At 34.7% G+C, this 72,089-nt stretch overlaps 4 protein-coding genes and 1 long non-coding RNA gene across 7 annotated transcripts in view; 2 read left to right on the plus strand and 3 right to left on the minus strand.

Annotated features, from left to right (window-relative positions):
- Nucleotides 1–447, minus strand: part of LOC133037073 (uncharacterized) — a 1,371-nt gene extending 924 nt beyond the window's left edge. Inside the window, exon 1 of the mRNA XM_061113887.1 lies at nucleotides 167–447. Within this exon, the coding sequence (XP_060969870.1) occupies nucleotides 167–447 (281 nt within the window). The remainder of the gene's footprint in view (nucleotides 1–166) is intronic.
- Nucleotides 448–26,973: 26,526 nt separating this feature from the next.
- On the plus strand, nucleotides 26,974–31,484 carry LOC115715143 (probable glucan 1,3-beta-glucosidase A). Of its 3 annotated transcripts, none has more exons than XM_030643961.2 (11): nucleotides 26,974–27,156; nucleotides 27,566–27,695; nucleotides 27,822–27,937; nucleotides 28,036–28,155; nucleotides 28,730–28,912; nucleotides 29,214–29,372; nucleotides 29,495–29,664; nucleotides 29,768–29,920; nucleotides 30,282–30,634; nucleotides 30,816–30,995; nucleotides 31,145–31,484. In XM_030643961.2, exons 2-11 carry the CDS (start codon nucleotides 27,620–27,622, stop codon nucleotides 31,228–31,230), a joined length of 1,596 nt encoding a protein of 531 aa, XP_030499821.2. In that variant the 5' UTR covers nucleotides 26,974–27,156; nucleotides 27,566–27,619; the 3' UTR covers nucleotides 31,231–31,484. The 3 variants fall into 3 exon arrangements, with proteins under 3 accessions (XP_030499821.2, XP_030499820.2, XP_030499819.2); XM_030643960.2 differs by having other exon boundaries at nucleotides 27,141–27,301; XM_030643959.2 differs by lacking the exon at nucleotides 26,974–27,156 and adding an exon at nucleotides 27,190–27,370.
- Nucleotides 31,485–39,970: 8,486 nt separating this feature from the next.
- Nucleotides 39,971–49,414, plus strand: LOC115714024 (uncharacterized). Its single transcript, XM_030642536.2, has 8 exons — nucleotides 39,971–40,276; nucleotides 40,392–40,508; nucleotides 40,674–40,900; nucleotides 41,013–41,224; nucleotides 41,345–41,447; nucleotides 41,640–42,010; nucleotides 47,533–48,028; nucleotides 48,148–49,414. The coding sequence occupies exons 1-8, from the start codon at nucleotides 40,120–40,122 to the stop codon at nucleotides 49,294–49,296; spliced, it is 2,832 nt and encodes a 943-aa protein (XP_030498396.2). The 5' UTR covers nucleotides 39,971–40,119; the 3' UTR covers nucleotides 49,297–49,414.
- An 18,442-nt stretch (nucleotides 49,415–67,856) lies between these two features.
- On the minus strand, nucleotides 67,857–69,246 carry LOC115715126 (protein MIZU-KUSSEI 1-like). The gene has a single exon (XM_030643939.2). It carries the CDS (start codon nucleotides 69,098–69,100, stop codon nucleotides 68,240–68,242), a length of 861 nt encoding a protein of 286 aa, XP_030499799.2. The 5' UTR covers nucleotides 69,101–69,246; the 3' UTR covers nucleotides 67,857–68,239.
- Nucleotides 69,247–69,888: 642 nt separating this feature from the next.
- Nucleotides 69,889–70,744, minus strand: LOC115712480 (uncharacterized). The gene is made up of 2 exons (XR_009687422.1): nucleotides 70,319–70,744; nucleotides 69,889–70,222 (listed from the first exon to the last, which is right to left on the minus strand). It is a non-coding gene; the product is annotated as an uncharacterized LOC115712480 (long non-coding RNA).
- Between the last annotated feature and the right edge of the window lie 1,345 nt (nucleotides 70,745–72,089).

The raw sequence follows: 72,089 nt of genomic DNA on the forward strand, positions 1-72,089 counted from the left end.
GAGAATGGCTGCGACGAAAGGATGAAATGGGACCGATACACCACATCGAAGAATGGGTATTGAGATGACCACGTCCTCTGTAGGGATGATCGCAGGGTTGGTGAACGGAAGATGCGCTCTCTGAGATGGTTTGGGACGTTGAAACGCAAGTCGCAACAAATTCAACCTCACGAAGGTGGTGAAGTCAGATTTGGCGACCCTCGAGACTAAATCTTCGCATGAGAAGGGTTCGTTCAATTGGGAGTCGTCGACCGAATCCGTCCCACTCCCTTCCGCTTCCTCTTCTTCCCCACCTGACTCACGGACCGGAGTGGTCCATTCCTCCTCCACCTCCTCGACCTCGATGTCGGGAGCATGTCTCGTATGTATGAGGTAGTTGCGTGCTGACACTGTGGATTCGCTATCTCGGATATCGATTGTCCCAGGTTCAGCGAGCTCCTGTACCATCCTCTCGATGTCTACGGAAGACATCGGACCTAACTCTATCTCCGCAGCCTCCATTTCGGAGATGTCCGTAAGGAGAAAACTGTCTCTCTCTTGGTCCGACTCCCCGTCAAAGGCGCGACCTCCTGAGCCGAGCTGCTGGCTATCCGATAGATCGCTCATCTGAAAGATAGAAGATCTTTTCAGCGTGATGGATGTGTGAAAAAATAAAGATAAGTGATCTCACCTGCAGTAGATTATAAAAGTCGCATTCGACAGGAAGGTCAAGCTCTATGCGAAAACTGACCCTCCTATCAACATGCGAGAAGAAATATAACTATCTTTGGGCAAGAAATTCACGCATCCTCGGTTGTGCGGTATACCTCCAGAAACGGCTGGGCGTATCCCAGTGACTCAAGAGGTATGCATTTTCGAGCATAACCCTGAAGTTACTGGGAGACTCCCACCGTTTCGAGACTACCTATCAACCAAAGAGTACGGTCATTCGAGCATTAACGCACGTCAACAAATGGCTGGGTGTATCTCAGTATCTCAAGGGGCATATAATCGCATATATAGCCATTAGAATACTGTGACACACCCACCATTTGGAATGGCAATTAATACTCTCACCACTCAGCCCGCGACATGTAAAGATCCTAAAAGATCTAGCTAATAGTTAAGCGGAAATAAGTCTTGGAAACATGCGATTATTCAAATTGTTCATCCGAACACCCGCGAACATTCAAATTGTTCATCCGAATGTCCACGAGCATTCGAGACGTGAATCAGTGCCTATGAATTGTATGCGGTTATGTCAATTTACAGGCCCTATACTATGAATATTACCCAATTTCATTGACCCAAAACACATAAATACCCACTAGCATACACTCCTAAAAAGTCTTCGAAAAAATCCAAACCCAGAAAGTAAAGCGCAATTTCTCTAAAAACAAAAACGAAAAATGCAGAAAACTAACCTTTAGTTTTGATTCCCGCGAACTGCTCTCGATCACGCCTGAAATTGGAAATGTTGTAAAAGCTGGCAGAAATCTGGGGATGAACTTTTTTCTGAAGTGTATGAACTAGAGGGAAGTTAAGAGAAAAGAGGGAAAATGGGGAAATTTGATTCGTATCAAAGCGTTTAAATACCCATATCCCTTATTAATTGGGATCATGACACGTGGCAGTCAGAATGCCTAAGGTCGCCCAATCTAACGGCCAATTATGGCCACGCCTACACGAAAACCGAAGGGTTTTGTGACGTGGCATCCTAGAGATAATAAAAATTAATTATTACAGCCGTCATTTTTCGAAACCCTCGATGGGACAACCAAAAGGTCACCTCCTCGTGACAACCTTTCACCTGTCTCTCGAGTAATAGTTTCCCTCAGTGACCGCTCTAGTCACGTCGCGAAACTAGGGGCATGTGTTATAGTGAGATTTCTCTCACCTAGAAACTCGAGACCAGACTCCTCTTTAAAGGACACGTGTATTCAGATTTCCAATGAAGGCTGAATGTCCGTGAGAGATTTCTCGAAGTTTAGACCTCGCGCAGGATAAAAATAGCGAGATACTGTAGGTGCGACTTAAGTCACACCGCATAACCATAATTCTCATCATGCAGGGTAGATCCAATTCGCATATGTCAGAACATGTGCGAGTGTCCCCCTCTATACCTCCACGACGAGTATAGAGACCAATGCCCCATGATGCGGTTTTGGTCCCAACGACCCAATAGCCCTAACAGACCATTATAAGTTCGCATATCCAGATGTTACCAGCTTCAACATGCGACGTCTACAAAGGGCGATTACCTAATGACGCAAACGTTCCAAACGTATTGACGACCTTACGAGCTCAACAGACGGAACATGAACGGTCAACTCGCAGATGCGAAAGACGCATACGTTGATGAATTTAGTAACTGTCATACATTTATTAATGTTAACGTTGTTTGAGTTTAGTCATTGCAATTCAATGTGTAAATAATGGATTAACAATAAATGTGATCCTCATGTAACCGATTGGACACCTACTTTGTATATAAAGGGGTGATCCACCATGAAAATGGACCTACGAATCCTTTGCTACAGTGGACTAAGCAGAACGAAATCTGACTGAACCACTATAATCCATCGTCTTACTTATTTTTTCCAGCCTTGTTGTTTACTCTCGCATTCCCATCCGAGTACTCGCCATTTTAGGTTGAATACTCGCACTTGTCATCTCTCAAATAATTCCCTGTCTTATCGATTAAATCATACTTTTTGGTGTTGCGAAATTTGCTCGACAACAGGGAGGTACATCAGCACTCTGGCCGGAGGTTGAAGCAGCCGCCTCAGTTTCACCATAGGCCACTTAGGACGCGCAGAACTCAAGGTACATGTCCTTAGCATCACCCAAGTAGTCAAAGTTGGCCTGAGGATTAGCCTTCCAAAAGTCAAAGAAAAGCTCAAGACCGGCTGTCTCTAGAGCATTAACCTTCTCTTTCAACCTCGCCACCTCGGCCGAAAGCTCCTCCTCCTTAGTCTTCTTCTCCTCCTCCACCCGATGAAGAACTGCTCGAAGAGAAGTCATCTCATCCTAAAGACTGTTCACTTCAGCAGATAAGGTCTCGATGGTCTCTTCAAGACGGTCAGAAACCTCGAGATCCTTAGTCAGCTCAGTTATCTTCTTCTTGGCGGTAAAGAGCTTCTTGTTGGCTTCACCCAGCTCCATCCGAACAGCTCCGAGTTCCGCCCTGGCAACGTCAGCATCCTTCTTGGCCAAGTCCACCTCCGCCCTCATGGTGTCGGACAGAGCCGTGTTCCTGGAAGCGGAAGACTTAGCCCCGGAGTAAGTGTAGGCCAACTTCAGACCAGCCTACACAGAGAAAAAACTTTAGCATTTGAGCTAAGTACAGAAGATTAAGGGGAAGTGTCAAGAAATACTTACCCTAGTTGGCATGGCAAAAAGATCCATTTATTCGGATCGGGTCAGTGATCCGATCCGACGGATCATTACTGATCCGAAACACTCGGATACTTATTGGATCTTGGATCAGATCCGCTCCGCCCCACTTAATTTTTTTACAGATCGAATCTGACCCGATCCGTTTTAAATATATATTTTTTTAAAAGAAAAACATTTTTACTTTTTAATTTTTTTTTTTTTAAAAAAAAAATTGAATCATCATACTTATCACTAACAAATGAAATATGTTTTGGCAACAAGTGGGATATGAAGATAATTGGTTGTTACTTAACTTTTATGATTTAAGTAATAGAAAAGAAATTTTATGATATTTTTTCCTTTCACATTAATTGGTTTCATCTGGTAATATTTTCAAGATTTAGGCAGTTCAGTCTAATGAATGCCATGAAGATATGTCAGTCTAATGGCTTACGGTTTCCGATAGAGTATCGTCGTATATAGTAGAGACCTCATACTTGGGTGTTACTGATGATCAAGACAATGAGAATACGGTAATTGTTTTCATTTTTAAAATTTATAAATTAAATTATACTTTTATTATTAACATAATTTTTTTTAGGAGCCGTACACAGTAAATCTTAAAAATTAGAACAATATATAAAAAATTTATTGTTAATTTCATGTATTTTTTTAGAGGAGATTTATTTCATGTAATCATCATACTATATTATTATTGATGATAATATTAGTGGAATTTCAAAAATTTAGTAAATTTTGAAATTTTTCTATAGTAAAATTACATTTTTATGTGATAAGAATTTGAGATTTTTTTTTTTAATCTTGGTAAATAAAATAAAAATATATAAGAAAAAAATAATGCATTATTAGTTAAAAAAAAATTAGAAAAAAAATATAAATTTAGATATAAAATATATTTGTTTTTCTACAAAAAAAAGTTGGGTCGGATTAGATCCGATCCGTATAAGGTGGGTCGGATATGATCCGATCCGAGTATCTGATCAAGCGGGGCGGGGCGGGGCAGATCCTTACATGATATGGATCAGGTCGGATCATAGCCGGATCAGATCCGACCCGCCCCATTGACATTCTTGTACCCTGGTGAACTCCTTCAAGACTTCGCCCACCAGCAGCTCCAAAGAAGAGACATTGTCATCACCAGCCAGTTGCTCACTGACCTCAGGAACAAGCTGGTTCAGATAGTGGGCCAGCATCTCTTTGCCCTTCTTGGCCTCCGGAAGCACCGACAAAGGTGGAGTAGGTGCCCGCACCTGTTCGGGTTCACTTCTGACCAGCTTAGACCCGCCCTTCGATGGTTCAGACCTATTCAAGCTTCCTCCACGAGACTCCTTGGACTTAGCAGCTTTTGGGGTAGAGGAGTTTGCAATAGTTAGCTCCTCGAAAAGATCAATGACCTCCCCAGCAGGCCTCTCTTCCTTAAAAGAGAACCCCTCACTGCCTTTAGACTTCTTGGCTGGAGGAGATGCGCTACAGCTTCCGCCTATTCTCTTCTTCAAAGCGTCAAGCATCTGCCAAGACATGTCTGTACAGAACGAAAATCAACATGGTTAGAAAAAACAGAGATCAGAAACATAAGGCATAATAGTCAAGAAGCTCAAAAACAAGACAAAGTGACATGCAAGGTGACTGCCCAAATAAGACTCATTTGTCCATCATCACCTGACATCATTCTTATTTCAGACATAACAGCTTTCCCTTTTCCGAACACAGGAGGGGATGGCCGAACAGGTGAAATGAGCTCTCTTATGCGAATCGCATGTTCAACAGGCCTGGGCGGGGCCGGGAGTTTCTTCTTCCTCTTAAGTGGAGTCACCTGCTCTTCCTCAACTTCATCTTCAGGATTCAAGGGCTCCTGAGCATACTGCTTGGTCCTTGCACCTCCCTTTAACTTAGCTTCACGCTTCAGTTGAATCAGCTCATTCTCTGGATGAGCTCGTTCGGTCCGTCCACCACCAGATTTCCTCTTCTTCCCCATCACGGACTTAGGAATGTAGTCCTTAAGATAGAGCCCGTACTTTACAAAGTTATCCTCGGAGGTCAACTGGATAATATTTCGGTCTTCCCCCGGCAGTCGGGCAAGTTTTTGAGCTTTATATATCCCTAAGAGCAAGAGTGGGGGGAGGGCGGTGATATGTCGGAATCTGCTAGAACCGAGTATGACTGATGCCCGTGCCATCCACCATGAAGTACTCATAAGCAAAACGCCCAATCTTGCTAATGGCCGAGTCGTCTGTGCCCGTCAACCACTTGAAGCCTGGTTGAGAGAAATAGAAGTACCCCGACCTGCCTTGCTTGCGAGTGGACTTCAAATCAAAGAACCAGGCAACTTCGTGAGGAGAAGGAGTACCCCACTCCTGGGAAGCGTGGAGGACGAAGAGGCCAGACAGATATTTAATGCCCTTAGGAGTGAACTGGGCCGGGCAGAGGCCGAAGAAGTCCGCCACATTCTTGAAGTATTGACGCAAAGGCATCAATGCCCCTTGCTAACCATGGGCACCCGACCAGGCACACATCCCCCTTTCAGGGTTTGTGGCACGATTGTTGTGGGCGGGAATGTAGCAATCCAGTTCGCCTAGGTATCCGCCCTGGTCGAAAGTTCGAAGGCGTGCCTTAGTAACCCTGGACGGAGGGCTTACCCACCTGACGCCCAAGGCACCCTGCCTTCTATGAGGAACCGCAACAGTAAGTTCCTCACTGACGTAGTCTACGCCCTCAACCAGGACGTCTCCGTCAGCATCGACTAGCTCCCCAGCTTTGTTGTACTTCCCGTAGTTTGAGGGTTCAACCTTTGCCTCTTCCTCCGCCTCGGAGGACCTGCCACGACGTACATCGCCCTACTCCTCGATCTGCTGGACCTCAGCGTCCCCTTCATGATCCCCCTGTTGGAAATTATTTTACCAGGATCTTAAATCTACTCACAATTATGTTGTTTAACACCCTAAATATGAACTTTCTAAAACGATAAATTAAACACATATAAAGTTAAGAAAACCTTACATTGATGCAGCGGAATTAATGTCTCCTTCCACTCAGATCTCTAACCCTTGTATCCTTTCTGTCGCAGAGCATTATCAAGATCTGAGCCAGAATGTCCTTCTCTTTGTGTTTGATCCTTCACAGTCTTCCAATCTATGATTGAGTTACCACTTGCTGTGTATGGGCACTTACTCTATCACAAGGTTCGAAATATAGAAGAAGAAAAGAGAGAGAGAGGTTCGACCAAGGTATAGAAAAGGGAAGGCTCAGTTTTTCTGAAGCGAAAATTTTCTGTCAGAAGAATAATGAAAACTTCTTGTTTTGACTGAGCAATCACTATCTATTTATAAGCAACTACTAGGTTTAGGTTAGGAATTATTTGGCATTAAAATAATGAAAATATCAATTTGAAATTCCACATAAAGTGGCCGGCCAAGGTGTAAGTAATGGGCCCCACTTAGTTTTGCAGTTTTAACAAATTTTATTTCTTTTTTCTCAAAAACGCCAATTTTCCAATTCTAACCTTTTAAATGCCAAAACTAATTATTTAATAACTAAAATAGATTATTAAATAATATTGTCATTTAATTTAATTATTAATTAGACATATAAAGTCTATTAATAAATAAATAAACCTAGAATCTCTTTTCTTTACAATTTCGCCCCTCCTTAGTGAAAATTCACAAATTAGACATAGTCTAACTTTTAGAATTATAATTGACTAATCACGAATCAATTATTGAGTCTTACAAGCAGTATGTTCTCAACTAGAATGGGGACCATGGATCTATATGCTGAGCTTCCAATAAGTGAACCGAATTTACTAAGTAAATTCCTACTTATTAATTCTTCGTTGAATCCACTCTTAGAACTTAGAATTGCACTCTCAGACTTATATAGAGCATATTATATGTTCCACGATATAGATATGCATCTCATTTAACCATTGTTATAATCTTATTGTGATCAAAGATCCTCTATATAGACGATTTACATCGAGATGGGATAATTTTACCGTTCTCACCCCTCAATGTATTTTGCCCCTTAAAACACTTAGCTACCTGTAAATGGTGTTTAGTGATCTAAGAATTAGTCACTTAAACAAGAGTTCATCCATTTACTTCTATTTGCTAAGCTCGAAGGGAATCATCACTTGACTTCTATACACCAGTAGAAGCTATAGATTCCATATTTATGTTCAACACTCCCACTCAATCATACTATCATGTTCCCAAAATATACGTATCACCCTGACCCAAAAGTAGGTTTAACTAATAAATCAAAGAACATGAATAGTACTCCTGAGTTGAGCCTAAGCATATAAGGATTTAGATTCTTTTAATCTTAAGATCAACTACTGATATTGACTTAGAAAGATATAACGGTAAGTTTGTAATATCTTAACGGAGTTGCAATATCGGTCAAGTCCAATGTATACTCCATATATTCGAAACTAGTATACTTTACTAATGTCCTGGAAAGAACATAACACTTACTCCAAGTGTAAGTACACATCATCGCTGATTATCACATTAGTGTAAATCGAAAACACTAATGAAACAGGGACTTAGTCTTTTGATTCATATGATCACAATCACATTCCACTGTGTTGACGATACTGTAACTGTGAATAAACATATGATCTGGATTTAACTGATTCTGTGTGTAAATGTAATAAACATATTAAACCATTAGCATGTAAAATTCATGCAAACATTAATCACTTCAAATTTCTTATATTGATTACTAATCAGATTGTAAAGAGTTTTGTTTAGGGCATAAAACCCAACAAACTCCCACTTGCACTAACATAAAACAAAGTGTGCAAATAGGTCAATCTGATGTCTTGATCTTCAGATCAAGTGTAGTATATTTGAATCCACCTAAATTTCTGGAAACTAGTTCATAAATACACTTATGAAACATCCTTTACTATATGCTTTACTCATCAAGGGATACTGAAATCTTTACTGTTTTAAAGTATATCTGAATAAACAGAATACATATCTCTCATATTTTAAAATATGGAATTGAGATAATACAGTGTAGACTTTTCTTCAGTAATATAACTTTCTGGTAATTTCGAATTTACAAAGTTATAATTCTTCTTTGGTAGACCTTGAATTATTATAGAACAATTCCTCCACCCCCAAAGTAACCACCATCTCATAATTTCGAATGAGTTGGTGAGATACAAGGATAACTGATATACAGTTCCTTAATATCTAACATATAGATCACTTTCATAAACCTTTCTTGAATATCTTCTAATGCTCCATATTTGATTACATCTCAGATAGCTCCCACTCAATAGCAGATGTCTGGTTAAATAATGCTTTTAACCTCTTTATTGTTTGGAGAGTTATCTAGTTGTGACTTTTGTATTAGTTTGAAACTTTAAGTTAAGACTAAGTCATCAACATATAGCAGACTAGTATTTGAAGTGAAAAATACATGCCAGAGATTAAGTAATCAAAATTAAGATACCATAAAATTTTATGAGGATTAAGAATTCTAGGTTCAAGTCATTCGAATAGACTGAACTAGAGTTCTTTTATCTTATTCTCATAATTCTGACAAGTTATACCTATCCACATGAATGGTTAGATTTGCTTTTCAGTAGTGTTCTTAAGTACATATCACAAGTATCAACCTAATGAAGATGGGTATAGAATTTTAAAATTCTCCCACTCAATTAAGGTAGTGTGAAACTTTATCAAAGAACTTTTATAGGTATCAAACTTTTACTACAACAGTAAAACGAATTGGAACATACAATTAAGATCAAGGATTTATATTAATAATAGCTAAGTCATTATATTACTTCCATGTTTAAAGAAAATATGTGTAACATAGGGTATTATGGAGTAAACTCCACCCCTAAGAATATACATATAGGGTATTGTGGATAAACTCCACCCCTAAGTATATAGAGATTATGATCCACCCCTAAAGGTTGTAAAGATCATGATTCTCTAAGTGTAATAGAGTTTATGTGGAGTTGAATACTATCCAGAGTTCATTAGATATAAAAGATCGTTGAACTGCATAGTTTTTTTAACTTTTCTCCACCCCTATCAGATCAAAAGATCCTTTTATTAAACAAATTCTTAATAATTGTATTAGAATTAACAATTATTAATAAACATAGAATTAATTTCTAGTGTTTATTTAATACAACTCTATGAAGAGTTGTAAATATTATAGAATTTGCATCAGTAATAAAAACACTTACACATACAAACATATAACTATAATGTGGTAATTGTGTTTAAGATAAAGTAAATATGAAGCTCAATCTCATTAATTGCAATTGGTTTGAATTCAAAAATAATATAAACTTTATTAATAATAAAAAAAAGTATTGCAACAATATGAGAAAAACAGGGATAAATATCCCTAACTAAAATTCGAAATCCAAATTGTCTTTAAACTAAAACAATTAATTCAAAAATAGATAGAAGAGCTTCATCTTCATCTGGACGATTTCACCCTTGGTCCAGCTTTCCGATCCAACTCATCTGAGTTCAAGTAGCTTGGCCTATTAGAAGAAGAAACAAATAAACAAAGTTAGTCCAGAATCATATATCCAATTGGATAATAATCCACTAAAACTTTTAAAGTTTATAAATAGAAATACCTTGTTTCTTTGCAAGAAGTTTAGGATATTGGGGTTTCCAATGACCTTTCTCATTGCAGTAGAAACACTTTCCTTTGAGTGCAGCATCACCAGAAGCAGCAGCCTTTTTATTTTTCATGGCTTTTGCACGCTTTTTGGTGTTCTTCCACTTCTTCTTCGTTTTGGGTTTCGAAGCAGATGCAATATTTGCTTCAGGTTTTACCGTCCCATTACCATTCCCAGAATTGTGAGGTTTACTCCCTTTCTTCTTGGGTCCTCCAATCAAATTTTCATAAGTCTGAAGGTCATTGACTAACTCATGAAAGTCTATGTCCTTCTTATTCATGACATAATTGGATGTGTATGGTAGAAATGCTGGAGTCAGACTATTCAAGATAAGACTTACTTGAGTAGTATGATCCATTTCAGCACCATGATCCTGGGCTTCTTCGAAATAACTTGCCATGAGGAGAACATGATCACGCACGTTTTGATGGGGTTCCATCCGTGCATTGATGTACTTCTTAGTCGCGTCAAAGCGAGACTGAAGTGATGCCCTACCGAATAGCTCATTTAACTTCGTCATTACTTCAGCAGCCTTTTTGATTTTAGAAAACCGAGTTTTGAGGGTGTCAACCATGCTGGAAAGCATAAAGTATAGAGCTTTGTCATTTGCTTTCTGCCAACGCTCATACTTTTCTTTCACAGCTTTGGATGCATTATCCCCAGGCACTTCAGGTGATAGCTCAGTTAAAACAAACAAGGCACTTTCTCCTATGAGAGCGATATTAATGTTCTCATTCCATTTAGAAAAGTTAGATCCATTCAGCTTATTTTCAGTCAACAGTGATAACATGGAATTCATCATGGTTATACAGGATACTACAAAATAATAGAAATCAATAATGGTTTAACAAAAAATCAATTCAGAAATTATAACCACATAGCATGTAGGAATGATAAGAGAAAATACAAAAAAAAATTCAATCCTAAATAATTTCCAAGGTTTTTCAACAAACTGATATCAGTGTCCCGTTTAGGGGTGAGTCAAAGCTACCATCTATTGAATAGAGTTGTCAGCTCGTCTAAAATGTTAAACATTCTAGCAACCTTTTATTCGATCAAGATTGGAATCCAGCGTTGTCCCGTTTAGGCGAGAGTCAAGGCTATTCTATCTTATGAGTTTCTACCATTGTTTCATAATTTGCAAGTCAAATATGGTCGCCACCATTAGGGTGATCCATACCATATAAAACACTTACAAACTACTTATCTTTCGAGATTAAACGGTGCGAAATTGTTAATGAACGTTCCTCCATTAGGGAGGATTACTCACTAAAACAAACACGATGTAAAACCAACAATGGAGATCGAATATCTTAGTAATAATAAAGCTCATTCTTTAAAATGTATTTTCTTTATTATTCTAATAAATATATTCATTTAAATATCGAATTTAGAATTAAAATTCAAAATAAGAATTTAATTTAATATTTATAAAATTATACTTAGATGGTGATTGAAATAAAATAAATTATTTCCATCTTAGTAGTAATTTTAAATATAAATATTAAGAAAAATTAATTTAAGTTGTATTAATTTAAATTTATTAGCAACTTAAAATAAATTTTTATAAGAATATATTTATTGTATTTTTGAAAAATAAAGTATAAAACTATACTAAATTTTCGAAAATACTAAAAATAATAAATACTTAGAAAAATACTTCAAGCAAAAATATCACCTATCTAGATTTTCTTTTGACTAATTAATTCAATTTCTAATAATATATTTTAATTCATTTATTTTAAATTAATCAATAAATGAAAAAATCATTGATTTAAGTTGGTCCAAGAATTAATTAAAATAAATAATTAATTTACAACTTTAATCTATTTTTCAAGATAAATTCAAAAATTACTTGCATAATTAAAATGCAATTTTCGAAATTGATTAATAAATAAAGAAGAAATATATTTTTGAAAATTATTTAAATTTAAGTTGAAAAATTAAATTTCAACCTAAAAATAATATTCTATTTAATTAAGTGTCATGAAAAATAAATATTTAAGTATCATGATGAAAATCAACTTAGATATTTAATTTTTCAATTTAATTAAATGTATTAAATTCAAGAAATAAATAATTAAGAGTAGAGAAGGCTTAATTATTAATTTCTAGTTTAATACTAGGAAAAAAAATACTTAAATAAAATCGTACCAAAATTAATTATTTAAATAATTAATTTCACAATGTATATATTTTCCTATTTAAATATTAGAAATAATAAGTAGTCTAGAAATAACTATCTAGAAAATATCTTATTTGACTAAGTATCTTTTCAACAAAAAATTTGAAAAATATCTAATTTAAGTTGTATAGAAAAAATCTAGAACTTAAATATTTTCAAATAATTAAATATCAAAAATTAAGTTGTAACCACTTAATTTGAAAAATATTCCATTTTAAGTTTTAAAACTAAAAAAATATCTTAAGAATCTTTAATAACTAATGCTTAGGATTCCTCAACTTAATTTTAAATTTAAATAAAATATTCAAATTTAAGTTAGATATGAAAAATTAGTTAAAATAACTAATTTATAACTTAAATAGGAATATTTAATTAAATAAGCTCCAGAAAGAATCTAGTTAGTTAAAATTCTTTATTTAATTAAATACAAGAAAAATACAAATAGTTTGTCTAGAAATAATATCTAAAACTAAAAGTGTTTTTCTTAAAATTAACTTTAAAATATTAAAATAAAAATAAATTTTCATATATTTTAAAAGTTAATTATGTTGCTAATTCAATTTTATTAGGTCAAACTAATATAATTAACCTAGTACAGTTATTCAAATCAGGCAAATGGGCCTTCACAATTGGGGTAGTTCATGTGAGGAGGTGCTGGGTTCAGTATGTCGTACCCACTTCTATGGCTCCCAACTGCCACACAAGGCCCAAAAGAGAGGAATTTAACCTTAAAATAAATAACTGTTATTAATTGAATAGGTCCAAAAACTAAATGGACCTAAATAAAATCTATCACGGTGTGATATTTTATTTAGCAACAACCTATATGCATCTATATAATAAAATAAACATATAGGCTCACACAAGCACACATTTGGATGGATCCTATCATGTTGCTAGGTCATACACAGATGAAAGAAGATTGTAAATTTTACCTGTTACAAATTATTTACTTGACCAAGGGAGCCATGAGTTAAAATCAGATCATTGGATCTGTCAACAAGTTAACCATGGCTATTTGCAATCAAGCAATAATAGGTTTTAAAAACTTACAAACAAGCTAAAACCACATACTCCTGTAACAAGGTTAGCTCGATAGTTGGAAGTAGGATTTATTTAATTTTAAATAAATAAATTTCGAAAAATAAAATAATTAAATAAATGAATAAAATTAATATTTAATTTTTCGGAAAAATAAAAATAAAAAAAAAATTATTTATTTTCGAAATTTAATAATAAAATAATAATTAAAATTAAACCTAAAATTTTGAAAAATTAGGTTTCAACTAACCTAAATATCATTTCAAAATTTGCTAACTACTTTTAAAAATTAAATGTTATTTTATAAATAAAAAAATTAAATAAAAATTAAAAAAGATAAATTAAATATCTTTTTTCAGATTTTAAATTTAATTTAAATAAATAAATAACAAAATTTAAAAGTTAGCAAAAAAAATCTTACATCTATTTAAAATATCATGATTATATATCTTATTTTAGATTTAAATAAGGTAAAATAATTTTAAAAAATATTTAATTTAAAAAAAAAAATTAATATCTAACCTTAAATTTAAAAATAAGATAAGATATAATCAAATTTAAAAATAAGATAGATAATTAAGCAAAAAAGATAGATATTTACTATTTTTCAAATTCAAATTACACTAATATCATGAATTAAATTTAAAAAATATTAATTAAATTAATTATGATAATTAAAATTGAATTAGGAATAGTAAATGTATAAATACAGAACTACACAAAAAATCGGAACTTAAATCCATTAAATAGCATGAAAAAACGAAGAAAAACGAAAAAAATGCGAGCTGTACGGACGGTATGCAGTGCATACCCGTCCGCGCGCGCATGAGGGATTCTTGGGCGAGGGGACACGGCGCAGGGAGGAGATTGCATGATTTCCGCGTGCGTGTCCCTGTTGCTCAATCCCGAAATTTTTCCGAAACTTTAAAAAATCATAACTAATTCAAATTAAATCGAAATTGAGTTCTGTAAAAAGGTAACTTGCTTAATTTTTTCCATACTATCCAATAAAAATAATTCCAGAAACAGATATTCAATTATTTTTCACGAAAATTCACAAACATCAATCAATCATCATATAACACTCAATACAATATGATACCATCCAAAACATCAAACAATCGTTTTAAAGTCCAAATTTCTTGCAAGCAAATAAATTACCATGGCTTTGAGGCCAGTTGTTAGAAATTATTTTACCAGGATCTTAGATCTACTCACAAGTATGTTGTTTAACACCCTAAATATGAACTTTCTAAAACGATAAATTAAACACATATAAAGTTAAGAAAACCTTAGATTGATGCAGCAGAATTAATGTCTCCTTCCACTCAGATCTCTAACCCTTGTATCACTTCTGTCGCAGAGTATTATCAAGATCTGAGCCCGAATGTCCTTCTCTTTGTATTTGATCCTTCACAGTCTTCCAATCTATGATTGAGTTACCACTTACTGTGTGTGGGCACTTACTCTATCACTAAGGTTCGAAATATAGAAGAAGAAAAGAGAGAGAGAGGTTCGGCCAAGGTATAGAAAAGGGAAGGCTCAGTTTTTCTGAAGAGAAAATTTTCTGTCAAAAGAATAATGAAAACTTGTTGTTTTGACTGAGCAATCACTTTCTATTTATAGGCAACTACTAGGTTTAGGTTAGGAATTATTTGGCATTAAAATAATGAAAATATCAATTTGAAATTCCACATAAAGTGGCCAGCCAAGGTGTAAGTAATGGGCCCCACTTAGTTTTGCAGTTTTAACAAATTTTATTTCTATTTTCTCAAAAACGCTAATTTTCTAATTCTAACCTTTTAAATGCCAAAACTAATTATTTAATAACTAAAATAGATTATTAAATAATATTGTCATGTAATTTAATTATTAATTAGACATATAAAGTCTATTAATAAATAAATAAACCTAGAATCTCTTTTCTTTACAATTTCGCCCCTCCTTAGTGAAAATTCACAAATTAGACATAGTCTAACTTTTAGAATTATAATTGACTAATCACGAATCAATTATTGAGTCTTACAAGCAGTATGTTCTCAACTAGAATTGGGACCATGGATCTATATGCTGAGCTTCCAATAAGTGAACCGAATTTACTAAGTAAATTCCTACTTATTAATTCTTCGTTGAATCCACTCTTAGAACTTAGAATTGCACTCTCAGACTTATATAGAGCATATTATATGTTCCACGATATAGATATGCTATCTCATTTAACCATTGTTATAATCTTATTGTGATCAAAGATCCTCTATATAGACGATTTACATCGAGATGGGATAATTTTACCGTTCTCACCCCTCAATGTATTTTGCCCCTTAAAATACTTAGCTACCTGTAAATGGTGTTTAGTGTTCTAAGAATTAGTCACTTAAACAAGAGCTCATCCATTTACTTCTATTTGCTTAGCTCGAAGGGAATCATCACTTGACTTCTATGGATTCCATATTTATGTTCAGCACTCCCACTCAATCATACTATCATGTTCCCAAAATATACGTATCACCCTGACCCAAAAGTAGGCTTAACTAATAAATCAAAGAACATGAATAGTACTCCTGAGTTGAGCCTAAGCATATCAGGATTTAGATTCTTTTAATCTTAAGATCAACTACTGATATTGACTTGGAAAGATATAACGGTAAGTTTGTAATATCTTAACTGAGTTGCAATATCGGTCCAGTCCAATGTATACTCCATACATTCGAAACTAGTATACTTTACTAATGTCCTGGAAAGAACATAACACTTACTCCAAGTGTAAGTACACATCATTGCTGATTATCACATTAGTGTAAATCCAAAACACTGATGAAACAGGGACTTAGTTTTTTGATTCATATGATCACAATCACATTCCACTGTGTTGACGATACTGTAACTGTGAATAAACATATGATCTGGATTTAACTGATTCTGTGTGTAAATGTAATAAACATATTAAACCATTAGCATGTAAAATTCATGCAAACATTAATCACTTCAAATTTCTTATGTTGATTACTAATCAGATTGTAAAGAGTTTTATTTAGGGCATAAAACCCAACACCCCCTCCATCTGGACGGCTGGATCTTGTTCGGCGCTGGGCAAAGTGGCGTGCTGAGCCACTTGAGGGTCAGATGTGTCAGCCAGACGCGTTGTTTTCTTTGTACGAGCCATCATTCTATGGTTGGGTACAGGGTTTGGAGAATGTCCTTCACTATATGAAGGTGGGCTAGAATGAAGACGAGGATGATCCTCGTGCAAAAGTTGAAGCAGGTCCTGGTCGATCCGATGTCCGTTCTCCCAAAACTCACATGAGTTCATCTACAAAAGACAACACACAAGATGAGTGTTTAGTCGAAATATCGAACGATAAACAATCAAATATGCCGACCAGGAGTACTCAGCAGATTCAAGAACAAGAATTATCAAAGAGAAGTGAAAGCTCAAGAAGTTTGAAATTTTCTCGAGTTAGGGCAAAAAATTTCATGAAGCTTAGAATAAGAAAGATGAAAGACAGACGTTACACAGTTCAGAAAACAAGCATTATGGCTGTAAAATCGCATTAAGTCATGACATAGAAGAATCGCAGAAGTTTCTGAACCTCGGGTTTCCTGGATATTTTTTACAGCAAAGTCGAAGATACATTCGAAATGTAAACATGCAAACATAAGCATAAAGGAAATCAGAAAACTTACTCAAGAGTCAGATATGTGGGTTCGAGCAACGTCAATCCAACAATCATTTTTGATAAAGGCACTTCAGCAAACTTAAAGCCACAACCTCTCTTTTCGCTCTGAACTCACTTAGCAAAGAAGGATGGTGAGAATAAGTTTATGTGCCAATGCTGGTTGATATTCATAAGCAAGTCACGAAAAGAGGTAATCATTCTAAAGGAACCTCAGAGGCCTCAGTTTCCCTCCTTAAAAGCAAATATGGGAAATAAAAAATAATCAAGTGCAGCCGTCAACCGTGGAGAGAGAAAATCAGATTTCAAAATATTAATTGTCATAGCATTTATTAGCCGAAAACCGAAGGGACGCCCAGTCAGCCTCACATCGAATCTCGAACGGTCCCGCTTGACACATGTCCCCATCCAAAGGCAGAAGCAGCTCGAATGAAGTCTACACGCAACTTCAGAAGTCCCGTACAGACTTGGGGGGGGGGGGCAAATGTTATCCCAATTTTTGCACTCTCATGTGGCATCGCATAATGGTGACACGTGGAGTCCACTTGGAGTATCTGCTTGGAGGGAATAGTCCGAGCAGGATGCCTCGCTGGCCTGCCTAGAGCAAAGCTTTCAGCAATCCGCGCAGAGCAACCAACACTTAGCGAATTCAACTTTCGCATCGTGAGTCATCAACGAAATCCCTATAACTTGGGGATCAGACTACAAGGATATGGCATACACACGATCCCACGATCACTGTATTCAGCATCGATCCCACGATCAGTGTATTCAGCATCAATCCCACGATCTTTGTACTTAGCATTGATCACACGATCTTTCTGTTTATACACATTGTAACGAGAGGGGAAACTCTTCCTCTCCAAGCTTACTAGCCCTATAAATAATGATGCATGTTCACTGGGCAAAAAGGGAGCAAACAGTTCAGTTGAGACTATACCCTAAAGATATTATCTAAGAATTATATATTCAGAGATACTGTTGTAAGAGCTATAAGAAAAGGAACATTTCTCCTTGTTCTTAAGTTAATACAAGTAACGAGGATTAGGCTATTACCGAACTGCTCGGGGCTGAACCTCTATAAAATTCCTGTGTCTTTATATTGCTGTATTATATATCGATTGCTACAAATTACTTATCGCTTATTAAATTAGACTCGTTGTCGTTGGCTAAAAGCGAGGTCAACAAATGTTTAAATAACCGAATAATGATAAAAATGTAAAAAAAATAAAATAACAAAATGTGACACCAAATGTAAAAATCCTTTTATAATTCTTATTTATATAAATTTTATCGTGCTTCCCACTGTTCTTGTAAAAATTATAATGATCAATAAATCTTATATAAATAAACAAATTTAATATTTTAGAAATATTTTAACATGAATATCAATACAAAATAATTAGAAAAATAATTTATGATAAAAAACATTTTGATATATTTATACTATTACATAGAAAAGTAATTAAATACCGCTTTCAAAAAAAAAAAAAAAAAAGAAGGTACTTAGGAGGCGTTTGGTACGAGGTGTTCAAAATAATTTGATTATAGGAATATTATGAAGGAGAATATAATTATAGGGAAATGTGTAAACTGTGTTTGGTTGTGTAGGGTAATATGTAATCATATTCCTGTTAATTAAATTAAACCGTTTGGTTGAATACATGAATCTTATGTATTATTTTAAAAAATTAAAATAAAAATATTTTTTTTTATATATTTATTTAATGTTAATTATATATAAAAATAAAATAATTATTTATTAAAGAAATTTATTTATTAATTAGTAAATATTAAATTGGGGAATTACCCCATATACTGTTTTTTTAACTTTTTTTTTTTTCAAATTTACGGTTTGAGTTTCTAAAGTGGTTGCAGCGCTAGTTGCAATATGGGTTTTATACGATTTTTTGTTGCAATTTAGGTTGCAGCGTTAGTTGCAATAAAGGTTTCTATGTAGAATTTTGTAAAAATGCAAAAAAAAAAAAAAATAAAAAACTATTTCAAGTGTAAAAATGAAAAGCCCATATTAAATTTTATTGTATTTTTTATTAATTAAAATGAATATTTCTATATATTTTATCACTACATTATTTATTTTTGTTTGCTATGTCATTTATGTGTACATCATCCGCATAAAATTTATGCATAATGAATATACATATATTATTGCTTATAATATAAAAATAACTCCGTTAAAAAAAAACCGATCTCACAAACTAAATATCTACCGTAATATTTTATTTATAATAAATAATAATATTATTGTTATTTAAATTAATTTATTAATTCAAAAATTCTATTCAAATTAATATAATAGAAGGTAATGATTCAATCCTACTTTTTTTTAAAGTATCAACATTACCCTCCTCAAGGGTAGTTATAATATTAAGGGAATAACATTCTAAGGCTAAAGTCTCAAAACAAACAAGGTAATGTTTCTCATTACAATTCCCTTGTTAGCATTAACCTATACTAAACACCCCTTAATATAATATGTGGCCTTTAGAACAAATACATAACATCTAAGTAACCAAATAATTGTCATATTTATCAAACGACTCTTAAAACATTTTTATAAATACAGAAATTAGTATAAAAATCTACATAAATTTGGATAGATCCTATCATGTTGCTAGGTCATACACAGATGAAAGAAGATTGTAAATTTTACCTTCTACAAATTATTTACTTGACCAAGGGAGCCATGAGTTAAAATAAGATCATTGGATCTGTCACTAAGTTAACCATGGCTATTTGCAATCAAGCAATAATAGGTTTTAAAAACTTACAAACAACCTAAAACCACATACTCCTGCAATAAGGTTAGCTGGATAGTTGGAAGTAGGATTTATTTAATTTTAAATAAATAAATTTCGAAAAATAAAATAATTAAATAAATGAATAAAATTAATATTTAATTTTTCGGAAAAATAAAAAAAAATTATTTATTTTCGAATAATAATAATAAAATAATATTTAAAATTAAACCTATAATTTTGAAAAATTAGGTTTCAACTAACCTAAATATCATTTCAAAATTTGCTAACTACTTTTAAAAATTAAATGTTATTTTATAAATAAAAAATTAAATAAAAATTAAAAAAGATAAATTAAATATCTTTTTCAGATTTTAAATTTAATTTTTATAAATAAAATAAAAAAATTTAAAAGTTAGCAAAAAAAATCTTACATCTATTTAAAATATCATGATTATAGTTATCTTATTTTAAATTTAAATAAGGTAAAATAATTTTAAAAAATATTTAATTTAAAAAAAAATTAATATCTGCCCTTAAATTTAAAAATAAGATAAGATATAATCAAATTTAAAAATAAGATAGATAATTAAGCAAAAAAGATAGATATTTACTATTTTTCAAATTCAAATTACACTAATATCATGAATTAAATTTAAAAAATATTAATTAAATTAATTATGATAATTAGAATTGAATTAGGAATAGTAAATGTATATATACAGAACTACACAAAAAAATCGGAACTTAAATCCATGAAATAGCATGAAAAAACGAAGAAAAACGAAAAAAATGCGAGCTGTACAGACAGTATGCAGTGCATACCCGTCCGCACGGCGCATGAGGGATGCTTGGGCGAGGGGACACGGCGCAGGGAGGAGATTGCATGATTTTCGCGTGCGTGTCCCTGTTGCTCAATCGCGAAATTTTTCTAAAACTTCAAAAAATCATAACTAATTCAAATTAAATCGAAATTGAGTTCTGTAAAAAGGTAACTTGCTTAATTTTTTCCATACTATCCAATAAAAATAATTCCAGAAACAGATATTCAATTATTTTTCAAGAAAATTCACAAACATCAATCAATCATCATATAACACTCAATACAACATGATACCATCCAAAACATCAAACAATCGTTTTAAAGTCCAAATTTCTTGCAAGCAAATAAACTACCATGGCTTTGAGGCCAGTTGTTGGAAATTATTTTACCAGGATCTTAGATCTACTCACAAGTATGTTGTTTAACACCCTAAATATGAACTTTCTAAAACGATAAATTAAACACATATGAAGTTAAGAAAACCTTACATTGATGCAGCGGAATTAATGTCTCCTTCCACTCAGATCTCTAACCCTTGTATCCTTTCTGTCGCAGAGTATTATCAAGATCTGAGCCCGAATGTCCTTCTCTTTGTGTTTGATCCTTCACAGTCTTCCAATCTATGATTGAGTTACCACTTGCTGTGTGTGGCCACTTACTCTATCACTAAGGTTCGAAATATAGAAGAAGAAAAGAGAGAGAGAGGTTCGGCCAAGGTATAGAAAAGGGAAGGCTCAGTTTTTTTGAAGAGAAAATTTTCTGTCAGAAGAATAATGAAAACTTGTTGTTTTGACTGAGCAATCACTTTCTATTTATAGACAACTACTAGGTTTAGGTTAGGAATTATTTGGCATTAAAATAATGAAAATATCAATTTGAAATTCCACATAAAGTGGTCGGCCAAGCTGTAAGTAATGGGCCCCACTTAGTTTTGCAGTTTTAACAAATTTTATTTCTATTTTCTCAAAAACTCTAATTTTCTAATTCTAACCTTTTAAATGTCAAAACTAATTATTTAATAACTAAAATAGATTATTAAATAATATTGTCATTTAATTTAATTATTAATTAGACATATAAAGTCTATTAATAAATAAATAAACCTAGAATCTCTTTTCTTTACAATTTCGCCCCTGCTTAGTGAAAATTCACAAATTAGACATAGTCTAACTTTTAGAATTATAATTGACTACAAATTAGACATAGTCTAACTTTTAGAATTATAATTGACTAATCACGAATCAGTTATTGAGTCTTACAAGCAGTATGTTCTCAACTAGAATGGGGACCATGGATCTATATGCTGAGCTTCCAATAAGTGAACTGAATTTACTAAGTAAATTCCTACTTATTAATTCTTCGTTGAATCCACTCTTAGAACTTAGAATTGCACTCTTAGACTTATATAGAGCATATTATATGTTCCACGATATAGATATGATATCTCATTTAACCATTGTTATAATCTTATTGTGATCAAATATCCTCTATATAGACGATTTACATCGAGATGGGATAATTTTACCGTTCTCACCCCTTAATGTATTTTTCCCCTTAAAACACTTAGCTACCTGTAAATGGTGTTTAGTGATCTAAGAATTAGTCACTTAAACAAGAGCTCATCCATTTACTTCTATTTGCTAAGCTCGAAGGGAATCATCACTTGACTTCTATACACCAAATAGGCTATAGATTCCATATTTATGTTCAGCACTCCCACTCAATCATACTATCATGTTCCCAAAATATACGTATCACCCTGACCCAAAAGTAGGCTTAACTAATAAATCAAAGAACATGAATAGTACTCCTGAGTTGAGCCTAAGCATTTCAGGATTTAGATTCTTTTAATCTTAAGATCAACTACTGATATTGACTTGGAAAGATATAACGGTAAGTTTGTAATATCTTAACTGAGTTGCAATATCGGTCCAGTCCAATGTATACTCCATACATTCGAAACTAGTATACTTTACTAATGTCCTGGGAAGAACTTAACACTTACTCCAAGTGTAAGTACACATCATCGCTGATTATCACATTAGTGTAAATCCAAAACACTGATGAAACAGAGACTTAGTCTTTTGATTCATATGATCACAATCACATTCCACTGTGTTGACGATACTGTAACTGTGAATAAACATATGATCTGGATTTAACTGATTCTGTGTGTAAATGTAATAAACATATTAAACCATTAGCGTGTAAAATTCATGCAAACATTAATCACTTCAAATTTCTTATATTGATTACTAATCAGATTGTAAAGAGTTTTATTTAGGGCATAAAACCCAACACCCCCTCCATCTGGACGGCTGGATCTTGTTCGGCGCTAGGCAAAGTGGCGTGCTGAGCCACTTGAGGGTCAAATGCGTCAGCCAGACGCGTTGTTTTCTTTGTACGAGCCATCATTCTATGGTTGGGTACAGGGTTTGGAGAATGTCCTTCACTATATGAAGGTGGGCTAGAATGAAGACGAGGATGATCCTCGTGCAAAAGTTGAAGCAGGTCCTGGTCGATCCGATGTCCGTTCTCCCAAAACTCACATGAGTTCATCTACAAAAGACAACACACAAGATGAGTGTTTGGTCGAAATATCGAACGATAAACAAGCAAATATGTCGACCAGGAGTTCTCAACAGATTCAAGAACAAGAATTATCAAAGAGAAGTGAAAGCTCAAGAAGTTTGAAATTTTCTCGAGTTAGGGCAAAAAATTTCATGAAGCTTAGAATAAGCAAGATGAAAGACAGACACACAGTTCAGAAAACAAGCATTATGGCTGTAAAATCGTATGAAGTCATGACAAAGAAGAATCACAGAAGTTTCTGTACCTAGCGTTTCCTGGATATTTTCTACAGCAAAGTCGAAGATACATTCGAAATGTAAACATGCAAACATAAGCATAAAGGAAATCAGAAAACTTACTCAAGAGTCAGATATGTGGGTTCGAGCAACGTCAATTCAACAAGCATTTTTGATAAAGGCACTTCAGCAAACTTAAAGCCAAAAACCTCTCTTTTCGCTCTGAACTCACTGAGCAAAGAAGGATGGTGAGAATGAGTTTATGTGCCAATGCTGGTTGATATTTATAAGCAAGTCACGAAAAGAGGTAATCATTCTAAAGGAACCTCAGAGGCCTCAGTTTCCCTCCTTAAAAGCAAATATGGGAAATAAAAAATAATCAAGTGCAGCCGTCAACCGTGGAGAGAGAAAATCAGATTTCGAAATATTAATTGTCATGGCATTTATTAGCAGAAAACCGAAGGGACGCCCAGTCATCCTCACATCGAATCTCGGACGGTCGCGCTTGACACGTGTCCCCATCCAAAGGCAGAAGCAGCTCGGATGAAGTCTACACGCAATTTCGGAAGTCCCGTACAGACTTGGGGGGCAAATGTTATCCCAATTTTTGCACTCTGACGTGGCATCGCATAATGGTGACACTTGGAATCCACTTGGAGTATCTGCTCGGAGGGAATAGTCCGAGCAGGATGCCTCGCTGGCCTGCCTAGAGCAAAGCTTTCAACAATCCGCGCAGAGCAACCAACACTTAGCGAATTCAACTTTCGCATCGTGAGTCATCAACGAAATCCCTATAACTTGGGGATCAGACTACAAGGATATGGCATACACACGATCCCACGATCACTGTATTCAGCATCGATCCCACGATCAGTGTATTCAGCATCAATCCCACGATCTTTGTACTTAGCATTGATCACACGATCTTTCTGTTTATACACATTGTAACGAGAGGGGAAACTCTTCCTCTCCAAGCTTACTAGCCCTATAAATAACGATGCATGTTCACTGGGCAAAAAGGGAGCAAACAGTTCAGTTGAGACTATACCCTAAAGATATTATCTAAGAATTATATATTCAGAGATACTGTTGTAAGAGCTATAAGAAAAGGAACATTTCTCCTTGTTCTTAAGTTAATACAAGTAACGAGGATTAGGCTATTACCGAACTGCTCGGGGCTGAACCTCTATAAAATTCCTCTGTCTTTATATTGCTGTATTATATATCGATTGCTACAAATTACTTATCGCTTATTAAATTAGACTCGTTGTCGTTGGCTAAAAGCGAGGTCAACAAATGTTTAAATAACCGAATAATGATAAAAATGTAAAAAAATAGCAAAATGTGACACCAAATGTAAAAATCCTTTTATAATTCTTATTTATATAAATTTTATCGTGCTTCCCACTGTTCTTGTAAAAATTATATTGATCAATTAATCTTATATAAATAAACAAATTTAATATTTTAGAAATATTTTAACATGAATATCAATACAAAATAATTAGAAAAATAATTTATGATAAAAACATTTTGATATATTTATACTATTACATAGAAAAGTAATTAAATACCGCTTTCAAAAAAAAAAAAAAAAGAAGGTACTTAGGAGGTATTTGGTACGAGGTGTTCAAAATAATTTGATTATAGGGAATATTATGAAGGAGAATATGATTATAGGGAAATGTGTAAACTGTGTTTGGTTGTGTAGGGTAATATGTAATCATATTCCTATTAATTAAATTAAACCGTTTGGTTGAATACATGAATCTTATGTATTATTTTAAAAAATTAAAATAAAAATGTTTTTTTATATATTTATTTAATGTTAATTATATATAAAAATAAAATAATTATTTATTAAAGAAATTTATTTATTAATTAGTAAATATTAAATTGGGGAATTACCCCATATACTGTTTTTTTAACTTTTTTTTTTTTTTTCAAATTTACGGTTTGGGTTTCTAAAGTGGTTGCAGCGCTAGTTGCAATATGGGTTTTATACGATTTTTTGTTGCAATTTAGGTTGCAGCGTTAGTTGCAATAGAGGTTTCTATGTAGAATTTTGTAAAAATGCAAAAAAAAAAAAAAAAAACTATTTCAAGTGTAAAAATGAAAAGCCCATATTAAATTTTATTGTATTTTTTATTAATTAAAATGAATATTTCTATATATTTTATCACTACATTATTTATTTTTGTTTGCTATGTCATTTATGTGTACATCATCCGCATAAAATTTATGTATAATGAATATACATATATTATTGCTTATAATATAAAAATAACTCCGTTAAAAAAAAACCGATCTCACAAACTAAATATCTACCGTAATATTTTATTTATAATAAATAATAATATTATTGTTATTTAAATTAATTTATTAATTCAAAAATTCTATTCAAATTAATATAATAGAAGGTAATGATTCAATCCTACCTTTTTTTAAAGTATCAACATTACCCTCTTCAAGGGTAGTTATAATATTAAGGGAATAACATTCTAACGCTACAGTCTCAAAACAAACAAGTAATGTTTCACATTACAATTCCCTTGTTAGCATTAACCCATTCCAAACACCCCTTAATATAATATGTTGCCTTTAGAACAAATACATAACATCTAAGTAACCAAATAATTGTCATATATATCAAACTACTCTTAAAACATTTTTATAAATACAGAAATTAGTATAAAAATCTACACAATGTAGAGAGGATATTAGTGAACAACAACAATATTAAAGACACTTACTTATTTGGCTTTGGTACTTCCATCATTCACTATCTTCATCTTCTTCAATGATTTTAATTAGTTTTAGAATGTGGCTACTTCCTTTGATTTTCATCCTCATTTTGTCATTTATTATGTTAGATTATCACCATACCTCACTCTTGTCATCCACAACTAAGCATTCTCGGTGGTAAGCACTCTAACCCAAGTAACTCAAGTTAAAAAGATAAACCTACGTCCTTTACTCTGACACACCACTGTCAAGAGCTTTTGTTGACCCACGGAAAAAAAATAGGTTCATGGAATTGACCCAGAAAAAACAAAGAGGGGGATGCAAAGGAGAGAGATAAAGCAGGGAAACCAAATAAAAATGAAGACTCTGTCAATTACTATTGGGAGATTAAATAGAAAATGAAGACTGAATTTTGAACGTACGTTTGGAATCAATTCGATAAATAGTAATTAGTTCTCCCAATTGATAGTATACATTGTAAAAAACTTCCAATTTATAGCATACGTTAACTATAAATTTTCTTAACTATATAATAACTAATTATAAACAATAACGTTTATTTGGCTATTTAGATTGTCATAAGAGAAGCTAACTCACTCCCTATACAGCTCACTAACTAACCAAATAACACACAACTAACTCACTAGAATTGTCCTATTTTGATACTTATAGAAGATCCCGAGGAGCACATTATCAAATTTGTTTCTTCTAGCCTATTAACATGAGGCTCTGCAACAAGCAGTGCACTAAAGTAGATGATAAGAAGAATTTATTTTAGTATTTTACATATAAAATTAATAGAGTTTTTCTGACAAAATCAAATCTGGAAAAGGAAGCTCTTACCCCAGAAAAAATGGCAAAGGAAGCTAGTGCATGAAGATAAGCCACGTAGTAGAAAACATGTATAATGCAATATAAGGTGGTGGAGCCTTTTCCCATTTCATTTGAGGACCCAAAAGGGCTTGGCTTTTTAAAATATTACACGTTCTTCTCATCTTTTGGCTTTTACATTTTTGAGGTCATCTTTCCTATTGAAAAGTGAAAATGTGAACTTGACTCCAACAGTCATGATCTCCAAGCAAAGTGAGCTTTTTTTCTCCAATCTTTTGCCTTTCCAAGTTGTACAACCTTACGTGTGAACACTTTGCATTTTAGAACATTTGTTCTTTTCTCTCTTCTCTATTTCTAACTTTGGCTTTTGTTTCGTCACTATTGGGTCTTGACAAAGGTATAGAAAGCATACTTATTAATTAATTCTATGCAAGAAAGGGGTATATTATTAATCTAATAGGAAAAGGTAATCCCAAAATCTTTGTGCTTGTTTACAACAATGAACTTGGTATTTTTTTTGTTTTTTGAATAATTGAGTGATAAGGAAGGAATTACTAGATTCCCCTCTGGTGGGTTTTGTCTAAAGTTTTGAATGTTCTTCTCATTCTTTGTTGGGTTTTGGTTTTCCTCCGTTTTTCCTTTTTCCTTTTTCTTTTCGCAGAACATGGCTTCCATATTTTTGGCATGATTGGTATGTTTGAGGGATGCATTTCCCATGGAACTGGCTTTCAGCAAATGGGCATTCACATTTCTGCTGCTCTTTGGCCTCTTCTTCTATGGAGGACACTCAGGTAATTTATATTGCTGTAATTTCTTGTTAATTGTTTGTTTTTGGGGAAGTTTTTCCTTTACAGCAAATTGTTCATTGAGAATGTTTTGTTTTTACTACTTGGTTTATGATCTGTTGCATGTTTAAGTGGAGGGATTACATGGGGATTCTAAAGTTAGAGCAGTAAACTTGGGAGGGTGGCTTGTAATTGAAGGTTGGATAAAGCCTTCATTGTTTGATGGAATTTCTAATGGAGACATGCTTGTAAGCTTCATTTTCCTTCTTAGAATAGTTTGGAGGTTTGTGGGTTTGCTTTACCTTTTGGAATTGACCCATCTGTATTCTGTGGATATGGTTTTCAGGACGGAACAGAGGTCCAAATCAAGTCACTAACACGACAGAAGTACTTGTCTGCTGAGAATGGTGGAGGCATGAATGTAACCGTGGATAGAGATTCACCTTCTTCCTGGGAAACCTTTAAGGTTAGATTCTCACCACATTGTTATGCTTTTTATTTTATGTTTCACTTTTTTTTTTTTCGTGAATGGAATTATCTTGCAAATTACCCAACTTCAGAATGTTAAAAATAGATCAAAAAAAATCTAACTGTTTAAGCATGGAGCACCATAAAATTTATTGTTTATTTGGAACTTTTCTTGGATTCAGTGCAACGATAAATATATCAGTTAAACATGATAGTTTTGGTTAGTGCTTTTTGATATGTAAAGGGAAGCAAGAGATTGGTTGATGATGAAGAAAGCTATGTATTAGTGGATTTGAAAGATCAAACTTTCTTAGATTGCTTTTGATTTGTGTAGTTTTGAAGGTTCCAGGCAAGGGTGAGAGGTCTGTTCTGATGACTCATTCATTTGTCTGCAGCATGCTAATTGAAACTCACTTCCTAAGTATTTAGTTAGATAGTCTTGCTTAATGCATCTTGAGATTTGAAGTCTTAAACAAACTACTAATCTTGCCCATGTTAGCTAATTTCCCATTTGGCCTCAATCTTTCATAGCTAAACCATTCAAAAATGTTTTGCTTCTGTCATTTATGTAGCTATGGAGAGTTTCCTCATCACAATTTCAGTTCAGAACATCTCAAGGCCAATTTTTGACGTGTACTGGTCTAGGATGCTCTGTTTCTGCAACTGCTGGATCTCCTTCAACTACAGAAACATTTGATGTTGAAAGGAACAATGATAGGGTTCACATAAAAACGACTACTGGAGCCTATTTGCAGGTCAGCTTTTAAATATTTCTGCTGTTATTCTAGACAATTGGAAGCAATTTTTTTTTACCATATTGACATCCTGAAGAAGCAGCATGAGACCATTTTCAAATTTGCAATGTAGGTAGCATGTTTCATTAATTTGGCCATGGGGCTTTCATCATAATTGTTGACTATTGTTGAAACTTCTGATTAAAATGGATTTGTAAAGACCCAAAAGGCTATTTAGATTGTCTTAGTAATTTGATTATCTATCCAAAATATCCAATTAGAGTTTAATAATTAAAATGATATTGTGGACTTTACTTGATAGGCTACATTAGGAGGTCAGCTTACAGCAGACTTTCCAGGGAAGCCGGGATGGGACAGTAATGCAGCCACATTTCAAATGGTAATCGTTTCAAATAACTTGCACGGAGACTATCAACTGGCTAATGGCTATGGACACAATGAGGCTAAACGGGTTCTTAAGGTAACTCCATGTCTTCATGTTCCTCAACTTCTCTTCCTCCTTTTCATTAATTATCACAAAGTACTCTTTTATTTTGCACACTTTTATTTTTGTCAATAGTTTGGACATCTTTGAATCTGCAGAAACATAGAAACAGTTTTATCACTATAGAAGACTTCAATTTTTTAAATAGACATGGAATTAATACTGTGAGAATACCAGTCGGATGGTGGATTGCTTATGATCCTGATCCTCCTGCTCCGTACATTGGTGGAACTTTGGAAGCTCTTGATAATGCATTTTCATGGGCACAGTAGGATTTGTTTACACCTTATTTCAGACAACTACTACTTTAAATTTATATATAGAAGTATTTAGACAATAATTTTCTTATATAACTAAAAACTTTGGTGCAGATCATACGATATAAGATGCATTATTGATCTTCATGCTGCGCCTGGTTCCCAAAATGGCATGGAGCATAGTTCAAGTAGAGATGGTTCAACAAACTGGCCGACTCCAGATTACATCTCACAAACAATGCATGTTATAGATTTTCTAGCCTCCAGGTATTTTTGCACATTATTCGGAATTTGAAAATTGTGTTTTAATAAGTGAAACTTACTCACTTGTGTGTTATAAGTTCTGTAAACTTTAATTGCAACTGAATTCATAAAAGAAATTATGCACCATCTAGCTAGTTACATAATGTAGTTAACATCATATACATGGAAACTGAAAAGAAATTAAATTAATCTCCAGTAAGACATACCAATTCATGCACATAATGATTAATGGAAAGAACTGGCTGGTGATTTTCTGTTGTTATGAGGTGTTGTTGAAATAATGTTCATGAATACCACTGAAAACGACAAAGTCAATTTAGTTCAGGATTGACATGTCCTTTCTTAACATGAATATTGTTTGCAGGTATGCAAAGCACCCAGTGCTGTTGGGAATTGAGTTATTAAACGAACCATCTGCAGCCACAGTTCCATTGGATACCTTAGTTTCATATTACAGACAAGGCTATCAAATTGTACGGAAATACTCTGCATCATCGTATGTAATAGTTTGCCAAAGAATCGGAAATGCAGATCCCTTGGAACTTTATCAGGCAAACATTGGATCGCATAATTTAGTAGTTGATTTGCACTATTACAATCTATTTGACACTTTCTTTGTGAATATGAGTTCTTGGGATAATATACAATTCATATACAAGAGCAGGGAAGCTCAACTGCAAGCCTTGAACAATGCCAATGGCCCACTTATTTTTATTGGTATGTCAAGATCCATTTATACTTTAATATACTTGAAGAGAAGATCTAAGTGCCAAGCTTAAATAGAGAAGGTCTATAAGTAAAAGTTCAAGCTACCTCATTCTCTATTTATGAGATACTTTTATTTCTTCATGTTTAGGTTGTATGAGTTATAATGCTTGAAAGCTTGATGTATTTTCAGGAGAGTGGGTGAATGAGTGGAATGTTACAAGTGGTTCTCAAACAGATTATCAAGACTTTGGTAGGGCTCAGCTGGAGGTTTATAATGCAGCTTCATTTGGATGGGCTTACTGGACATTAAAAAATGACAGAAAACATTGGGATTTTGAATGGAACATCAGGAACAATTATCTCCAATTGGGTAATTATTCAGGCTTATTTGCTCTTTTAGTTAACTCTGAGATTCACATATGTTTGTTCACACATACATAAAGGATTCTATCATTTTGTTCAAGATCAACATCTATTTCAAACTCTTCTCCTAAAAGTTTATGATTTATATTTATGCAGGGAAGTCAGCCAACACACAAAACTTTATGATACTAATATGGTTAGGACTAGCATATACACTGTCCTACCTTAATCAAGTCTTGTGACAAAATCCCTTCTGAGATGTTATAAGTCACACCATTGATGATAATTATTCTCTGAAGACGCGATATTTTGTTGCTGTTTAACCATCACATTCTTTATTGCCTTTCAAATTTGCAAAAAAGTTGTTGTCAAAACGGAGAGCTGTAATTGTTTACTCAATAATGTTAATATATATAAAAAAATTTAAAAATTCTTTTCAAGTTCTTTTTTGCTTAACATATACTGGGAATAAGAATTTGTTTGTTTTTTTTTTTAATTATTTTATTTTTCTTTTCTGATTCATCTTTTTTTCATGATCCAATCAATGAGTTTCTTCAGTCTTCACTATACATAGTCATTCCGCATCCGCAAATTCATATAAACATTCTTATAACATTATTGCCAACAGTTCTTTTCAGATCTATAACTATAATTTCTAGTGAAATTTTAATATGCAATTTGATGATTGTGGACGATTGTTATATGTTTATATATAATCGTTCAAGGTTTGGTTATGATTGTTATTTAAATTTTTTCGATTCATGACTTTCTTAAATTTTGAGTTTTTTATATTTCTTTAATGACTTTTCGAATTGTTTTTGAAAAGTAAAATATTTAATTATAGAGTGTTAAGACTAATGTTGAGAGTTAGTTAGTCTGTTATGATTGTGTTTGTTGGGGTTGTTAGTTAGTTAGCTGCAATTATATTTTTCTGTTAGTTTGTTATTCATCTCAGCTTGTATAAATATTCTTTCTCTTCTTTGCTCTGCCTTTCATGGTTTCTGGTTACTGGTTCTAATGGCACAAAGGTTTAACATGGTATCAGAGCGCTGGCCTCCGCTCAGTGCAAACATGGCTACGGTTGGATCAGCAGGGATCCCCAACAATGGTGCAGCAGTCAATAATCATCAAGCTACACAGAACAGAGTCTCTTTAGAACCGGTGTACTTCAATCATAACATTTCGATTCGCCTCAATGACTACAACTTCTTGCTGTGGAAACAGCAAGTTCTTGCAGCCATTAGAGGAAATCGACTCTTGAAGTTCATCAAGGAACCACCACCACCAGAGTTCGCGACGGATGAAGATCGTAATCAAAACAGAGTCAGCCAAACCTTCATCGACTGGGAAGTACAGGACCAGCTCTTAGTCTCATGGCTGCTGTCATCGATGACTGAAGGGCTTCTCACGAGGATGGTAGGATGCAATTCAGGACATCAGATCTGGAATTCTTTGGAGAAACATTTCACTCTTCAAGTTTCTTCAAAGATACTGGAATTTCGCACAAAGCTTCAGAACTTGAAGAAAGGAACATTAAGCCTCAATGATTACCTACTGAAAGTAAAACAGCATGTGGATCTTCTTGCTTCTGTGGGAGAAACTTTGAGTGACCGAGATCATGTTGCAGCAATCTTCAAGGGTCTCCCGAGCGAGTACGACACCTTTGTGATCTCCACCAATACTCGTGTTGAACAATACACAGTAGGTGAGATCGAGGCTTTACTTTTAGCTTCTGAATCGAGGATAGAAAAGTCTGGAAAAGATGTGGATCTGAGTGCAAATCTTGTGACCGATGATCAAGATTCATGGATGGAAGCTAATGTTGCGTGGAGAAGGTTCAAACAACAACAATTTGGTCGTGGTAACTCTCAATCTATTGGAACTGGCCAGTATGGAAATTTCTCTAACAACAGAAATTTTAATCGAGGGATTGAATTTGGCTCATTCTCTGGTCAGAATACTGGTGGTCGAGGAGGAAATTTCTATCATCGAGGAGGAAGATCTAGAAACAATGTCAATAACAAAGTGCAATGTCAGTTGTGCTTGCGGTTTGGGCATACAGCACATGATTGTTTTTATCGGTTTGATAAGTCATTCTCAGGTGTACAAACTGGTATGACTTCTGCAAATGCTGGTATGAATTCTGGTATGAATTCTGGTTTGAACACAAGCAGTAATGGATCTCAGCAGGTTCAAGCTAACATTGCAACAAATAGCAACATGGATGATGGAAAGTGGTATCCAGATTCGGGAGCAACTAACCATTGCACTCCTCAAGTTCAGAACATTGCAAATTGCTTTGACTATGGTGGACAGGATCAAATGTATGTTGGAGATGGTACAGGTTTGTCAATAAAGCATATTGGTCAATCTTATTTTGTTCCTCAACATGCTTCTCATTCTCTTGTCTTAAATAACCTCCTTCATGTGCCTGAAATTACAAAGAATTTGATTAGTGTTGCTAAGTTTTCAAAGGATAATAATGTCTATTTTGAATTTCATGCTGATGTTTGTTATGTTAAGGAGGAAGTGAGTCATACCACTTTGCTGATGGGGAAACACAGGAATGGCCTATATACTTTTGATCCTTCCCAAATTGGACCTATCTACTCAACCTCTGACCAAGCCAAGATCACCAATTGCTCTCAGCTAAACCATTCTCAAACCAGCAGCACCTTTAATGATTTTCCTAAGTCTAAGTGTACTTTTGTTGCTACTCTGAATAACACTTATGTCACTATGTCTAATTGTTTTAAGTGTAATACCAATGTTCAAAACAATTTTACTTTGTGGCATAATAGACTAGGACACCCCTCAGAGAAGGTTGTTCAAACCATTCTCAAGACTTGTAATCTTCCTACTGTTAATAAAGAATCTCAGTTTTCCATTTGTTCAGCTTGTTGCCTTGGGAAAATTCATAAATTTCCCTTTCCTAAAGCTTCCACTACTGTGATTTCTGAGCCATTGCAGCTGGTTGTCTCGGATTTGTGGGGACCATCCCACACAACATCCTTCAATGGATATAAGTATTATGTTCATTTTGTGGATGTCTATTCAAGATTTACTTGGTTGTATCTCTTGAAGAACAAATCCGATGCCTTGAAAACCTTTTAACATTTCAAAGCTGAAGCTGAGTTACAACTTGGCAAGTCTATTAAAACCTTACAAACAGATTGGGGGTGAATATAGATCATTTACAACCTTCCTTGCTGATAGTGGGATTCATCATAGACATCCTTGTCCCACTACTCATCAACAAAATAGTTTAGCTGAACGTAAACACAGACACATAGTTGAAAATGGCTTAGCTCTTCTTGCTCAAGCCTCATTACCTCTTAAGTTCTGGGATGAGGCATTTAGGGCTGCTGTCTACATTCATAACAGGCTTCCCACTCCCTTGTTACACAATAAATCTCCATTAGAGACCTTGTTTCACACTAAGCCCGACTACACAACTTTCAGAACCTTTAGGTGCAAATGCTATCCTAATATCAGACCATATAACAAGCACAAGCTTGAATTCAGATCAGCTCCTTGTACTTTTATGGGTTATAGTCTCAACCATAAAGGTTACAAGTGTCTTGATTCTAAGGGTAGGTTATACATTTCGAGAGATGTTATTTTTGATGAGTTTTCCTTCCCTTTTGAGCAAGATGTCAGCCAACATACTGCTTGCAAAACCACTGAACTTCCTTCCTGTATTTCAGCATTAATTCATGTGTGTCCTCACTCTAAACAGATTTATACCTATGCTGATCTTGTTTCACCAGGTCTGAACCCAAATAATGTTGTCCCTAATGCTTCAGCTCACATTGACCATGATGCTTTATGTGATTTGCCTGTGCCTAATCCTATTGCTTGTAATAATGCTGCTAACAACTTGCACACAGACCAGCCATCTGTTTTTGCTGCAGGAGAAACATCTGGTTCAACTAATACTGATTTCTCAGTCGAGTTGCCTGCTGCAACACACATCAGTGACCTCCCTAATACTGATTTCTCAGTCGAGTTGCCTGGTGCAACACACATCAGTGACCTCCCTGTTGTGCGAGATAATTCCATGGCATCACAGAGAGCTGAAGCTCCTGAACATGGTGCTGCTGTGTCTGCTGGTTCATCATCACGCATGCCTTCGCACCGTATACCGTACCCGCACCCGTATACAAGACCAGGACCTTGTTTCTCCTCTCCAGCAGCCTTACCTCTCCTAACTGGTTGTTTAAATGCTCCTGGAAGAAACAACTCTCACCATATGACAACCAGGTCTAAGCTTGGAGTGTTTAAACCTAAGGCATTTATGGCTTTGAGAGAACCTACATCCTTAAAAGAGGCATTACAACAAGAGCATTGGAACAATGCTATGGGTGATGAGATTCTTGCCTTGGCAAGAAACAAAACTTGGGTACTTGTTAGATTACCTGAAGGAAGACAAGCCATAGGATGCAAGTGGGTTTATAAGAGGAAGGAGAATCCAGATGGTAGTGTGCTCAAACATAAGCAAGATTGGTTGCTAAGGGATTCCACCAACAAGCAGGGTTTGATTTCACAGAAACCTTCAGCCCAGTGGTCAAACCTATTACAATAAGAGTTGTGTTAACTCTGGCTTTATCCAAAGGTTGGTCTGTGAGACAATTGGATGTTAATAATGCATTTCTCAATGGTGATTTACAAGAGGAAGTCTACATGACTCAACCACCAGGTTTTGAGATTCCTGGTCAAGAACACTTAGTGTGCAAACTAAACAAGGCTTTATATGGTCTTAAACAAGCACCTCGGGCTTGGTTTGAGAAATTACAATACAGCTTGACCTCTCTTGGTTTCATCTCTTCCAAATCTGATCACTCACTGTTTATTAGTCATTCGCCCAAGTCAACAACACTAGTTCTAGTATATGTTGATGATATTCTAATAACAGGGAGTGATGAGATAGCTGTAACCAATCTGATTACCACACTTAACAAGCAGTTCTCCCTCAAAGATCTTGGTCCTCTTAGATACTTTTTGGGAATTGAGGTCAATTATACAGATCATGGGATTCATCTTTGTCAAACCAAGTATGCAAGAGACTTGTTAATCAAAGCCCAAATGCTCGGGTCTAAACCTTCACCAACTCCTATGGTTAGTGGCCTTCGCTTATCTGCTTACGAGGGGGAACCAATTGGAGATGTTCAAATGTACAAATCAATTGTAGGTGCTTTACAGTACCTTACAATTACAAGACCCGAGCTATCCTTTAGTGTCAACAAGGTATGCCAATTCATGCAAAATCCCTTGACTACTCATTGGCAAGCTGTAAAGAGGATACTTCGATATGTTAGTGGCACAATGAGTCATGGACTTCACTTCACTAAACCAGGTTGTTACGATCTTACTGCCTTCTGTGATGCTGATTGGGCGTCAAATCCAGACGACAGAAAGTCCACTTCTGGTTTTGCCATATTCTTTGGTCCAAATTTGATTACTTGGAAGAGCAAGAAGCAACAAACTATTTCTCGCTCGAGTACAGAGGCAGAATATAGGAGTGTTGCTAATGTTACAGCTGAACTCACTTGGCTCCATTATCTGTTTTCTAGAACTCAACATACAGCTTGCTCAGCCTCCTATGGTGTGGTGTGATAACCTTAGTACTATAATGCTTACACAGAATCCAGTTCTACATGCTAGGACAAAGCACATAGAATTGGATCTGTACTTTGTCAGAGAGAAGGTAATGAATCGAATGATACAAGTCAAACATGTTGCTGCCATTGATCAACTAGCAGATGGGCTAACTAAAGCCATATCCAGCCAACGATTCTCAACATTTAGAAGCAAACTCAAAATTGAAGACCTTTCAATTATGAGTTTGAGGGGCGATGTTAAGACTAATGTTGAGAGTTAGTTAGTCTGTTATGATTGTGTTTATTGGGGTTGTTAGTTAGCTAGCTGCAATTATATTTTTCTGTTAGTTTGTTATTCATCTCAGCTTGTATAAATATCTTGTATCACATTTGATTCTATGAGATCTTCTTTCCTTCTCCACTCTTTCTCTGTTCTTTCTCTCTTTCTCTTCTTTGCTCTGCCTTTCATGGTTTCTGGTTACTGGTTCTAATGGCACAAAGGTTTAACATAGAGGGTAAGTGAAATGTATCAATACGCGTTCTTTTCAAACTTTTTAATTTCTTAATTTTTACGTTGTTCAATGTTAGTGTTTAAGAAAGAAAGAAACAGAAGAAGAGGAAAGAAAGAGTGAAACAGAGCATTTTCATTAATAGAGAAAGAAGACTAGCTTCTTATTTCAGGGCCGTCTCAAGGTGTTAAGAGGAGTAGGGCGAAATTTAAAAAGGGGATTTTTTTTTTTTTTTTTTATAAAAAATTAAAATATATATTTTTTTTATTTTTGCTAAAAGATATTATTTATTATTAAAATTTTGACACAATATAATTAACTCTTTTATCTCCATATAATAAGTAATTTTTAGGTAATGCATTGAAATGCTACATAATCTTTACAAATTTTAAATCAATACCTTTTAATTTTTAAAACACCCAAAATGTGAAGATGACAGGAATCAAACACAGCACCCACCAACTAACATTAACCTCTCTTACCAATTGTGCTATATGTTTTTTTATGAAAATTATTGAACCAAAATTTATATATATACATATATTATATTTTTATTTTTATATATATAATATTAATTTTAATTTTTCAGGGCTCCAAAATTTTGGGGCCTGGGGCCTCAGCCCCGACTGCCCCACTCTCTGGCCGGCCATGTCTTATATACAAAGGAATGCACCACGTGCAAACAAGAAAAGCAACAGAAAAGTTGTTACAACCAGAACTAAACCCCAATAACAGAAATAACTGACTAACTGTTAGTAGCCTTAGGTCCCTTAACACAATGACATATTTGTACATTGCATTTGATCATGAATGACAGCATATTGATGATTTCATTTCATATAAATATTTCTTTTACTGATCGGTTTTGTTTTCAAAAAATATAATATTTTTCTTACGAAAGTAAATATTATTTAGGGATATTGGCGGCTAAACCACCTAAACTTTACGGTTTGTAACACTTAACCACCAAAACTAAATTTTTGGCGGCTAAACTACCTAAACCTTGGTTCCGTTTTGCTCTGCACACCTCCGTCCAAAAATCAGCGTTAAGTGCCACAGTGGACTGTCCACGTGTACACACTTGTACACGTGGCAAATTTTTAGTGGTCCACCTAATATTAATTTTAAAAAATAATTATAAATATTAAAAAAAATTAAAAAAATAATAAAAATATTTTTTTTTTACTTTTTTTTTTTCTTTTTCCTTTTCTTTTCTTTTCTTTCTTTTCTTTTTTTTTTTCTTCTTCTTTCTTCCTCCTCTCGCAGATCAAACACCCACACCCACACCCACCCACTCCTTCTTCTTCTTCCTTTCTTCATTTCTTCCTCTTCTTGCAAAATTAACACAAGACACGATCACATCACCCTCTTTCCTTGCTTCTCTGTGTGTGAACCAGTGATTATTCAGATTTGGAGAGAAGGACTAATGGAGAGAGACCATCGAGATGGGAAAGGCGTTTGTTCTCGGTGGAGGACGACGCTTTATTGACGGCGTTCTTGGGCTTGAAGGATTCTGGGACTTGGGAACCATGGGGAAGTCGACGGGGTCTTCGCCTATGCCAATGACGGCCGACGGTGGTCTGTTCGTGGATCCGAGGATGGGGGTTTCAGGAAGTTTAGATCTCTTCTTTTTATTTATTTATTTATTTATTTTTGAGATATTAATTTGGGTTTTTTGTGGCAAATTGGGTTTGATACAGAGATTTTTTTTTAGTTTTATTTTTTGTTTTGTGTTATAACAGATGGACATATTGATTTTTATTTTTTAGTGTTAGATTTGGATTTGAGATATAGGTTATGGTGATGGGTGGTGACAATGGTGATGGAGGTAGTAGCTGTGGTGAAGATGGTGGGTGATTATAGCTTTATTTGATGTTATGTGTGGTTGTACAGATTGTGATGGAGTTGCTAGTGGGATTTGGGTGTTGACAAGGTGAATGGAGGTAATGGTGGTGTTGAAGGTGGAGGGAGGTGGTTCGATTGTTGTTGGTGACTCGCGTGATGATCAGAGTTTTGTTGATCTGGGGCTGGGCGGAGATGGAGGGTCGGGTTAGGGGGGTCAGAGAGGGCTGGGGGGGTTCTGTAGAAAAATGAAGAAGAAAAAAAAAATAAAAGAAAAAAAAGAAAAGAAAAGGAAAAAGAAAAGAAAAAGCAAAAAAAAAAATATTTTTCATTTTTTTTTTTATTTTTTAATATTTATAATTATTTTTTAAAATTAATATTAGGTGGACCACTAAAAATTTGCCACGTGTGCAAGTGTGTACACGTGGACAGTCCACCGTGGCACTTAACGCTGATTTTTGGACGGAGGTGTGCAGAGCAAAACGGAACCAGAGTTTAGGTAGTTTAGCCGCCAAAAATTCAGTTTTGGTGGTTAAGTGTTACAAACCGTAAAGTTTAGGTGATTTAGCCGCCAATATCCCTATTATTTATTTTTAATGTTATCTCTTCTTCTATACTTTTTTTTTCACAACTTATCTCTTCTTCTTCTACTTGAACATAAGGATCTTAAGTCATTAATGATATTGCTATATTGTTTCATTTGTTGGGTTTTCTTGTGCCTTTTCTCCCATGTTAATAGTTTTCTTGTGTATCAATATCTAAGAAAAGAGTCATGTGAAATAATAAAGTATTGAGAGCCTGCCCATTCCAATTTCTAAATCTAACTTGGTCCCACCACATTGACTAACTAACCCAGGAGAATCCCCACTTTTTTTTTTTTCTTTTGCTCTTCTTCTTTCATTATCATTGTTAACCAACCTAACGGTCATTTTGAAAGTTTGGTAGTTTTAAAAAAAAATGGAGAAACCCCAATAAAAGTCAACAGCAAGTATCTTATTCACTACGTACTCCAACTCTACCAGTACTACCTTCCATTCTTGTTCCGGTAATTCTTCTACCTTCTGTTCAAAGCTCCCACTTATTTTTCTTTTCTCTAAAATCTCTCTGTTTCACTTATAATGTGTCCAATAACTTTATCTTCTCCTCACATACTATTATCTTTGCTCTTCAACTTTCTGCCATGGGAAGATTCAAATTTCCCACCATTTTTAGTAGAAATATACTTCAGCTTCCCTATTCAAAACCCATTAAAGAAAATCTCGTCCACAACCCAGAAACCCAGAGAGATGGATTTCCTAATTCGATCATTGCCTTCTTTTGGAGGCTATTTTGCCGAAGTATGTCAGATTCTTTAGCTTTCTTTTTTGGTTACTCTTCATGAAGAATTGATATTTGGGCATCTGCCAGCTTTCATTGAGGGCGGATTGTTGTTGTGTTCATTGAATTTTGTAGATAAAATTGATGGCGGGTCAAGGACGGAGGAAGAAGAAAAAGTTTACTCTTGGTTGTATGCACTGGCTCAGTCTGAAAAGGATTTAGTTTTTGAGTATGTTCAATCCACTGAAAGGGGTGGGTGTTATTTATTTAGTTATTTTTAACATTTCTTAACATTATGGTTCTTATTTTTTTTAAGTGTTTGATGAAATGCTAGTATTACATGTGTGGTATTTGATTATACATTGTCAAGTTCAGTAAAGTCATCTCAACATAGAACATTCAATTACTTATTTACAGGATTGAGTTTCACTGAAGCTCAAAGGAGATTGAAAGAAACTGGCCCAAATGTTCCCATTGACTTTTCATTTCCAAGCTGGTGGCATCTTCTATGGGTTGCTTTCTTTCACCCTTTTAATATCATTTTGATTGTCTTGTCTGCACTCTCATACATAGCCAGTGATGGCCCAAATGGATGCATTATGCTGGTTTTGGTATTCATTAGTGTTACTCTCAGATTTTATCAGGTATATATTGTCTTGTGTTGTTGCTTGTTATCTTCATTCACGGATGAAACTATTTGTTTCTATTTCTATTAATAAGGCATGATTATAACAATATTGTTATTGCTCAATTCAGGAATATAGCAGCTCAAAAGCAGCCATGAAACTTTCAGAATTTGTAAGGTGTCCAATCAAAGTTCAAAGATGTGCTGGCCGTGTTGTCCAAACAGAATTAGTAGTACAAGTTGATCAAAGAGATGTTGTTCCTGGTGATATTGTCATATTTGAGCCTGGAAATCTTTTTCCTGGAGATGTAAGATTGTTATCTTCAAAATATCTCGTTGTAAGGTATTTGTTTCTGATAATTTCGCTGTTTAGTAGATCGGAATTCACGTCATTTCGTTGTTATCTCTCAAAAGAAAATATTAGAGTTAAAAGCCACTGACTCTTCTAATAATTCTTGTACAGTCAGGCCTCATTAACTGGGGAGTCTTATACAACTGAGAAGACAGCTGATATCAAGGAAGATATTACCACTCCTTTGTTGGATTTAAAGAACATTTGCTTCATGGTAGGTATAATTACTCTTTTACTCTTCTTTTACACCTAACAAACTGACATAGCATGTGGTGTTAAACAAAACATCCATTGTGGCCTCAAGTATTCTCGAATAAATTATTTAATTTTGTAATAGTGTAACTTAGTATTCACTCATTATTTCTTACCATTGAATAGAATCTCGAATTGTGATGACATATTTCAGGGAACAAATGTAATATCAGGTAGCGGCACAGGTCTGGTAGTTTCAACTGGATCCAAGACATACATGAGTACCATGTATTCAACCATGGGGAAGCAAAGACTACCTGATGACTTTGAGAAAGGGATATGCTGCATATCTTACGTTGTGGTTACTGTTATTCTTGGGGTAGTCATAATCATTATTGTAACTGCTGACCTTTCGTGTCACATCCTGAGTGGTAGTTTTCTATTTGGAATCTCAGTTGCAAGTGCCCTCACTCCTCAAATGCTTCCTCTCATTGTGAACACATGTCTAGCCAAAGGAGCTCTTGCTATGGCCAAAGATAGATGTATAGTCAAGAGCGCAACTGCCATACGAGACATGGGATCTATGTAAGTGCTTCACGTGTAGTTATATAAGACCCTTTTCTCTCGTTCACACACACGAATGCAAAGTACAATGGAATTCCATTTCATCAAGTTCAAATCAGACTTAGGTTGATGGGTTTCTTTAAGCTGATCAAGTACACAAAAAACACTAGCCTTATTTCTGTCATTTTCTTTTAATTATTTTCCTCTTCCTTCACTGGAACGTACATGAAAAAGCTTTGAGTTTAGGGGTATATTTTTTTAGTGCTGGGCTATGCTCTCCTGATAAGTAAAATAAAATCAAAATAGCAGAATGCATTCACCAAATGTTTTAGGAAAAAGATTAAAGACTCATTGACCACCCTATTCTCGAGGGCTTGTCATGAGCATAAAGTGGAAGTTTTGTAGTTAGTACATATTAATTTCATTCCAGACACTACTATTCTTCAAGTAGAAAAGAAAATTCACATTGTGTTTTATTTCTTGTAAAACTTGATCATGTGCTCCCTCTGTTGCAGGGTGATGGTTTGAGAATAAATTTGTATTGGTTTTATTTAGAATAGGTGGATATGTAGTTAATAGTTTGATGATGTTGATAAGTTGGATGATTGGTGAGACAAGGAAGAGTTATGTAGTGTTTTAATTTTTATGTGTGTAGTAAGAGAGGAGACAAGGTAGTAGGCTAGTAGTAAAAGACTTACTTTGGCTACTCAAGCTTAGTTACAATTTGGAAGTTTGATGGGGTATTTATAGTTCTTTGCACACTTTATGGCTAGAATTATTTCTTCTAGATCTTTCTAGTTCAAGGATTTTATCCATACATTTCTACATATTTCTTAAGCATGCATAACTAGAAACTTCTAGGCTAAAGTTTTCTAGAAATGCCTATGTTCTATTGGATTTCTACATGTCTAGAAAATTCTAAATTATTCTACAATTATCTAAAAGTTTAGAGTATGTTTTTCTACAAATGTGTAGAAAATTCTAGACTTAATTTAGTATTGTAGAAATGTGTATCAATTTCTAATACTCCTCCTTGGTACACATTTCTGTAACTCCAATCATGTTTCGTAGTAGCTCGAACTTGCCTCTTGGTAGTGCCTTTGTGAATATGTACGCTGCTCTTCGGTCTTGCGATTGCTTGAGCTCGATTTCTTTGTTTGCTTCTGCTTCCCTGATGAAATGGTACTTGATGCTTATATGTTTAGTTCTCTTGAAATCTTTGGATTTTTCGCCATTCTTTATGGTTGATTTGCTATCACAATATATCTTTGTAGCCTCCTTCTGTGATTCTCCCATGTCTTTTAGTATTCTTTTAAGCCATATAGCTTGGCTTGTAGTCATTGCTGCTGCAATATACTCTGCTTTTGCTGATGATTGCGCAACAGTTGCTTGCTTTTTTGATGCCCATGAAAATATTCCTGATCCAAGTGTGAAGGCATATCCTGACGTGCTCTTCATGTCGTCCATGGATCCTGCCCAGTCACTATCTGTGTAGCCAACAAGTTTTGAGTCACTTGTAACTCTGTACCATATTCCATAGAATTTTGTTCCTTGCAAGTATCTGAGGATTCGCTTGGTTGCTCATGATGAACTTGACTTGGATCATGCATGAATCTTGATAGGAGACTAGCGTTGCGTACATTATATGCAGTCTTGTAGAGATAGATATAAAAGAATTTGCCAATTAGACTTCGAAATTTTGATTCATCGGCTTTCGGTGAGCCATCTTCCTTCTTGAGAGCTTTGTTATTGTCTAATGGAGTTGATCGAGTCTTGCATCCACTCCATTTTGAAGATTCTTCATTAGTGTCTGTATGTATACTTCTTTTGTGAGATGAAGATCCCATCTTCTTTTGAGTTATTTCGATCCGAAAGTAGTGCATTAATCCCAGGTCGGACATCTCAAAATTTTTCATCATGTATTCTTTAAACATCTTTATCATCTTCTCATTATTGCATTTGTAGATGAGATCATCAACGTATAAAGAGACAATTAGTGTATCATCCTTACCTTGAGTTTTAATGTAAAGAGTTGGCTCACTCTTGCTCCTACCTAATCCTTGTTCGGTAAAATAGCTGTCAATTATGCTATACCAGGCTTACAGAGCTTGCTTTAGGCCATATAAAGCCTTTTTCAATTTGAGGACTTTATCTTCTTGTCCTTGTGCCACGAACCCTTGAGGTTGCTCCACATAAATTTCTTCTTCAAGATAACCATTTAGGAATGCTGACTTCACATCAAGTTGAAAAATCTTCCATTTCTTCTGTGCAGCTAGAGCTATTAAAGCTCTAATAGTGTTGAGGGGTCGAACTGGAGCAAATAGTTCGTTGTAGTCGACTCTGTATTGTTGTGAGTATTCTTTCGTAACTAATCTTGCTTTATGTGCTCTTGGATAGAGCCATCTGCGTTGAGCTTTGTCTTGTAGACCCACTTGACTCCTATAGTATCTTTGTCTTGTGGACGATCTACAAGCTCCCAAGTCTCATTCTTCATAATCATCTTTATCTCTTCATTCATAGCTTTTCTCCATACTTCTTGTTTTATGAAAGCTTTCAAAGCTTTACGGCTCCATAAGTACTAAGTTGCATGTCTCGTAGATTTCGATAGTGGTCTTGTTCGCCTTGCGGGTAGTGCGGCGGAGATTCTATGACTTGTGCGAGGTTCTTGTGTTCTTGGTTGAGTAAGAACTTCATTTTGATCGTTTCTTGTCTTGGCGGTAGAGGAATATTATTTGTCTTTCTTTCCTTCTTGTGTCTCCCAGGTTGTATGCGGCATCTTCGTCAAATTTTACGTCTCGTGATTATTAGCTTATTTGTTTCTAAGCTATAGACTCGATAACCTTTTGATTGAGTACTATAGCCTAAGAAGATTCCTTTCTGCCTTCTCATCAAGCTTGCCTCTTTTCTCTTTTGGAATGTGAAGTGGCATATGCGGCGAAGACTTTGAGATGCTTTGCGATGGCTTACGTCAGCTCAAGCTTCGATCGACGTCTTATTACGCACGGCTTTGGTTGGACATCGGTTGAGTAAGTAGGTAGGTGCTTCTTGCCCTCTGCCCAAAATCGTTTTGGGAGACCTTTCTCAACGGCATGGCTCTTGCTTTGCCTCATGCTGATCTGTTTTTCCTTTCGGATACACCATTACATTGGTGCGTATCCAACGGTGAGTTGGTGCTCCATCCCTTCATCTTCACGAACTTGTTGAATTCATTAGAAGTGTATTCTTTGCCTCTATCACTTCTAATTGTCTTGATGTAGTGACCGCTTTGTCTTTCGACACGGGATTTGAACTTTTTGAAAATATCGAAGACTTGCGACTTTTGTTGCATAAAATAAACCCATGTCATTATAGTAAAGTCATCAATGAAGAGAATGAAGTACCTGTTTTGGTCATTTAATGGAGTGCGCATTGCCATGAGACGTCGGTATGGACTAGCTCAAGTGGCTTTTTGGCTCTCAAGCTTTGCCGGATGGAAAAGGTTGTCGATGTTGTTTCCAGAGCATGCATCCTTCACAGTGTGTTGATCTCCTTAATTGCTTTGGGAGGTCTCGCATCATATTCTTGCAGCAGGGATCTTAAGCCCATGGAAGTTAAGTGACCAAACCTTCTATGCCATAGCCATGACTCATCTGTTTGCGCTTGCATTGCCACATTGCTTGCATATATCTCCATTGTATGGGAAAGCATCTATTTTCTTTCATTTTTACCTTTGCAATTTGAAAGGATTTATCTTGCTTATCATATATTGTGCAAGAATCTCCTTCAAAATGCAAAGAGTACCCTTTTCAATCATTTGACCTACGCTAAGTAGGTTTTGATCAATGTTGGGTACTAAGAGTACATCATTGATGTATCTGCTTGCCTTTTTTAGTGTCGATGGAAATGGTGCCTTTACTTGCATTGCTTCCATGAAGTCACCATTACAGATTTTGACTTTAGTCTTGGATCTATCAAGACTACAAAAGATGCTTTCATTTTTCGTCATGTAGTTCTGCAACCCTTTGTCGAGATACCAAGTATCTTTTCCTTCTTATTGCGGCTTGGCGGACATAGAAGAGATTATTTTCATCATTTTTCTCTTCGGAAAATTAGCTTGATGGGATTTCTTTAAACGACAAGTTTTTTCGGTGTGGCCAAATTTTTTACAATTTTGGCCTTTGTAGTTTTCCTTTGAACCAACGAGTCTTTCTCCAAGTGACTTTTTCTTTTACAAATGCCACATGGAGGATACTTGTCGTTATTTTCTTTTTGTTTTTCTTGTGTCTTTTTCCCATCGGCTTTTGGTTTTTGAGGCCAGCGAATTGATTTTGGGCGAAAGGCATTTTCTACTTCACTTTCCTTATGCCTTTCTCGTCTACTTTCATATGCTTCAAGAGAGCCCATTAGTTCAGTTGGTGATAGAGTTTCTAAATCTTTAGTTTCCTCTATCACAGAAACTATTGAATCATATTTTTTACGTACCAAGAAATTAGTATCTTTTATGCTATATTCTTGTCGAAATTATTTCTCCATAGGCTCCCATTTGATTTACTATTTCTTTAATTCTAGAATAGTAATCTTTTGCAGTCTCATTATCTTTCATTCTAAGATTCTCAAAATCTCTTCTAAGCTTTTGTAGTCTAGCTTGTGCGTACCTTGGTACATTCCTTGGAACTCCTCTGCCGAGCGTGTCCCATGCTTCTTTTGCAGATTCTTTGCTGTCATAATTCGTGGAAAAAGATTGTCCGCCATAGCTTGTTGCAAGCAATATAATGCATGAGAATCCTTTTGTTGATTATCCTCGAGTGCCTTCTTTTGGTCTTCCGAAAGAGATGTAATATCTTCCGGAATAGTGATTCCTTCTTCAACAATTTTCCATAGATTTTGTGATCGAAAATAGGTCCTCATTTTGATGGACCAAAAATCATAGTTTTCTCCATGGAAAATTGGAAGAGGTAGTGAAGAGCGATTGTACTCTGAACTCATGTTTGATGAGTGAAAAAGATTACGCCCAATGATATATGATCGAACGGAGCTCTGATACCACTGATGGTTTGAGAATAAATTTGTATTGGTTTTATTTAGAATAGGTGGATATGTAGTTAATAGTTTGATGATGTTGATAAGTTGGATGATTGGTGAGACAAGGAAGAGTTATGTAGTGTTTTAATTTTTATGTGTGTAGTAAGAGAGGAGACAAGGTAGTAGGCTAGTAGTAAAAGACTTACTTTGGCTACTCAAGCTTAGTTACAATTTGGAAGTTTGATGGGGTATTTATAGTTGCTCACCCCTTACACTTTATGGCTAGAATTATTTCTTCTAGATCTTTCTAGTTCAAGGATTTTATCCATACATTTCTACATATTTCTTAAGCATGCATAACTAGAAACTTCTAGGCTAAAGTTTTCTAGAAATGCCTATGTTCTATTGGATTTCTACATGTCTAGAAAATTCTAAATTATTCTACAATTATCTAAAAGTTTAGAGTATGTTTTTCTACAAATGTGTAGAAAATTCTAGACTTAATTTAGTATTGTAGAAATGTGTATCAATTTCTAATACAGGGATATCATATGCATTGACAAGACAGGGACACTAACCATGAACATAGCAATTATGGTTAATCATATTGACTGCTGGGGTATGCCCAGAGAAAAGGTTTTATGTTATGCCTTTCTAAACTCATATTTTAAAACGGATCAGAAATATCCCCTGGATGACGCCATTTTGGCATATGTATTCACAAATGGATACAGGTTTCAGCCCTCCAAGTGGAGAAAGATAGATGAGATTCCTTTTGATTTCATAAGAAGACGAGTATCTATTATCCTAGAAATGGAGGTCTCAGAAAACATAAACCAGCATTTCCATGAAAAGTTCATGGTAACAAAAGGAGCACTGGAAGAAGTATTGAGAGTTTGTTCTTTTGTGGAGCATGTTGATAGGGGTGAAATCACTATTTTCACTCCAGAAGACTATCAAAGAATTTTAGGTATGAGTGAAGAAATAAGCAATGAAGGTTTAAGAGTTATTGGGGTAGCTACAAAGAGACTGAAAACGGTGTGCCTGAATATCTTATCTTTTGACCCTACATCATTTAGTTTTTCTCATTTCTTATGCAATGAATAAAGGTCGGTTTCCTAATGCCAATAGCTAACAATGCAATATTTATCATGCAGAAGTCAACAACTGAGAGCAGCAACAATTTTGACACCTTAGAATCTGATATGGTATTCCTGGGCCTTATAACATTTTTTGACCCTTCTAAAGACTCGGCAAAGCAGGCCCTATGGCGGTTAGCTGAGAAGGGAGTAAAAGCAAAGGTACTGACCGGTGATTCACTCTCTTTGGCTAGAAAGGTTTGCAAGGAAGTTGGCATCGAAACCACGCATGTGGTTACTGGACCTGAACTTGAGCAGCTCCAGCAGGAAACCTTTCATGAGACTGTCAAAAAAGCCACAGTTCTTGCTAGGCTTACTCCAACACAAAAACTTCGAGTTGTTCAGTCATTGCAGACAGTTGGTGGCCATATCGTTGGATTTCTAGGAGATGGAATAAATGATTCACTAGCTTTGGATGCTGCCAATGTAGGTATATCAGTTGATTCTGGAGCATCTGTAGCCAAGGACTTTTCTGACATTATATTGCTTGAGAAAGATCTCAATGTCCTCGTTGCTGGAGTTGAGCATGGGCGACTTACTTTCGGGAACACCATGAAGTACATTAAGATGTCTGTCACTGCCAATATAGGAAATGTCATCTCACTCCTGATAGCAAATTTGGTCCTCAAGAATGAGCCATTGACTCCTAGGCAGCTCCTAACACAAAACTTCTTGTATAGTGTTGGCCAAATTGCAATCCCATGGGACAAAATGGAAGATGATTATGTCAAAATCCCACAAAAATGGTCTGAAAAAGGTTTACCTATGTTCATCTTATGGAATGCACCTGTGTGTACTCTTTGTGATGTAGCCACCCTTCTTTTCATTTGGTTTTACTACAAGGCCCGTACCCTAGAAGACCTTAAATTCTTCCACACAGCTTGGTTCGTTGAAGGGCTCCTGATGCAAACTCTAATCATCCACTTGTTCCGAACAGAGAAGGTCCCATTCATTCAGGAGTTCGCCTCATGGCCAATAATTTGCTCCACAGTGGTGATTTCTGCCATTGGAATCTCAATCCCATTTACTCCAATTGGTGCAATTATGGGGTTTGTTTCCTTGCCCTTGTCATACTTCAGATTTTTGGTGGTACTTTTTGTGGGATACTTCTTTGTTGGTCAGGTGGTCAAGAAGATTTATATTTTGGTCTATAAAAGATGGCTTTAGATTTAGAGTGATCTTAATGAAGGATGCTATTCCCAATAATATTTTTTTGAAAGCAATGAACAAATTCATTAGAAATATAATAATATGAGTATTATACATCTCCAATTTATCAAATAAATACTATATATGCATGATCATCAAGATAATACTATACACCATACAAAAAATATAGATATTCATCCAGCAAATCAAGTTTTTCGTTCATCCGAAAAGCATGTACAACTAATCTACGAACAACACAGATTAGGAACGCTCTTAGAAATCTCAATAACAAACTTGTAAAAACTTCTAATAATAATCTTAAAATCATTATAGTAGAAAATTCTAATAGTACACGCAATCACAGTTGTAAAATCCTGGTAACAGATTTTAACCCAATGTCATCATTAGAGTCACCCAATTTAACTTGTTATTCTTTCTTTGAAAGCTTGAAGGAACAATAGTGTTTTAGCTACACATAAATAAATTATAGCATGAATAAACAAAATAAACAAAATAAACAAAATAAATTAAACAAAAACAAAAATTATTGTAGCAAATTTATAGTTTATTTTCACTACAAATAAACAAAATAAGCATGAATAGATAAAAATAATAAAAAATAAAAACAATAGTCACTATAAGAGCATCTCCAATGGAGATACAAATAAGTGATGCAAATGCCAAAATATAGTTCACTTTGTTAAAAGTCTACTCCATCAAATTGTAATGCAAATATGTCACATAACAAAAAGTGATCCAAATTTAGATCACAATATGACATAAAGTAAAATTTGCATCACAATAAAAACTTTGCTTTTATATTTATCTTTATGCCATTTTTAATATTTTATTATTAAATTTTAGTTAACATGCTCTTTTATATTAAATGACTTGCATTATTATTATAATTATTATTAAATTTTATATTTTCGGCCATGGTTTCGACTCAAGCGAATGAAGAGTTATCAAAGCCTGTTTCGGAGGAGGAGGTAAGGAAGGCAATTTTCCAAATGCATCCAGACAAAAGTCCAGGCCCTGATGGAATGACCCCTGCCTTCTATCAAAAATGTTGGCAAATAGTCAAGAGGGATGTTACTCGAACGGTGCAACACTTTTTTGAGCATGGTGTCCTTGAAGATGGATGTGGGGAAGCTAATATTGTCTTAATTCCGAAAAAGAAAAACCCGCAACATATGAAAGACCTTCGTCCGATAGCTCTGTGCAATGTTCTATACAAAGTGATCACCAAAGTCATGACCAACCGGATGAAGCCGTTTATGAGTGAGATAATAGCTGATTCTCAAAGCGCCTTTGTGCCGGGTCGTTTAATATCGGATAACGTGTTGGTGTCTTTTGAAGTTCTCCACTACCTGAAGAGAAAGAGGAAAGGGAAGACGGGTTTCATGGCACTTAAACTCGACATGAGTAAGGCGTATGATAGGATTGAATGGCCTTTCCTCGAAGCAATGTTGAGAAAGATGGGCTTTGTGGAAAATTGGATACGTCTCATCATGACTTGTGTTTCGACAGCCAGGTATAAAGTAATCCATGATGCTTATGAGGTTGGCCCGATATGCCCTTCTAGAGGTATAAGGCAAGGGGATCCCCTGTCTCCTTACTTGTTCATTATCTGTGCAGAAGGTTTATCTTCCCTTCTTTATAAATATGAAAGAAATGGGTGGATACATGGTTGTAAAGTTGCTAATGGGGCACCAAGAATATCTCATATGCTCTTTGCAGACGACAGCTATCTTTATTGTAAAGCAACTCTTCAGGAAGCTCAACGTATCCAAGAATTGCTTCACAAGTTCGAGAGTGCTTCAGGTCAGCAAGTCAACTTTGCAAAATCCTCTATTTTCTTCAGTCTCAACACGGATCATCCTACCCAAATGCAGATTTGCAACTATCTCCATATGGCCGTGGCTGATGAAGGCAGTTTTTATCTGGGATTACCTAGTACAATGAGTAGAAACAAGACTTCAGTGCTGGGGTTCTTACGAGATAAGGTGAAAAAAAGATTGCAGAGTTGGGAAGGAAAATTTTTGTCTAAAGGAGGAAAAGAAGTTCTTATAAAATCAGTCGTTCAAGCGCTCCCTAGTTACGCTATGAATGTCTTTTTACTTCCTCTTGAGATTAGCAATGATATTGAAAGAGCAATGTGTAAGTTTTGGTGGAAATCTTCACAAGATGAAAACAAGGGCATTCACTGGATGGCTTGGGATAAACTTTGTTTACATAAAAGAGGAGGAGGCATGGGTTTTCGTAATCTGCGAGACTTTAATTTATCTCTTCTTGGCAAACAAGGGTGGCGTATGCTTACTCGTCCTCAGTCTTTAGCCTCTCGTTTGTTCAAAGCAAGGTACTTCCCTAATGGTAATTTCCTTAATGCTCAATTGGGTTCAAACCCGAGTTTTGTATGGAGAAGTATTTTGGAATCTCAGTCGCTTTTGAAACATGGAATTCGATGGTGTGTGGGAGATGGTACCCGAATTCAGATCACTGGTGAGCCTTGGCTTCCACATGAAGAAAATCCTAAGGTTATTTCTTCCCACCCGTCCTTGATTACTGCTACTGTCAATTCCCTTATGAAACCAGGGGAGCTAACTTGGGATGATGAAATTTTAAATGACCTTTTTGAGGAAAGAGACCGTACTTTGATCAAAGCCATTCCACTAAACATTACTCAAACATTTGATCATTTAGTTTGGTCCAAAGAGAACTCGGGCACTTTCTCTGTTAAGAGTGCCTATGCTCTCTTACAAAAGTTGAAAGGTAACTGGTTTGATGATGCTGGAGATGTTTTTTGGCGTAAGCTGTGGCAGCTGAAGCTTCCTTCGAAGATGCAAAATCTGGTTTGGCGAGCTTGCAATAACTGCTTGCCAACGGTGGTGCAATTGCGAACTAAGCGTGTTGATGTAAGTCCCTTATGCCCGATCTGCCATATTGAACAAGAAACTATTCTCCACGCTTTAGTTACTTGTCGAGAGGTCAGCAAATGTTGGGACCGTGTTGGAATTGGTACATCTGTCGCTCCTGGTGCTGGTTTTTTTGACTGGTGCAGTGCGGTTTTCTGCAACAAGCCGGCTGCTGTAATTTGCAGAGTTGTGGCCGTGTGTTGGGCTGTGTGGGGAGCCAGGAACAACCTGGTGTGGAACAAGAAACCTTTCATTTTTGAAGACGTTGTTGCGTATGCGTTTCGCTATCTTGACCAATGGAAAGCTGCTCAAATATCTTCGGATTCATCGTGGCCGATACTAACGGCTGCTGATGTGTGTGAGCAGTGGACACCTCCGAATGGTACTAGTGTCAAAATAAACGTAGATGCGGCAATGTTTAATGATGGAAGGAGTTTCGGTTTGGGTATGGTGGCTAGAAACTCCGATGGTTTGTTGATTGCGGGAAAGATGAAATACACAGCGGTTCAAGTTGAGGTGGCTGTTGCCGAAGCTATAGGCATTCGGGAGGTATTGAGTTGGTTGAAGGAGAATCGATGGCCTCAAGTCTACATTGAAACCGATTCTCTGTGTGTTGTGCAAGCTATTCATAGTTCCACTGATATGATTTCCTTGTTTGGTAGCGTCATTCAAGATTGTAAAACTATGCTTGCTTCTCTTAATAATGTTGTTATTTCTTTCGTTAAGCGATCAGTTAATGTAGTGGCTCATAGTTTTGCTAGAGCTGCTAGATTATATCCTGATTGTACTTGCAGTTTGGAGACTGTTCCAACTGAGTTGCTGCCTTGTTTGGTAGCGGATGTAAGGGTTTAATTTCAATAATAAGATGAAATTTCCATTCAAAAAAAAAAAAAATAACTTAAAATTCTTTAACAATAAAAAAAAAATTGAAAACAATAACTGCCTTATGTAACAATATAAAATTAAGTAATTTAAAATAAATATCATATAATATTATTATATAAATAAAGATTAAATAATATTTTTATTGAAAGAAAAAAACTTCTTTATTAAATTTTATCCAAAAGTAAGGATGAAATGTTTACCTACTAAAATACAATCAACAACATGAATAGAGGTTTTTGTTAAAGCACGTGTAACTTTATTCGCGGATCGTTTTACAAAAAAAAAAATTAAATAATTAAAAAAAAGTCCTGACAATAAAGTCTTATAATCACTAATCACTAAAATACTACTTTTAAAGACTATAGCTAATTGAAATAAATTCAGAGTAATACTAAAGGGTAAATGGCGGTAAAGCTCTCCAAAACTTTTATTTTTGTTTCACTTAACTCCCAAAACCCAAATTTGGGCAGTAAAACTCCCAATACTCGAATTCTGTTAGCAATTTAACATTTCCGTCTATTTTAGGTGTTAAGTGCCATGTTGGACTGGACACAATGTACACGTGGCACAATTTTATTGGTCCATGTAAAAAATTATTTTAAAAAAATAAAAAATTAATTATAAATTAATTTGAAATTAAAAAAAAAATATAAAAAAAAATAATTTTTTTTTTCCTTTTTTTCCTTTCTTTTTCTTTTTCTTTGTCCACAATAAAGGTTCGTATGGCTTCTGCCATGAGAACCCTAAACCCTGAATCCTTCCCAGCCACCACCCACCACCATTCCCTTCCTTCCCAGCCATCGCCATTGCCACCATCTTCCTTCCTTCCTTCCCATCCATCGCCATCGCCACCATCCCCAAACTAGAAATGTCCAGGGTGAGAAGGAGAGAAGAAGGAGGTGCGATTCCTTCGCCCAACCTGATTCCCCGACCACAGCCAACCCAAACCACCTTCGCCTAGCCCAATTCCTCTCTCTCTCTCTCTCTCTCTCTCTCTCTCTCTCTCTCTCTCTCTCTCTCTCTCTCGTTTTTCTTTCTTTCTCTCTCTACGTTTGGTTCGGCCCGAGAAGAAGGAGAGAAGAAGGAGGTGTGATTGGAGGTGTGAACAGAGGTGGGCCTGGGGTCTATTTGGAGGGATTTTTTGGTGCGATTGGTGGTCCGATTGGAGGGAGAGAGAGGTGTGTTAGGTTTAGGTTAGGGTTTTTTTTAGCAGAGAATAAGATAGAAGAAGATGAGGAAGAAGAAGTAGGAGGAGGAGGAGGGCGTAAGGGAATGGGATATGGAATTAGGGTTTTTTTTTTTTTAATTTTTATTTTTTTAAAATTGTTTTTTTAATTTTAAAATTTGTAAATTTTAAAGAAAAAGAATTTTTTTATTTTTATTTTTTTTAAAATAATTAATTTTTTTATTTTTTTTTAAAATAATTTTTTACGTGGACGAATAAAATTGTGCCACGTGTACACTGTGTCCAGTCCAGCATGGCACTTAACATCTAAAATGGACAAAAATTTTAAATTGCTATCAGAATGCGTGTATTGGAGCTTTTACAGTCCAAATTTGAATTTTGGGATTAAGTGAAACCAAAATGAAAGTTTTAGGAATTTTGCCGCCATTTAGCCAATACTAAATGTTGCATATATAGAAATATAAATTAAATTATATATTATATTTCAAATAGAGAGATTGATAAATTGAAATAGAAAAATAAATAAAAGAACTGTAACAAACCATGTTCTGAATATCAATTTTTAGTGGAGCCCATAATTGTTATTATTTAAAAAATAAAATATTAATATATAATATAATTAAAATAACTATTACTAACTTTTTTTGCGACTAGACATGTCCAAACAAAATTTTTCGGTTATGAATGATTCATTCATTATATAAAACTGAATGGAGGGTACCTTGTGTCAGGCAATATCACTATTTTCAGTTGTCATTCTTGAGGGAAAATTTGGAAAAATATCCATAAAATACTTTAAAATTTTATGCATAAATTAATACATTTCAAAATTTAAAAAATACGACCACTTTATAATAAACCCAAAAATACTTCTCTCATTTTCAAACCTCAACTCTCTTTCTTCCTCTATCTCTCTCGGTTTTGCCTCAACATCTCACCCTCACCAAAACTGAACCTACCCCTCACCGCCTACACAGATCGCCTACACAGACGACCACCGTGAGACCCGACTACCTCCGAGATGTTGAAGGGTCGAAAATGGTTAGATCTGAGTTTTGGGCAAAAAACTGATTTTTTTTTGTCAAGCCCGATGGTGGTCCGATAGTGGTCTGATGCCTTCCTGTTGTTAAAATGAGTTAAGGTTGAAGACGAAGGTCCGATGGTGGTCCGATGGTCACTTAATGCTACTTTTTTTTAGTGCAAAACATAAAAAAAAAATAAAAAAATGGTAGTCCGATGGGATCTGATGGTGGTCCGATGGTGGTTTCTGATGCTACTTTTTTTTTTTTATATATAAAAAAATATAAAAAAAAATTGGTAGCAGATCTGGTCCGATGGGGTCCGATGGTGGTCCAATGGTCACCTGATGCTATTTTTTTATGTATAAAAACATAAAAAAAAAAAAAAATTGGTAGCAGATATAGTACGATGAGTCCGATTGTGTCCGATGTGGGGTCCGATGGGGGGTCCAATTGTGTAAATGGGGGTGATGTAAATGGGAGGTATTTTAGGGATATCATAAAAGTTTTCATATCCTACAAATATGAGTTATTATTTGTTTAGGAAATTTTTTTTAACCAAATGTAAGCATAAAAAATCAAATTCTCCTTCTTGAGGCCCATCCCTTGCATCCGAGCATTACATGCGACCAAACTATAGAACCGTAATTGTTTCCAGGAAACTCAACTCAACTAGTGTACAAGCCCGTCCTAAGGTGATGAAAGGCCTAGGGCAAAATTTGAAATGAGACCTTTTTTTATATAAAAATTTAAAATAAATTTTAATTAAATTTTGACACAATATCAATTTTAATTTTTTTATTTAACGTATGCTAACTCAATCAAGTAATATTTAATTATTAAGAGCATATTTATTAAAGTGTTATATATTTTAACACATTTGAAAGAAAAAAAAAATAATATGTTTAAATTATATATATTTAAAAAATTAAATAATAAATATACATTTTATTTATTATTAATAGTATGTTAAAATATTTTAAAAATTATAAATTACTTCAATATATTTTTTATACGCTATTTATTTATGAAATGCTATGTAAGGTTTGCATTTAACAAATAACTAAAGTCTAAAAAATGACTAAAGTATCGAACCCACAGCCCCAATGCCAACAAAAGCCCCGATTACCAATTATGCCATACGTTTTTCATGTAACTTGTTGAGTTAAATATTGATATATTATATGTTTTTTTTATTTTTATATGCATATATATCAATTTTAATTTTTTTGGGGCCTCTAAAATTGTGAGGCCTGGGGCCGAGGCCCCGACTGTCCTACCCTCTGGCCGGCCCTGCTAGTGTAGTTAGTATATATAAAAACAGAAATTATGGTAGGGTAAACATAAGTAATCCTCAAAGAATAAATATAAAAGTAAAGACCATATTTAAGGTAATAAATGTCAACTATTAAATAAGGAGCATGAAAATTCAAAAACAATTTGGTCATTGGCAGCCAAGAATAAAATACAACTTCCAAGTTATGAAATGAATAGTTGGTATGTCAAAGATGGTTTTTTCAGGAAAATTCAAGAGCCAGCGATTGTTTACTGAAACCTTAGATTGGGGCAGCAAGACAATACAAACAAAATTTCAGTTTACCAAATATAAATCTTAAAAACTACATATAGTAAATGTAAATACTTTAACAATCATGAACTGCTCTTAAAATATATAAAACTTGTTTGATGTATGCTGCATTGTGAAATTTCTTCAAGTAGCTCATAACTTCCACAACTTAACAAAACCGTAAGTACTACAAAATATAAAACAAAACAATATACATATAACAACGAATAAAATAAGAAACGATCCTATAAACTTTACTACAAAAATAGAGAAATATAAATTTCTCTTTCCTTAGATATATATATTTTTTTTGCAATGAAAAAATTTATTAAAAATATAATAACGTCAATACAAGTTGCTAGTTATGAATACTATATATTTCATGTTCATCAAATAAATACTATTTATGCCATTGTTGGGATTAAACTCACTTAACCTCTCAAGTCAGTATGTCTATCTGTTTGCCTATCAGATGAATATGAAGAAAGCTGCTGCAATTTATAACAGTTGGCTTTAATACCAACTTAAAGGAGACCCACCAGCAACTATATATAGGGGTTATTTGAGGAGGTCTGGGAGAGAGTTCTGATCTCTAATCTCCAATGCTCATACTTTAGATTCAATTTAGAGAGAGAGAGTCCAAGATCGTAGTGAGAGTGTGTGGAGGGATGTAAAAAGGGAGTATCACTCTTGAAGTGATTTCCCTTAATGTGAGGCATTTCTTTGTAATTACTTACTGTGTTGAGTTGTAATCTTGGGCTCAATCTATTGTGTACTACTAACTATTCCTATTCAATAAAGATCCATCATTCATCTATTATTGAGTTAAGTTTTCTTTGTCTTATTTCAGTTAAGTTCAAGTTTTGGTTTTGTAATTGGTTTAGTTTTGAATTGTGTTTCTTGAACATTGTTACTGCTGTAACAAATTGTTTTGAGGGTGAGGATTCAACACAAATGATAATCAAAATAATAAGAATATTTATATCTAGCCAAATAAGCTATCTATTCATCCGAAGATCATGTACAACTAATCCATAAGCAACACAGATTAGGGACACTCCTAAAAATTTGGATAACAAAATTTTAAAAACTTCTAATAATTATTTTAAAATCGTTTGAGTAGGAAACTCTGACAGTAAAATTAATCATAGTTGTAAAATCTTGGTAACAGACTACAATCCATTGTCATCATCAGTGCCACGCAATTTATTTTAAAAACTCTGTGGTATAGTTCCTCCAAATAAAAAAGTCTGTAAAAGTTATTCCTGAAAAATTAGGTATCTTCCGAATGTTATTCTTACATAGCTAACTTGTCCATCCCAGAGATTCTTGTGGAATGATATTTGAGTCTGAAAGGGAGTTCCTAGATGACTATCATGCCCACTCCGGGCTCAATCTTCAGGATTGTCATAATTTGTCATTCACATTAAGAGAGTAGTCATTAGCATTAACAATTGGGTAATTAAATCAACATGATTCTTTTTCCTAATTTGCCATCTTTGATTAAATCTTTCTATTGCTGAATTTTATTTTCTTGTTAATCTTTATTTTTATCGCAATTACAAATATATATAAATATATACAGTGAGTTAATGATAAAATAAAGCATTTTTTTTTATTAGCACCTGTTTTTTATCAATTGAATGACCTAATCAAAGTCAAAATACTCAAACTAGAGAGATTTTATTCAATTTATCAAGATAAAATACTCAAACTAAAGGAAGAATTAGAAGCACTTGATATTAACTCTAATAGAGCAAATATGACAACTCTGAAGACAAGTTCCTCTGGGTAACCTACTGTTAGCGTCGAGAAATATGAGAGATTGAAGCGAAGGGTGGAAGAATAGGAAGTACTTAATTCTTATCAGCAACAAATGATGCATACTCAGAATCAATACATGAATACGTTTCAGGAGCAGTTTAAGTATTTGTTCAGCGTCATTCCTAGCTTCAACATGCCCGAGATGGCTTCGAATCTACCGATACGTCCTCCTAGCACTTGTACTTCATCACAGGTTGCCCCTTCCCACTCATTATGACGATGATGATGATGATATTGATTTATAATTTGAGTTTACTTTACAAATTTCAGTGTAAATATTACTAATTTTTATAAACTATAAGAATGACTTTTTTTACTTAGTTTTACAATGTTTAATTGAGCTTTTTCATAATTCTAATATGAAAGTCTAGTTTTATAATGTAGTTGAGATTATATTATTGTATTATTATTTATGAATTATTAGTTTTAATTGAAATTTAATAATATTTTATTTTTATTATTATATCAAACAAATATTTTTTTTAAAAATTGTTGGTGAAGTTAATTGCGCCAGCAAAACTTTTGTGGAAAGTCAAAAATTGGCACAAAAGTTTGGTCAGCAACTTAGTTCACTGATAAAACTTGGCAGAAAAAGCCTCAACCGATGAGACAATTTCGGGGGCAGGATTTATGCCGACAATGTAATTCATCAGAAAAAGTGATCCTTATTGGCGAACGAACAAAATTCACCAAAAAATCCTCTTTTTTTGAACATCTGTTACCGACAAATTTTGTCAGTGAGGTGTACCATCGGCAAAAGGTTACCGATGAGGTTTAGTTACCTTTTATCGATGCAAAATCTCGTCGACAAAAGTCTATTTTCTTGTAGTGTTTCAAGCTTATTTGTCAAAGTAAAGCAAGTAAATATGGTGATTGTTCCAGTATATGTTGATGATATTATTATCACTAGAGATGATGAAACAAAGATTCATCAAACGAAGGAGAACTCGTTAGTTCGCTTTCAAATGAAAAAACTTGGCGAATTAGAACACTTTCTTGGATTAGAAGTCGATCGAACTAAGAAAGATTTATTTCTCTATCAACAAAAGTATGTTAAAGACAAACTGTAAATATTTAGAATGCTCAAGTGCAACCCCATCTCAACACCTATGGAAGCTAATACAAAGTTATGTGCTCATGTTGGGAAGGACTTGCCTGATGGAACAATGTATAAACCTCTAGTCTGGAGTCTAATCTATCTTACATTGACTTGACCATATATTTATTATGCAGTCGAAGTGGTAAGCAGATATATGCAACAACCAAAGAAACCACATTTAGAAGTAGTTCGATGAATATTGAGATATGTCAAAGATAAATTAATTATGGTCTCCTTTATAAAAAAAAATGTGATAAGTGCAAGATTGTTCGATATTGTGATGCGGATTATATGCTACTGATCATGATACACGATGATCAACAACTCAATATGTATTAATGCTTAGATCTGGAGTATTATCTTCGTGTAAAAAAAAGGTAACTAATAGTGTCCTTATCAACTACAGAAGTAAAATACAAAGCATCATCAATGGCCGCTCAAGAGACTTTGTTGTAATTTCATCAACAATAACACTAAGAATTCAATCCTAAAACCTGCAATAAACTCACAACTTGGACAGCAATAATGAACACAAAATGGTTAACAACACAATGAATCAAAACCAGAAATCAAACAAAGAACAACACACGATTTTATCCTGGTTTCGGTCCTAGAGATCAACATGATCCCTGGCCATACTCCAGCTGAGAAACATCACCAAATCTTCATTAATGTGTGGAATAAGAGAGTATCAATACAATCACAGCCCTGTAGTACTCGAAACACACCAGAGAGAACAGTCACAATTTCTCTCTTCCAACCCGAGTACACCCCTTGTTCTTGACCCTCTTCAAGAACAGAACACTCAACTTAGAACCCTAAGAAACTATCTCAAATCCTCTCTCTTATCCTTCTATCCTAAAGTGAAAAGAATAGACTTATTTATAGGTACAACTCATACTAGGAAATAACACCAATTAACTAACTAACATAACAAAAAGTTAGTTAAATTAGTTGGCTTAGGTGAGTTGGATAAAGAGTTGGTTTAGAGAATCAATTTCCAAAAATTTCCACCTTGATTCTCTAAAGCAGCCTACTAGAATCTTTTTGCTGAAGCCTTGATGATGTGATATCTCGAAATGTTTAGCAAACTGAGACAATGCATCAGTTTGTTGAATGTGAGAACCTTAGTTCCCATGTCAGCAGGGTTGTCACTTGTGTGCACCTTTTCCAATTCCAGAACCTTGTCCTCAATCTTCTCTCGAATCCAATACAATCTAATGTCAATGTGCTTGCTCTTCTCATGATATACAGGATTCTTGCACAGGTGAATAGATAACAGACTATCAGAATAGACTAACCCTTTGTCTTTGAGCAGCAGCAGCTCTTGCAATATTCCTTGTAACCAAATAGCTTCCTTGAAAGCTTCAGTGGTGGCCATGAATTCTGATTCAGTAGTTAACAGTGCCACCATGGTTGTTGTTGTTGTTGTGATTTCCAACATATACAGCTTTTGATAACCAAGAACACATAGGGAGTGGTAGATCTTCTATTATCCCTGTTTGATGCATAGTCAGGACCAACATAGCCTTCTAACCTCACATCAGATGTGTCTTTCTGATAGATCAGACCATACTTGATTGTCCCTTTCAAGTATCTAATCAGCCATTTTACAGCATTCCAATGCTCTAACCCAGGGTTTGCCATAAACCTACTCAAAACACTTAGAGAATGTGCTATATCTGGTCTAGTACTGACCATGATATACCTTAGACATCCAACAACCATAGCATATGGTACACCTCTCATATTTTCCCTTTCAGTTTCAGTTTTAAGGCAGTACTCATTTGACAACTTGAAGTGCCCTGCAAGTGGAACTGCAGTGGCCTTAGATGACTCTAAGTTAAACTTCTTGATCACCTTCTCAATGTAGCTTCTCTGAGTTAGCATCATCTTTCCTTCTTGCTTGTTTCTTATGACTTCTATCCCCAAGATTTTCTTGACTGCTCCCAAGTCTTTCATTTCAAATTCAGAGTTGAGTTTGTTCTTAATGGCTTGTATTTCAGCTTTGTCTTTGCTGATGATCATCATATCATCAACATATAGTAATAGGTACACAACCTTAGCTGTCCCTAGTTCCTTGTAGTAGAGACAAGAGTCAAATTTTGACCTTGAAAAGCCAATACTCTGAACAAACTGGTTAAACCTTTGATTCCATTGTCTAGGTGACTGTTTCAATCCATACAATGACCTTTTAAGCAAGCAAACCAGATCAGTTTTGCCATTTCCCACCCGAAAACCATGTGGTTGTTCCATGAATATCTCTTCATCTAGAAAACCATTTAAGAAAGCAGTTTTGACATCCAACTGCTTAACTTCCAAGTCATTGTGTGAAGCAATGGCTAACATCATTCTAATGGTTTTGTACTTCACAACAGGTGAGAAGATATTTGTGTAATAAACTCCCTCAACCTGTGTGAATCTCTTAGCTACCAATCTAGCTTTACATCTAGGTGGTTCACCCTCTGACATTCCCTCTTTTTCTTTGAACAACTATCTGCAGGAGACAACTTTCTTATCTTTTGGTCTTGGCACCAGAATCCAAGTTCTATTCTTCTTCAAGGAATGCATCTCCTCTCCCATTGCAGCAAGCCATTTCTTCTTTGATTTGCATGCAATTGCTTCTTCATAGGTAGTTGGTTCAGGTTCACTATCAGATTGTATCATAGCCAGGGCATAGGCTATCAAATCAGCTTCAACATACCTCGGACGTCTAATTTCTCTCCTTGTCCTGTCTCTAGCCAATTGATAGTTGGTCAAATCTCGTTGATCATCTTGAATGGTTTCCACGGATTCCACCTCAGTTGTATCTGTACCAACCTCAGTTGTGTCTGCAACCTGTGTTTCCACCTCAGAAGATGTCCTTGCTTCTGGTGTGTGGGGTAATTCAATGGAGACTTCAATCTTGTCAGTGTTGATCTCCAACTCAGCAAGGTCATCCCTGTTAGTACCTGCAACATCAGAACCCTTGCGCTCCTTGGCTGTCAAGTGCATGAAATCATGCTCATTAAAGACTACATTCCTAGATATAATAATCTTAGGTTTTCCATTTTCAACATGACATAGTCTATATCCTTTAACACCCTTAGGATATCCAAGAAATAAACATTTAATAGACATAGGTTCAAATATGTCAAGTTTCTGGTGTGCATATGCAGTGCAGCCAAATATTTTCAAGTGATTCAGTTTAGGTGTAGTGCCATGCAATTTTTCATAGGGAGTTTTTAAATCAATCACTCTACTAGGGCTCCTATTAATCAAATAACATGCAGTGAACAAAGCCTCTCCCCAATAGATTTTACCTAAACCAGAACTAATCAACAAGCACCTAACCTTGTTCAACAAAGTTCTATTCATCCTCTCAGCAACACCATTTTTCTGAGGTGTGTGCTTAACAGTCCTATGTCTAACAATTCCAAATTCAGAACACAACAAGCCAAATTCAATATTAATGAACTCTAAACTATTATCTGTCCTAAGCACTTTCAATTTCCTTTCATATTGATTTTCCACTTCAATTTTCCATTGTCTGAATTTCTTGACATTCATTTTTGGTTTTAAGTAAATAAACTCATACATGCCTACTGAAATCATCTACAATAGACAAAAAATAGTGTTTACCTGAGTGAGTTCCAACCTTGTGAGAACCCCACAGATCAGCATGAACATATTCTAATGGCCTTTTAGAACAATGATGACCTGATGTAAACTTCAGTCTATGATGCTTCCCCAACACACATGCTTCACAGAAAGGTAATGAGTTGGGTTTGAAATTTCCTAAGAGCCCTTGCTTGGTTAGTTCTTTGATCCCTTGTTCACTCATGTGACCCATCCTTTTATGCCACATTTCCATCTCAGTTTCTTGGTGTTGCACAACACTAGCTTCACAAGCCATCACTGTTTCTCCTTGCAAAATGTACAAACCATTCTTCTTTTCACCTTTCATGATGGTAAGAGACCCCTTTGCAATTCTCATCTGACCATTGCTAGACTTGTAACTGTAGCCTTCATCCTCAAGAGTACCAAGTGATATCAAGTTCCTTCTAAGTTTTGGTATATGCCTCACTTCATGCAGCATTCGAACAGTACCATCAAAGTGCCTAATAACAACCTTTCCAATGCCAATTACCCTGCAAGAATTGTCATTTCCCATTAGTACAGTACCATAATTTACTTTCCTATAGTCAATAAAATTTTCAAGAGTAGGACACATATGGTATGTGCATCCAGAATCAAGAATCCAATCATTAGTGATTCTTTGATCTGAAATCATGTACAAGTCCATCAGATGAGCAATGATCTGATTCTTCAACATTAGAAGCAGAATCATGCTTCTTTTCTCTGTCTTCTTTGAGTTTGTTCTTAAACTAAATGCAGAACCTCTTGATGTGACCTATTTTCCCACAGAAATAACATTTTCTGTCCTTATGGTATTTTCCTCTTGATTTTGATCTTGACTGGGATCTATGTTGGCCTTTGAAATGATCTTTTCTGTAGTGATCTCTGCGCCTGTTGTTGTCTCTTCCTCTGGCAAGGTAAGCTTCATCCTTGACATTGTCTTTCTCCTTGGCCATTTCTTGTTCTTTGGATTTCAGGGCTCCAAGAACATCATCAAGGGTAAGAGTATCCTTTCCATACTTGATAACAGCTTTCAATTCCTGATATGCAGGTGGCAAAGATCTGAGAAGAATGACAACTTGGCTTTCGTCATCAACAGTGTGCTTCAAGTTAGCCAATCCTATAATGATTTAGTTAAATACATCAAGGTTATCATCTAAAGACAAATGAGAAGACATTTTAAAACCATATGAAGATTCTAACAAATTAATCTTGTTAGTTAGAGAGGGTTTCATGTAAATCTCTTCAAGCTTGCTCCATAGTTCTCGAGCTGTCTTCATGTTCTGAACCTTCCTTCTCACTGTATTGGACAAGTACATTATGATAGTGTAGTATGCCAATTCCTCCATATCTTCAAGTTCTTCCTTCTGTAACTTGTCAGTGAGTTCTCCCTTGGGTTTCAATGCCTTGGAAACTTTTTGATGAACAAGAATTCCCTTCAAACTTTCCCTCCATAGGCCAGAGTCCCCTGTCCCATTGAACTTCTCAAGTTCAAATCTTGCTGATCCTGCCATGACTGGTTGCAGATGAGTCTTGATTGAATCTTGATTCTTGACTTCCTCAATTGGATCTTGAACCTAAGCTCTGATTTTGTTGTAATTTCATCAACAATAACACCAAGAATTCAATCCTAAAACCTGCAATAAACTCACAACTTGGACAGCAATAATGAACACAAAATGGTTAACAACACAATGAATCAAAACCAGAAATCAAACAAAGAACAACACACGATTTTATCCTGGTTCCGGTCCTAGAGATCAGCATGATCCCTGGCCATACTCCAGCTGAGAAGCATCACCAATTCTTCATTAATATGTGGAATAAGAGAGTATCAATACAATTACAAGATTAAGAGCAATCACAACCCTGTAGTAATCGAAACAAACCAGAGAAAACAGTCACAGTTTTCTCTCTTCCAACCCGAGTATACCCCTTGTTGTTGACCCTCTTCAAGAACAGAACACTCAGCTTAGAACCCTAACAACTCTCTCAAATCCTCTCTCTTATCCTTCTATATCCTAAAGTGAAAAGAATAGACTTATTTATAGGTACAACTCATATTAGGAAATAGCACCAACTAATTACTAACTAACATAACAAAAAGTTAGTTAAATTAGTGGGTTTAGGTGAGTTGGATAAATAGTTGGTTTAGAGGATCAATTTTCACAGAGTTCATGGTTGATAATAAAGGATTTAAATAGTCTATATATTTTATGCAGTGCAACTTTATTGTGATAGCCAGTCTGCTATTAGCTTAATAGAAAATCTAATATTTCATGCTCAAATAAATGTGGAAGTGCATTATTATTTTCTTAGAGAGAAAGTTTCACGAGAGGAGTTAGAGATGCACCAAGTAAAAAGCGAAGATCAAGTATACCAGACATATTCACTAAAGGACTCAACACTTGTAGATTTCAAAAACTCAGAGAACAACTAGCATGAAGAGTCGTTGTTGAGGGAGAGTGTTAAAATCACCACCGACTGTACATAATTACATATTAACATTTCTCTATAATTTTCTAGGCTTGAGCATTTAAAAGAATTAATTAGATTTATGTAGATGTGTGGAGACTTTTCTAGTTATTGGGCATAAGCCGAAAACCAAAACAAATTTGAAAATTCTAGTTAATTAAGGTAGCATTTGGTAACACTTTTTTTTTTTAAAAAAAATTTAATCACAAAAATAAAAGTAATTTTTTTAAAAAAAATTTGTTTTTGAAAAACAAAAATGTGTTCTATAACCACTTTTGTTTTTTAATTTTAAAATAAAAAATAAAAGTGTGTTCTATAAATTTTATTTTTAGTTTTATTTATTGATTTTATTTAAGTCGAGTCTGAGGCGGGGTCTGAGGTCGGGACCGGGGGCGGGTCCAAGTTTGGGGCTAGGTCCGTGTTCGATTTTCAAGGTCTAAGTTAGGGTCGGAGTCCAAAATATTGATTAAAAAAATATTTAAAAAAATTTTGAAAGTGATTTTTTTTTTTTTGTTTTTAAAATTTAAATTCTCAATTAAGAAATTGAAAAGTAAAAACAATTTTATAGAACACGATATTAGAAAATATTTTTATTTTTCTAATTTTAAAAACAAAAAAACTGATTATTAAAAAAGTATTACTAAACACATGTTAGTTGCACTATAAATCACCTTAACCATCTATATATAAATGCCAATTTAATAGAAAGCTTATTGTTCACTTTTGTGATACACTAGTTGAAATTACTTGTTGTGTTGTTAGAATTTTGTGACAATACATTAGTCTTTAGATGCTTGAAATGAGACCTGCTAAATCAATTCTTATCAGTATTTCTAAAGTTTAGAACGAGTTCATGTGATCAGAGAAAATGATATTCCACAATATTTCTTCTTTTCCTTTTTCTGTACTCATTGTATCTTGTATTATTTTGTCAAAAGTTATAATAATTTTTCTCCTCATGATATAATACATTTTTGTACTTTTAATTAAGTATTATGGTTGTATTACTCCTATTATTCCCTATTCCCTCAGAGAATTCCCCAACAAGCACCTGCACTACACGATAGATAACTCTTGTCTCTCAATGAAGGCCCAACCCAAAAAAGTTGATGAGTCACAGCGATGTATTATATAATTAATGACTCCATTTATCTAGCCAAGCTTGAGAAATCAGAGAATTAAAGGATAATTTTTCATATATATATTTATGAGTAATGTATATATATAAATAAATTCAAATTAAGCGTGTGAGCAGCAGTAGTGGAGATCATATTAAGACAATAAAATATTAGAAAATTAGCTTTATAGTGTAACGAATCCCAATTGAAATAGATGTGGGCTAGCTTTATATATACAATATACATGAGACGATCGAGCGTTGTAGAATAGTACACACGTCCTCGTCGTCATGTCCAATATTTCTTGACGCAACGACAAAGGGAATCACAAACAGCTCATGCGAATGCATACCCATTTTATCAAACAAAAGCTTTCTCACACCAAAACATTATTTATGTTAATTACTCTTTAATTTCCACATTACACATAAAATTTAAGAACGGACAAAAAAAAAACATGCATATATTTATAAAGGCAAAAGAAGGAAGACAAATAATGTTTATGTATATATAGAAATATTTCTTATCTTTATTCTATGCTTTTTATTAGCTACTTTACTTTTATTTGTCCGTTATCAAAATGCTGTAGTTACTTCTACATTTGACAAAACATATTTATTATTAACACTTTTGGCCGGTATATATGGTCTCACTTTCAATATACACCAGCATATATTTCTATCTAATCAGCTGTTACAATATACACTAGCACCAATCGGTCTTTCAAATTTTCATATGTACTACTGAGAATATTCGATGCTCTAATTTATTCTAAGATTAAAATCATTATCGATCCAAAAAGACAAAAGTAAATAATAAGAATAAGAATGATAATAATAATAAACAGAAGAAGAAGATTAAACAAAAGTAGGTTGAATTAATTCTTTCGGTCTCATTTTTATTTAGGCTCTTAATGGCCAGAGAGTCATTTACATGTAAATTTAACACTTAATTCTATAATACACCAAAAAAGTACTAGTAGTTAATAAACATTGATCAATATCTCAAGGTTACAAAGCTTATAAAAAAATAATATTAATACCCCAAATCTAGATCATAAAGCTTGCTTCAACAAAAAGCTAGCACAGCTCAAAAAACACAAGAAAGTAGAGAACTTATTACAGGGCACTAATAATTTACAAGCAAAAGAGATATACTTAATATTCCATAATTAACAAACCAATTTTAATTATTTATTTTTTTCCTTCTTTTCCAAAAAAAAAAAAAAAAAAAAAGGAAGAAAGAAAAGAAAAAATCACCGTGAACGATATAAGAAAACGCTGAGTTCTTGACCAATAGACTCGTCCGGGTCAATCAAATGAAACGACTCGGAATTCTCCGACCCACAGACTCTCTCAAAGTTAGCTCTGAGGTACATAAGCTCATCGTCCCCAACGACGTCGTTTGGTGCATTGTTAAGTTCTTTCTTGCTAATAACTCCGGCACCGGTTACCACCGATCCCATGAGCTTCAGCGCCTCCAAGTCACTTTTCCCCGGCCGCCGCCTAACCGCATAACCAGCTCTCCTTCCATTACAGTACATGGTCCAAACTGGAGTGGACAAAAGAGAAGTACTGTGATTATTACAATTACGTTTATACCCCGGAATAGTAGACTCAGCTTGAATATCATGGCTAGTAGTCTCCAGGGCAATTCGGAGATTTCCTCCTCTCATTTCCCGAGCTAGAGTCTTGGTCGAAACGGCGAGTTCCAGAAGGAGAATAGGAGCATCATTGGGAGATGATGAATATTTTGGGGATGTTTGGATGCAGAGGCTAACTTTTCCCCGTCGGTATCCGAATATGGTGCCAGTGACGACGTTGCAAGTGGAAGAAGAGGAAGATGATGAAGTGGAGGAACAAGAAATTCTTGGTTGGGAATTATAGTTGAAGTAATAATAATGGGATTGGGGGTAGTGTTTGGCTATTGTTTTGTTTTGATTAGGATGGTACTGATCATCATTATCGTTATTATGAATGTTGCAGCATGGGATAATAAGCTCCATGAAAGAGCGAAAAAGCTGCCATGAGCGGACTTGTTTATGGCAGTCCACCACCGTTACGCCACCTCCGCCTCCTGAGAAGTTGGCAGCGCTACCGATTCTTGGATAGGCCATTTTCAAATGAACCAGGCTTTTCTTTTATGATATTAGGTGGGTTGCGATGTTAATAGAGATGGTGTTCGGGTTTATATAGAAAGAATTATATCAGCAAACTTAATTGTTGTTAATAATTAACTGTGAGATTCTATACATTATATCTTTCTATATTTTTGTTATTATTGTCCATTAATTGGGTGGGAAGATGTATTATATGACTTATAAAGAGAGATACTGATATATTTTTAAATTATTTATCTTTTGATTTTAATTGGGTGGGAAGATGTATTTTAAATTATTTTAATTATATTAAAATACATACTTAGAACAGTTTTATCATATGTATTTTATTCTTCGATGGGCTTATTTAGTAGACCGTACACTATTATAAAAAAGGATATTCCGGTTGGTGAAAATGTTGATTTTTTTTCGAGAACTTGTTGTGTGTGGTTTGAGCCAGTTGATCACTCCCATTAGTGATGTGGTAGAGTGATTCAATTTTTAAGTCAAATATAAGCTAGCTTAGCCTATTAGTAAGTTAATTAGTTTTTTTTTTTTTAGTTTCTAAAATGGACAGGTATAAATACCTCATTCATTCTCTCCTTTATCGAGATTTGTAATTCAGTTTTGGAGGGTTGTATATTGAGCTGGAGTATCTGATCTTGAGACTCACAGTGTGAGATTTACTTTGTAATTTGAGAGTGGTTTTTTGAGTTATTCTGTACTCGGATCCATCTTCATCATCAATAAAGATTTAACCATTATAGGATTTATTTGTTCATCTTCTTATTTGATTCTAAAACTAGTGTTGTTTCAGATTCACTTATTTACCCTTAAGTTGTATAACACTAATCATAGGGTTTGACAAATATACCCTTTCATCAAAGACAGTTACAAAGACAGTTACAAAGACAGTTACAAAACAGTTACAAATATCTTTAGGGCTCTGCCCTAGATTAGATCACAGAACAGTATATAAAAGGAGGTGCTTTTCTCAGATACAACAAGCAATAATATACAGAGCAAAAATAAGAGATACAACAAAAAGTAAATAGTCACAGCCAGAGAGAACAATAGATTCAACAACAGAGAAAATGAGAGCCTTTTGGCTAAGAGTTGTCATCTCCATGTGAGCTCCTCCTAGAGTGTTCATGTAAAAGAAAAGAGAGTTTTTGTTAGTATCAAAAGTGAGAAAAACAGAGAGAAATACAAACTGTTGTAAATCAAAAGTGTAACCTTTGTTTGATGATTAGTGGAATCAAGCTGAGGGCTTGACGGAGAAGTAGCCGGTTGTTTTGGGCGAACTCCGAGATCAAATTTGGTGTCTCCATCTTTATCATTTCTGTTTGTATTTCTAACCCTAATCTCTATATTGTTCATATTTGTATTTGTGTGTATGTTGAGTGTTCTTGCTATTTTCGGGTTTGATGTGTTTTTTGGCCGAAAGTTAAAGAGTTTTTCTGGGTTAGTATTTCGGTTAGAAGCTTAGGTTTTCTTGGTTTGTATTTTCGGGTAGAACAAAAGGAGAGTAAGAAAATAAAACCTAGAAAACCCTAGAACACCATTTTTGCTACTGCCGAAAATAAAAGGTGGAAGCTTTGTATTTTTGGGTGTAGTTTCGGGTATATAGAGAAGAACAAAGAGAAACTTATATCTCTTGAACCTGTAGCAAGAAAGTGAATACATATTAGAAGATCCCATAAAAGTTTGCTTGCTGTAAGAAAAAGAAGAAAGGATAGAAAACCTTGCCTTTTCATTTCTGCCATTTGAAGAGAAAGAGAAGCTTGAAGAAACCCTAGGTTCGGCTGTAGCTAGTAAAGAAGAAGAAAGAAAATATTAGAAGAACACATAAAATCCTTGCTGCCATTAGAGGATAAAAGAAAAAGCTTGAAGAAAAAAAAAGGAACATTTAAGAACCCTTGTATTTCGGTTGTAAAGAAGAAGAAGAGAAAGGAAAAATACAAAACCCTAACCCTTGAATCTTGCTTTGTATTCTGCCATAAGAAAGAAAGAAAAGTTGGAAAGTTTTTGAATTATTTTGAAAAGATTCTTGTGGCTGCCGTATGTAGAAGAAAGCTTTAGGTTTTGTGTTATATCTTTGGCTTTTATACTAGGGTTAGATCTTTAGGGTTTGTTTTTGTGTCTTCTTGGGCTGAAGACTTAGTGGGCCGAATATACATTGAGAAAAGGTGTTGATTGGAGAGAGAAACCTTGTTTTCTTTGGGCTGGTTTTTGCTTGTGTGGGCCGAGACCTTTGGTGAGAATAAAGAGTTGGTATAACTCTTTTAATGTTGACTTGATTGGTTGTTGGGCTCTTCACTTTGGGCCTGGAACAAATATTGGTAAATTGTATTAGCTATAAAATTGACACTATTATTTTGTGGATACATAAAATAATAAATTTTAGAAAAATACCAATTTGCATATAACATTAATTTTGCTTCTTAAAGTGTGTTGGTTAGAACTATAATTTCCAACAGTGGTATCAGAGCCAAATTATTTCCGCAAAGAGATTCAAAATTATACAATCAAAGAAGCAAGTTTGAAAGATATTGAAAATCAAGAACACAAGGATGGACATGAAGAGGAGGAATTAGATATTGGAGATTTGGAGGACATTCTAAACCTTTATCTAATTTGATTTTTTAACAAATACAATATGAGTAATTTTAAAGTTGATGTTGATAAGTTTGATGGATCAGGTGACTATAGAATATGGAGGAGGAAAATAAGATCTCTACTGGCACAACAGAAGCTGTTGAGGGTCCTTGAAGAACCCATTGAATGGCCTGAAGGAACAACCAAGATACAGCAAGAAGAGTATCTTGAAAATGCATCGGGATTATCATATTCAACCTAAGTGATGCAATCATTAGGTTGGTTGATAAGGAAGAAACTCAAAGAAGATATGGAGGAAGTTGGAAGTGCAATTCCAACAAAAGTCACTAACAAACAAGATCTTTCTAAAAGAAAGGATCTTTGGCTACAAGATGAATAGATCTAAAAG

The sequence above is a fragment of the Cannabis sativa genome, chromosome 4, assembly GCF_029168945.1.
Source record: "Cannabis sativa cultivar Pink pepper isolate KNU-18-1 chromosome 4, ASM2916894v1, whole genome shotgun sequence".
Lineage (NCBI taxonomy): Eukaryota > Viridiplantae > Streptophyta > Magnoliopsida > Rosales > Cannabaceae > Cannabis > Cannabis sativa.

Bases quoted from the DNA above. Each gene is read 5' to 3' on its own strand.
- LOC115715126 (XM_030643939.2), bottom strand. From the start codon at position 69,100: ATGGCCTATCCAAGAATCGGTAGCGCTGCCAACTTCTCAGGAGGCGGA.
- LOC115715143 (XM_030643961.2), top strand. From the start codon at position 27,620: ATGGAACTGGCTTTCAGCAAATGGGCATTCACATTTCTGCTGCTCTTT. The intron at 27,696-27,821 runs GTAATTTATATT...TGCATGTTTAAG, and splicing joins CTTCTATGGAGGACACTCAG to TGGAGGGATTACATGGGGAT. The intron at 29,665-29,767 runs GTAGGATTTGTT...ACTTTGGTGCAG, and splicing joins AATGCATTTTCATGGGCACA to ATCATACGATATAAGATGCA.
- LOC115714024 (XM_030642536.2), top strand. From the start codon at position 40,120: ATGGGAAGATTCAAATTTCCCACCATTTTTAGTAGAAATATACTTCAG. The intron at 41,225-41,344 runs GTATTTGTTTCT...ATTCTTGTACAG, and splicing joins TCAAAATATCTCGTTGTAAG to TCAGGCCTCATTAACTGGGG. The intron at 48,029-48,147 runs GTGTGCCTGAAT...TTTATCATGCAG, and splicing joins CTACAAAGAGACTGAAAACG to AAGTCAACAACTGAGAGCAG.